General features: G+C 36.1%; 2 pseudogenes; one reads left to right on the forward strand and one right to left on the reverse strand.

Moving 5' to 3' along the window:
* The first annotated feature begins 9,137 nt into the window (after positions 1–9,137).
* Positions 9,138–10,357, forward strand: LOC149750282 (transcription elongation factor 1 homolog pseudogene; annotated as a pseudogene).
* A 2,209-nt stretch (positions 10,358–12,566) lies between these two features.
* Positions 12,567–47,992, reverse strand: LOC111173295 (14-3-3 protein zeta/delta pseudogene; annotated as a pseudogene).
* Between the last annotated feature and the right edge of the window lie 24,097 nt (positions 47,993–72,089).

The following is a 72,089-nucleotide window of genomic DNA, read 5'->3' on the forward strand; positions in this document are numbered from 1 at the left end:
CAGATACACAAACATAGAAGACAGACTTGCAGTTGCCAAAGGGGAGGGGGAGTGGGGAAGGGATGGATTGGGATTTTGGGATTAGCAGATGCAAGCTATTATATATAGAATGGATAAACAACAAGGTCCTACTGTATAGCATGGGGAACTATATTCAATATCCTGTAATAAACTGTAATGAAAATGAATGTAGAAGAGAATATATATATATATATATATATATATATATACATAAAACTGAATCACTTTGCTGTATAGCAGAAACTAATACATTGTAAATCAACTATACTTCAATAAATTTTAAAAAATAAATAATAAATAGCATTTATTGAGTACCTAATCTGCTTCATTTAGTATGTGACTACATTGATTAGCTTATTCAGTATTGTAGGTTGTAGGACAAGGAATCAAATCTAAAACTGATAAACCATTAAAACGTATCTCTCCAATACCCTTTCTAAATACCTACTTTCATCTGCAATAAAATTTTATAAAACTTAAAAACTTTTACAGAATATGCTTAATACAAGATGATGAAGAAAACTTCAGTTATTAAAACATATTTTCATATCACCTTACAAACTTATTTTACTCAGTAGCACATCAGAACAAATTGTAGCATTACCAAACATATTTACAGTAACTTTTTTTCATATTAAACTTCTATTGAACTTTAATTAATTAAAAGTCTCATCAGGAGATAACCTTTACTTTGACACAGTGTCTTTCAAAATATATTCTTGAAACTCCATTTGTTATATATTCTAATATCAAATAAGAAAAGCTTAGAATAGAAATAAAAGGGGTGAATTAATCAGTCAACAGTAATTAACTACACATTTATCCAAAGTAAGATTTCAATTCTCTTCATTCCCTTGGCTTGATGCCATATTTTGTTTGTTTAGTGAGAACTCTATGTTCTGTGAAGCTTATGAAGGATTTAAAATTCGGGCATTTATATGAATACAGTTATTTTGATAATACTTGGCAATGACAGTAACCATCCAGATTCTATATAATTTGGATAGAGTTTTTTTAAATACAACGTAACCCTTTTCTAAAATATTTTTAAGAGGATTATGATCTAAATTATGTCAGTTGTTCTTTTAAAAACATATTTGGTTAAGTCTAAATAGATAAATTTTGGAGCATTTTTTTATGAGTCAGCCTAACTTAAGGCATAAGAACATCTCCCCAAACTATAATGGAATTATTTTTGACTTGATTTTAAATAACTATAACATAGATGATGAAATTGCTTACTAATTATACAAACAATAATTGACTGAAAACTAGAAAGACTTTATGCATAAAGATGGTTGTTCTGCTGTTAGCTATTTAACCTCACAGCAATTAATATCACATTTGGTTAATATTTTTCATGTTCTGCTTAAGCATTTAAAGGTTTCCCAAATGACTTTCCCCCTAAATATTTGTTTCAGGAAGTATTTTCCCTAGATATTTTAAATGGTTAGATTCCAAATTAATTTTCATTTTTAATCAGTTTCTGCTTATAAATTTGGACTTCACTGTATTCATTTGTATTACTCCTCTATCTTTAATGATTTTGGAATGTAACATGAAATCATGAGTTATTGCAAATTCAATTAATTTTATTTAAGCTTGTTAATATAGATATGAGATAAAAGTTGGGATGACTCAGAGTTAATTGTCTACTTAGCTCTTGTTGAATCAATATGATATAACTACTTTCCTATTTTAGTTTTTCAATTTTCTGACATTTTAGTCTCTGCATAAGTGTATGTATTGGTTTATTAGAGCTTCTGCAACCAATTACAGCAATTTTGATGGCTTAAAAAAACAAAAAATATCCTCTCACAGTTCTAGAGGCCAGAAGCCCAAAATCAGTGCTGGTAGGATTGGCTGACTCTTGAAGTTCTGGGGGAGAATCTGTCCATGATTTTCTCCTAGCTTCTGGTTGCTGCAGGATTCCTTGGCATTTCTTGGTTTGTGGACACATCATTCCAATCTCTGCCTCCATTTTCACATGGCTTTATCCCCTGTGTCTCTAAGAAAGACATGTTTCATTGGACTTAGGGTCCACCTGGGTTATTCAGGATGCTCTCACCTTGGGACCCTTAACTTAATTGTATCTGTGAAGATCCTTTCTCCAAATTAATTCACAGTCACAGGTACTGGGCATTAGGGTTAGGACATATCTTTTTTTGTTGGGGGGGGCACAATTCAGCCCATTACAGTATGTTTTATTACAAATTATTTTAAACTAATTTTTCAAATAAAATGAAATATCTGAGATCAAACATATTGCTATGTGGTATGAAACTATTTTTACTAGGATGTTTTCCTCTATGAATTCTATATATGAATCACCAACCAAATCCACTTGTCCTAATTGGTATTTCCATAGTCACACTCACAATATTGTTTCAGTTATTTTTGAGTAACAGTTTGCTAGTTGATAGCCACATAATCATGTCACTTTCTGATTACTTTGATTAAGGTGTTAATGTGATAAAAATAACCTCCCCAAAAGAAATATCCTCTTTAAAAGCAGAAAACATGACCACATTTCCATTCTTTCTCAGAAATCAATAAGACATTAATCCAGTACTAATGTTATTCTCAAGTGATCATTTATCCCTTTGCAGAGTTGAATTATCATCCAACTCTATTCAACCAATAATGTACAGTTTGACACTAATTCAAGTTATTAGCTATTTCCTGATTTCTGGATATAGAATTTGGAACTATTATACTTCAATTACTCATCCACAAGAATAATCAATATATCCCCACTATAGACCAACCAAAGAGCCGAAGATATAATTAATAAAAGAAAAAAAATCAGTGTGGCAACCAAATAACAAATTAACACAGCTTGAAAGCTAAACCCTTGAAAAAAAAAACATTGAGTTATGCTTTGTATGCTCTACAGACAGGCACCAAATCCCTGGAGCTTCAAATGTGATGCTTACTATTCCCAAGGATGTAGTGACATTAAAGTCAAAGTAGAGGACCCTGGAAAACCAAGTGCTAACTCACAGATCAAGAAACCATATAACTTAATGGCAGGCATGAGGAAAATAAACTGACTGCTCAATATGCAAAACACATTTATTTCACAATTTTACAGACAAATGAGCATGGATGAGCATTCATTTCTTTGTGTGGCTTTATTTTTTTCTATTACTGTTCACACTGCTCAGTCATTAGGCCAAAAATAAATAAATAAATAAAGTAAAAAGTAAAGAATTCAACCAGCCAATTAATTTATAATTTATTCACACAAAACTTGGGAAATTTGACTGTTTTTAGTATCATTCACAAAGGATTGACTGGTTTTGGCTTCAACTAGTCAGACCCTTTAAAATTTCTAATATATTTTTCAAGTAAAACCACAGATTGTCTTTGGTTGTCAAAAAAGCTTTTATTGATCCATGTAAACATCTGACAAAAATAAGGAATAAAATGAGCTTTCCATAAAGCATTTTTTTTTTCAGTAAGAGTGCTCTTTACTCTGAGTTTAGGCTCACTGTGTTTTTTGTTTTGTTTTGTGTTTTTTGCGGTACGCGGGCCTCTCACTGTTGTGGCCTCTCCCGTTGCAGACCACAGGCTCCAGAAGCGAAGCGCAGGCTGCACCACCAGGGAAGCACCCTAGGCTCACTGTTTTGATGTTAAATATTTGTTTTCAATGAAAAAGTGATGACAGTAGATAGTAGTTGTGTTGATGGTGGTGGGTAGTTCTTATAACTTTACTTGGTGAAAACACTCTGTGACTCTTTCCCATTCTTTTTAATTTTAAATTACATTCATATCTAAAATATAAGTGCCACTGATTTAGGTCACAAAAATTATAAATCTAAAGGAAGTGTTAAGGAATTATTACACTAACCTCCTAGAATTGGTATAAGGATTAGTGAGTTCATACCTATAATGTGCTTAGAACAATAATTGGCACATAATAAACACTATATGTGTTTGTATTTATCACTATTACAAAGGCTAGGAAAGGTTGAAAACCACTAGTGAATCCTTGGATTTCCCAACTGAAATACACATTACCAGGTGTTTTTTCATTTTTCTTTCTTCTTTAAAAGCCCTCCAGAAACATTCTTATGTTATTGGCTATTATAATTTGTGTTTGAACATAGCTAAATAATAGTCCAGGAGAAAACTCCAGGGAGATTTTTATAAAGTTAAGTCTTCTTATATTTAACAGAACAAATTTAATGTATTAGTTAGCACAATAATTACTTTAAAAGCAATAAATATGAATGCAATAGTGTGAGTTTATGGATCTCAAGGCAGATGAAATTTCTTGAAGTAAAATATATACTTAAAAACAGAATTGGTTTAGGTATACGTTGAAATGAAACAGCATAGTGCCTCTGGCTCTCTGACTCTAATCATCTTGGCTTCTATGAAAAGAAAATTGAATTTCTTATCTAAATATTGGATATTCCTTACCAACTAACTGAAAGTCAGAATTCTTTTCTGGATAAAACTTTAAATCACCAGGTATTATTCTGGGTTAATGAATCAAAGGACCACTATAAATTATGTATTAAAATAACTTTCAGATGATCTCAGTTAATTTTATAAGTGTGGATGTGAAAATCCATATTTCAAAATCAAGAAATTGTTGGAAAGCTAGTGTATAAATTAGAATTGACTGCTTCTCAATTTCTAGCTGAGAGTCAGCAAATTTTTACCATCATGAGATTATTTAACTCGAAGTAATTTATACCCTGAAATTGTTATTTTAAAATCTTAGATGATATAGTTTGGATTTTATAATTCTCAGTATTCCATACATTTATATTTCCAGTTGTGTAAATAAGTGAAGACCACCTGTATGTGAACAAGCAAAGGTTTTTTATTCAGAACTAGAGTCCATTACCATCACTTGCATTTCATAAGGATTTAAAGGCAGTAACGGAAGTGTAAAGCTTTAAAGTGGAAAAAAGAAAAGGCTTCAGGTATACCCTGAATGGAAGCTGTCAGCATGAGGAATCTGGAGACAGGCTAACTTAGAAGAAGGGCACCCTATGTGATTGGCTAGGGAAGCATGTTTCATTTCCTCTGGTTGGTCTGAAGTTAGAAGCAGGGCAAAAATTAGGGAAGTTGGCAGTTATTGATCAAGTTTTGCCTTTGGGGGCTGATTGCTACAGAGATTGTGGTTTGGCTTCCCTGCCTGGTTGCTACTAAGGATGTGGATCAGAGTTCTATGTTTTAGTTATGGCCTGGCCATATTCCATTTGTATATTCAGCCTCTCACAGATATATATGTATTTCATTATAAAATTATTTCTACTATAAGGTCAAATATTAATCTATAGTAAAAGCTGTCCTTTAATTTATTAAAACCCTCTGATATTTATTTATATCTTACCTACCAACTAAAATGTACTGTAAGGTATGAATTTTCTCTTAAAGTAGGTCAAATTCTTCAAATACAACTCAGAGATTTTCCCCCAACATCTCATAAAATAAAAAGCTAAGGTTGTTAATCAGTCAGTAAATACAGGCATACTTCAGAGACATCGCAAATTCAGTTCCAGACCACCACAATAAAGCTAATATTGGAATAAAGCAAGTCACATGAATTTTTTGGTTTCCCAGTGCATATAAAACTTATGTTTACACTATACTGTAGTCTAGTAAGTGTGCAATAGTAATTTGTCTAAAAAGCAGTGTACATACCTTAATTTTAAAATACTTTATTGCTAAAAAATGCTAACTATTGTCTGACAATGCAGAATTGACACAAACTTTCAATTTGTCAAAAATGCAGTATCTGTGAAGCACAATAAAGCAAAGCGCAATTAAAAAACTTATGCCTAGGGCTTCCCTGGTGGCGCAGGGGTTGAGAGTCCACCTGCCGATGCAGGGGACACAGGTTCGTGCCCCAGTCCGGGAAGATCCCACATGCCGCGGAGCAGCTGGGCCCGTGAGCCATGGCCGCTGAGCCTGCGCGTCCGGAGCCTGTGCTCCGCAACGGGAGAGGCCCCAACAGTGAGAGGCCCGCGTACCGCAAAAAAACAAACAAACAAAAAAGATATTCTAAGATATTCACATGTTCATTTCCTCACCAACGAATAAGACAATTTTTGGATCCTATATGAGCAATACTAAAGTTATTTTTGTTAGAACAAATAACTAAAATTTATAAAGCATTGTAAATCGATAAATACAACAAATGCAAAGAGTGGTGGAAAGTATATATTAAAATCAGTCATGTTTCAAAAGAACAACCTGAAAGCATGAGAAAAACGATGAAAGCATCTTCTAAGATAAATGTTGACACAAAAAAACATAAAATGTACTTCCTTAATATTAAACTGAGGAATAAAAGAAAAATTGAGAGTTCATGTTTCTAGTATTTTTTCATTCATAAAACTTTCATTCCACTTACATCAACTTAATACACATGTTCTGAACAATTATACTTGGATTGTTCATAAAGATTTCATAAAATATTAAATAAATCTAGCCACCATATCAAGTTATTCCACTGTTCACTGTTTTTACAGAACATGCATGTTAGATAAGTTTCAAAGAAATCACAAAAGCAAAAATCATTTTTTGCTTTTTGGGGGCTTTTGTTCTACTTTTCTGCTTGATATCCATGAAATAATGGATATCAAGAAATTCATTTTAACACATCTTTACTTGTACATTTGTGCTTAGGTTGCTTAAAATATTTAAATGCAAATAAAATGAGTGTTACCAAACTAATGAAAGAAAGCAACAGGTAACTTTACAAACAATGGAATATGAATAATTTCTGCCCTTCTCCAGACAAAACTGGATCACAACTTTGTCTAAAGGAACACTTCTGCAGCTGTAGTCAAAGGTATGCATGACGAGATTTTGTACTCTGCAGATACATATGGTTCAAAATGTAATGATATCTTGGGTTAAATCCATTTCATCTGCCCTTACCAATTAAGGTCATTTTAAGACTTATATGTCCTCCAAGCTGCACATAGCCCAAACAATAAAATGTTTGCCTGAGTCATTTTCCAGGAATGTGCAGTCACCTATGTCTAGCACAAGCTGAGCTGAGAGTCAGCTGTGTCAAGTTCCAGCTGAGCTGGTTAAGACTGAATAGGCCCACTGACCCTCCAGCTGGACGTGCAGGAGTGTCCACTCAGTGACCTTTTGAATGTGCAGAGGCCTGTAGCTGAGTTACGCCTGTGCAGAACAATGATTATTGCACTTTTTTCCAATCACATTTCCCCAAGCTCCCCACACTCCCCGTGACTCAGACCACCCTGCTTTATTCTTTATACACAAATACAACAACCCCCTTGCCTTAGGGGAGGCAGATTTGAGGCTTGCTCTCCCATCTCCTCACTTGGATGCCTTACCAATTAACTCTCTCTTTGCTACAAACCTCAGTGTCTCAGCCTTTTGGCTTGATGTGCATCAGGCAAAACAAACATGTTTGGTAATAATATCCATTGGGAATCTATTTTTACTATAGTCCTATAATTTCTGCAAATCTTAAAATACCCACAACAACCAAATCTTTGATAGGAACCAATTTTATCTCCTATCCCGCACCAGGACAAACCAATAGGCAGGCAGTTTTCTTTCCTTAGACATAGAAGCAGTTTTAACACAAGTCCTTGCAAAGCCACAACATAGCAAAAGTACTATGTATAAAAATTTCACATCTCCATATCGATCACCTCAAGATGAATATAACTCTCAGCAAAGTGGTTATAGAGGGAACATACATCAACATAATAAAAGCCATATATGACAAGCCCACAGCTAACATCAAAGCTTTTCCTCTAAGATTAGGAACAAGACAAAGATGCCCACTCTCACTATTCTTATTCAACACAGTATTGGAAGCCCTAGACACAATATTCAAACAAGAAAAAGAAGTATAAGACATCCAAATTAGAAAGGAAGAAGTAAAACTGTAACTATTTGGGGCTTCCCTGGTAGCGCAGTGGTTGAGAATCTGCCTGCTAATGCAGGGGACACGGGTTCGAGCCCTGGTCTGGGAGGAGCCCACATGCCGCAGAGCAACCAGGTCCATGAGCCACAACTACTGAGCCTGCACATCTGGCGCCTGTGCTCCACAACAAGAGAGGCTGCGATAGTGAGAGGCCCATGCACCACGATGAAGAGTGGCCCCCGCTTGCCACAACTAGAGAAAGCCCTCACACAGAAACGAAAACCCAACACAGCAAAAATAAATTAATTAATAAACTCCTACTCCCAACATCTTCTTTAAAAAAAAAAAAACCTGTAACTATTTGTAGATGACATGATATTATATATAGAAAACCCAAAAGACTCCACCAAAAAAACTCTTGAGAACTAATAAATAAATTCAGTAAAGTTGCAGGATGCAAAATCAATATACAAGATCAGTTGCATTTCTCTACACTAATAACAAGTTATCAGAAAGAGAAATTAAGAAAACAATCCCATTTACAATTGCATCAAAAAGAATAAAATTCCTAGAAGTAAATTTAACCAAGGAGGTAAAAGACTTGTACTCGAAAAACTATAAGACATTGATGAAAGAAATTGAGGACAACGCAAAAAAATGGAAAGCTATTCAATGCTCATGGACTATAGGAATTAATATTGTTAAAATGCCCATACTACACAAAGCAATTTACAGATTCAATGCAATCTTTATGAAAATTCCAATGGCATTTTTCACAAAAATAGAAGAAACAATCTGAAAATTTTTATGGAACCACAAAAGACCCCAAATAGCCAAAGCAACCTTGAGAAAGAACAAAGCTAAAGGCATTATGTGCTGCAATTTCAAACTACATGACAAAGCTATATTACTCAAAACAGTGTGGTACTGGCATAAAAACAGACACATAAATCCATGGAACAGAGTAGAAAGCCCAGAAATAAACCAACACATATACAGTCAATTAATTTATGGCAAGGGAACCAAAAATAGGTAATAGGGAAAGGACAGTCTCTTCAATAAATGGTGTTTGGAAAACTGGACAGCCACATGCAAAAGAATGAAACTGGACCACTATTTTAGCCCATACATAAGAATCAACTCAAAATGGATTAAAGACTTGAATATAAGATCTGGAATCATAAAACTCCTATAAGAAAACAGGCTTTAAGCTCCTTGACATAGGTCTTGGTGACAATTTTTTGGATTTGATACCAAAAGCAGGGATAAACAAGTGGTACTACATCAAACTAAAAGGCATCTGCATAGAAAAGGAAAACACCAACAAAATGAAAAGGCAAACAATGGAATGGAAAAAAAAATTTGCAAATCATATATCCAATAAAGGGTTAATATCCAAAATATATAAAGAATTCATACAACTCAATAGCAAAAAAGACAAATAATCTGATTAAGAAATGGGCAGGGAATCTGAATAGACATTTTTTGAAAGAAGACATACAGATGGCCAACAGATACATGAAATTGTGATTGACAGCACTAATCATTAGGGAAATGCAAATTAAAACCAAAATGAGGTATCACCTCACACCTGTCAAAATGGTTGTTATCGGCTTCTGCCGGGAGCTGGAAGTCACTGTCTCCCAGGTGAACGAGGCTGTTGCAACGAGGGTCGGCAAATGCAGGTTTGCCCTCCTGCAGACGTGGTGCGCAGAAAGTCAAAACAGAAGCCACCCCCCAAGAAGAAGATGACAGTCTCCCTAGATGCCCAGTTCACCTAACCCTTCTGCAACCACGAGAAGTCTTGTGACATGAAAATGGACCAGGCCCACAACACTGGAATCATCTCTTGTACCATGTGCCTAGAATAATTCCAGATGCCCATCACTTATCTGTCAGAACCACTGGACGTGTACAGCGATTGGATAGAGGCCTGCGAGGCAGCCAATCACTAGCAACGCAGAGGACCCACCCCCTTGGCAGCCTCACCTGCTGGGTACCAATCCAGGGACATTCCAGGGTCCAGGGTGTGGGTCCAGGGCCTTTGCAGCCCTGTGTGTATGTGCAATTGGCATGGATGTGGGTGTGGGTGTGGGTGTGAGTGTGGGTGTGGCTGCAGGTGTGACTCTGGCGGTGTCCTCGTGAGCATGGGGTAGTGTTGAAGGGTTGCTGGGCTCCAGGGTCCTGAACTGCCTCCCTTGGCTCCAAAAGCCTTTGACTTGCTCCCTCCTCTGGCACCTGGCCCCCTGGCTTTGGGGTCTTGGCTCCTCCAGGGACCTGTGTCCTGACACCCTAGGTGAGGGCAAGCCCAGCAGAGGCTGCCTCAGGACTCCCCAGCATCTTCCCCCACCTCGCCAGCACTTGTCCATTTGAACTGGACTGACTGCCCATCCTCCTTCCCTGCCTTCCAAGGCCTGTGGCCTGGGATTCAAGCCACAGCCCCACAGGCCCCCTGGCAGAGTGGCCTGTTTTCATGTTTGGCCACTTTTGTAGAGGAGGGAGGGGCTGGGTTGGGGATAGCTGTCAGTCACCGGCCCTTAAATAAAGCAGCCAACACACACATACTCACAAAAAAATGGTTATTATCAAAAAGGTAAGAAATAACAAGTGTTCATGAGGATATAAAGAAAAGGGAATCCCTGTGCTCTGTTAGTGGGAATGTAAATTGGTGCAGCTATTAGGGAAAACATTATGGCGTTCCCTCAAAAAATTAGAAATAGAACTACCATATGATCTAGAAATTCCACTTCTGGATATTTATCCAAAGGAAACAAAACACTAACTTGAAAAGTTATCTGCTCCCCCACGTTCACTGCAGCATTATTTACAATAGTCAAGACATGGAAGCAAACTAAGTGTCCATCAATGGATGAATGGACAAAGAAAATATGGTATGTATATATACAATGGAATATTATTTAGCTATAAAAAAGAAGGAAATCTTGTCATTTGCAACAACCTGGTTGGAACCTGAGGGCATTATGCTAAGTGAAATAAGTCAGAGAAAGATGTACCATACAATCTCACTTATACGTAGAATCTAAAAAACAAAAAACAACAACAAAAATGAATGCATAAATAAAGAGAACAGGTTGGTAGTTTCCAAAGGGGAAACAGGGGGTGGGGGACAGGTGAAATGGATGAAGGGCACCAAAAGGTACAAACTTCCAGTTATAAAATACATAAGTCATGGGATATAATATATAGCATGGCAACTATAGTTAATAATATGGTATAAGCATACCTTTTTCTATTGCACTTGAATTTATTGCACTTCACAGATATTACATTTTTTACAAAAATGCAGGTTTGTTGCAATCCTGCATTGTCAGATAATGGTTAGCATTTTCAGCAATAAAGTATGTTTTAATTAAGGTATGTACATTATTTTTTTAGACATAATGTTATTGCACACTTAATAGACTACAGTATCATATAAACATAACTTTTATATGCCCTGGGAAACTAAAAAATTTATGTGACCCACTTTATTGTAATGTTCACTTTACTGCTGTGGTCTGGAACTGAACCCACAATATCTCTGAGATATGCCTGTATTGTATATTTCAAAGTTACTGAGAGAGTAGACCTTAAAACTTCTCATCACAGGAAAAAAAATTATATGTGGTGATGAATGTCAACTAGACACTGTGGTAATTATTTTACAATATATATACATATCAAATCACTATATTTTACACCTTGAAACTAATGTCATATGTCAATTATATCTCAATTTAAAAAAAAATCTAATTGGCAATAGCCAAATGATAAAATAGCTAGGAAAAGGTAACAAAAGTTCAAAACCTGTATGAAGAAACAACAAAATTTATTTCAGCAAGATAAAATATCTTGTTAAAACAAGAGCTGAATAAATGAAAAAACAAAGCAAGTCTGAATGTAAAATTAAAAAAAAAGAAGGGCTTCCCTGGTGGTACAGTGGTTGAGAGTCCGCCTGCCAATGCAGGGGACACGGGTTCGTGCCCTGGTCTGGGAGGATCCCACATGCCACAGAGTGGCTGGGCCCGTGAGCCATGGCCACTGAGCCTGCGCGTCCGGAGCCTGTGCTCTGCAACGGGAGGGGCCACAGAGGTGAGAGGCCCGCGTACAGCAAAAAAATTAAATTAAATTAAATTAAAAAGAAGGAAAGAAAAGGGAAAAAGCAGGTAAATTTCTAAATGTTAACTGACTCTATTCCCCTATCATTAAACATAAAAACCTTATGGGAAAAAATAGAAATTCAAATAAAATTAACATACTTGTCATAAAAAAAATCTATTTGTGGGGAAGTATGGATAACAAATGTGAAAACTTCAGAATGAGATAGACAAAAGTTGGGAGGCTGGTTAATTTTCCCCTCCTTCTCCTGCTTCAGCCTTGTCCACTTGGGCATCCAATGTTCACAATGTCGAGCTGCCTCTCAGTCACTGCATTGTTAGCATGCTGTCTTTGTGTAATTCTTTACTTAACATATCGAGTTCAGCAATGGTTTCATCAAAAGCTGACTTAACAATCTTAAGCCTATTGACAGATGAATATGTAAAGAAAATGTGGTATACATATACAATGGAATACTATTTAGCCATTAAAAAGAAGGATATTCTACCATTTGCAAAAACATGGATGGACCTTGAGAGCATTATGCTAACTGAAATAAGTCAGACTGAGAAAGAAAAATATCATATGACCTCACTTATATGTGAAATCTAAAATAAACTAATAGAAACAGAGTCAGAATTGTGGTTGCTGGGGGCGGGGGCATAATTGGGTGAAGATGGTCAAATGGTATAAACTTCCATAAGATAAATAAGTTCTGGGGTATAATGTACAACACGATGACTATAGTTAACAGTACTGTATAGTTAAAAGTTGCTAAGACAGTAAATCTTAAAAGTTCTCATCACAAGGAAAAAAAAATTATAATTATGTGAGGTGATGGATGTTAGCTCAACTTACTATGATAATCATTTTACAACATATACATTTTTTAAAGCTTTATGTTGTACACCTTAACACATATAGTGTTATATGTGAATTATATTTAAATAAAACTGGAGGGGAAAAGAGGTCTCTTTGCAAGAGAGCAGGCTTTTTCCAGGAAGTTTAGAATCGCACAATAGAACACAGAGAACTTACAACCCAGACCCAATACGATAGGATGTTTTTGGTTGCATTTTCTGTTTCTGACTTGGAAAGCTTCTTGGTAGGCTTGCTGTGACTGACCCATAATCCTTTCTTGTCATCACCAGCAGTAAACTGACCAAGTAACAGTAGTAGTCTCCTTTCATTTTCAAGTAGAAGACTTTGCTCTGGGTTTGCGAAACACTGGGGATGAAGAATTTTTTCCAAAAGAGACAGTAAATCATTTTCAGATATCTCGGAGATCACTTTCAATTTTCTCTCTGTATTCTCAAGCCATTGGAACCTTCCATCATTTTCTCAGTACTTGAGACAACCCTCCAAGATGATCTATGGGCTCCAGAACATTTTCATAAGCTACTGAGAGAAGATTAATTTGGCTTCTTGCTCAGTTACAGACTTCATGCAGGCTGCCATGTCAACATATCACTAAGCTTGCTTGCTCAGTTTGGCCTCTGCACCAGCATGTTTTCATCCGTGACTGGAAGCTTGTGCCAGAAGTGGATGGTGGTGGATGGAGAGGAGTCCTGCTGGCTCTGAGCAATGGCAGTGGGGAGGCTGAAACTGTTCCTGGACCTCGCTGCTCACAGGCTCTGTGTTTCTGTTCAATTTGTGGCAAAGTGAATATGAAAGAAGTAATAATTGTGTTACGCCTTGATCCTTAAATTCATTATAGTAGCTTCTTTTTCCTTGTGGAGGATTCCAAACTGATCCTATGAACTCTTGCAGAAATTTCAGCTCAGGAAATGATAAATGTTGATACCATCACCAACCTCTTTAGTAAATTTTTCTCCAGTCTTTTACAGGGTTTGGGAATAATTCTCACTTATTCAGGTGATCGCCTGGGTTTGACTGCCTTGGGTCACTCTGTTTCCTTCTAAATCACTTTTACCACAAGTACTGTAACCTCCATAGTAACAAAGTTGTATATAATACAACAAAAGTTGTACATAATCAGCATTTCCTATAATTAATGATATCTCTTAAATTCACCTCTGTGGACAAAGAATGTTGCCTGTGATATCAAAAACAATAGACTTTGCAGCCATCGAGCCACTGGCCACTGCAGCAGGCCCCACACCCTGAGGGGATTCAGGTTGGAGAAAGCAGAATACTGGACCTAGATAATTAAGGTGCCTATCAAAGGAAGGATTTCAATGAGCTCAGACTCTCTTGCATCTTCCCATACATAGAAAAGCACTAAATTCATGAACATGAGACTTCTGGTGTTTCTTTAATTAATAGTAATCTTTTCATGTTCTAACTACCTGGTTTTTTTGTTTGTTTTTTGGCAAAAACTTCTGTATATTCTTGCTCCTCCCTTACCTCTTCAGAATAGTCCCTCAGGGCTATCTGAGAGCCTATCTCCCCAGCTTAAGTCCTCAGTATGTCTGCCAAATAAAACATAATTCTCAACTTTTAGGTTGTGCATTTTTTTTCAGTCAATACCTAATTAATGCAAATATTTCCAAAAATGAATGTTTTTCTTGAAAGTAACATGCACTTTACTCAGCCACTGAAAGGAACGAAACTGGGTCATTTTTAGAGACATGGATGTACCTAGAGAGTGTCATATAGAGTGAAATAAGTCAGAAAGAGAAAAACAAATATTGTATATTAACGCATATATGTGGAATCTAGAAAAGTGGTATAGATGATCTTATTTGCAAAGCAGAAATAGAGACACAGATGGAGAGAACAAATGTATGGATACCAAAGGGGAAAGGGGAGGGGGGTTGGAGGAACTGGGAGATTGGGATTAACACATATACACTATTAGTACTATTAGACAACTAATGAGAACATAATGTATAGCACAGGGAACTCTACTTAATGCACTGTGGTGACCTAAATGGGAAGGAAACCCAAAAAAGAGGGGATACATGTTTATGCATAGCTGATTCATTTTGCTGTACAGTAGAAACTAACACAACATTGTAAAGCAACTATACTCCAATAAAAATTAATTTAAAAAAGAAAGTAACATCCAGTATGTACTTTTTATTCTTCTACCCTATGTTAGAAGAATGAACAAAACTTTAAGTTACTCTTTTCAGAATATATTATTTCAACATGATAATTTAGCAAAATGTGGCATAAAATTTTGAGATTAACATATAATTTGTAATTTTATACATTAAAAAATCCACAAAATAAAATATTTTATAATTTTTGAATATATTCATAGTAAAGCCAACTGTGTTGAATAAAGTCAGATATATTAAAAGGATAAAAAATTAGAATCCATTTAGCTGTCAGAAAAAAGAATCATTATTACAAAACCCAAATCATCATAAATCACAGTAATGAGCCTCAAGTAGAACTATTACATTGTATTATGCTGCAGTATTTCAGGTCCTTAAAATAAGTAAAATTGCATGTATTTTAAGATAAAAAGATACCATATACCCGTCCTCTAAGTTACTGTTTTCCATCACGATGATGGATTTATGTTAATCAGTTTCATCCTCTTTTGAGTAGTTAAATCTTCAATTGTCAAAAACAGCAAAGGTTAAGCAGGCTAGACTTCTGAGTGATATTCCCAGTAATCTGTTGATCAAGATGGCCTGAGACCTTTAAAGTTCCCCTCAGTTTGACTAAATTGTAAACAGATTTTTTTTTTTAAGACTATAAACTTCTGACCTCCCTTTTCTTAGATCAAGTACTTTAGAAAGCTTTCAATCATAAATTATTTCTCTGTCCCTTTGAGATATAAATTTTCTCCTAGCCTTTTGTCCATTTTATAACTCAAGAATGTCTTTCCCAGGGACCTGGGAGCCATTCCTTTGAAATGTAATCATCAAGAAAGATAGGGACACTATCTCCCAGTCTTTGTGGGAGGATAGAAGCCTATCTTCCATAAGTTCCAATTAGCAAACACAGATGGCCTAACACATTGACCAACCTCCTCTGAAGTCCTCCAGTACTTTTCCATCAGCTTGCCCCAGGGCTTAAAAATCCTCTGGCCTTTTGTTCCCCAGAATTCGGTTTAATCTCTCTACCCTGTTGCAATAGCCTTGAATAATGTCTTTCTTTCCTGCTTAACTCTGTCCAGTACAATTTTTCTTTGACACCGTTTATAGAATTTTTCACCTTATCCAAGAAATGTACTCATTAATTGCCAACTTTTTGCAAGGTCCTATCTTAGGCACTATCAAAATGAATGCTCCCCCTTAGAGATTACATTTGAATGTAAATATAGTGTCCTAATCAAGACTATAATTTAGAACAAGTTTGTCTCCAGTGTTTTTCAGTTCTTTGTTATTACCTTCTCTAGCTAAAAGGAGTGTGTTTTCCCTACATGCAGGTACTTCAGAAGAACACATTGAGTTGCAGAACGGGGAAAAAAAAAAAAAAAGTCCAAATCCTCTAGCCAAACTGACTTATTTTCTTAGAAGTTTTATGGTTTTAGGTTTTATATTTAGGTCTATAATCCATTTTGTGTTAATATTTTATATAATGCAAGCTAAAGATCAGAGTTCATGTTCTTTGCTTTGTTTTGGTTTTGACATATAGGTATCCTATTATCCCAGTCTATTTCTTGAAAGCAATGACCCTTTCTCCAGTTAATTGCCTTTGTGTTTTTGTCAAATATGTTTTTCATATGTATGAGTCTATTTCTGGACTCCTCCTATTCCGTTGCTTTATTTGTTTAGCTTGATGCCAATACCACTCTGTCTTGATTATTGTAGCTTTATAATAAACCTCGATATCAAGTAGTATTAGCCATTCATTTTTTTTCTTTGTTAAGCATCTTTAAATTTGGGGGCTACATGTAGTTCTGTATGCAGATAGGGTAGAGGGTCCCCAGAGAAAGAGAACCAAGCATAGCTTTCTTGACATAAGAGAAGATATTTTTGGCCTAAGACATTTTGTGATCTAAGCCTGGTCACAATGCTTGTCCTTGAACAGGTCCCAGCAATTAATAACATTAAGGGAACAAAAGAATGTAGGAACAAAGGACTGTTATCAGGCAACAACAGTAACAATAGTAAAGATAATATATCAGTTGTAAAGACTCCCAGTTCTATTTCAATGTTGAAGATTAGCATGAAGTGCTCAACCGCCAGATCAACTGGAAATTAAGGGAGGAGGATGTTGACCTTTTCTGACCCTCCTGACTTCAATCAACTAAAGCTTAGACTCTGAATATGAGTCCCTTCGTGAATATACATGTACCCTTAGCTTAAAACTTCCCCAACTTTGCTGTTCAGAGAGATGTTGCTTTGGGAAAGATCCCTGATGCTCTCCTTACTTGCTGCAAGTAATAATTCCTTCCTTCTCTTGATCTTTCACTTGGTTGTGTCTTTTGGCTCGACCCCCACAAAGAGGCAAACCCAATTTTGTGATAACCATTCCGTAGCATTTCTATATGAATTTTAAAGTCAACTTAATAATTTTTACCAAAACAAATATCCTGCTAGGATTCTGATTGTGAATTTGTTGATCACAGTATTGATCTTTCAGACCATGAGTATGGTATATCTCTCCATTTATTTAGGCTTTCTTTAATTTCTTTCTGTAACATTTTATAATTTTAATGTATATATCTTACATATTGTCAGATTTACCTCTAAGTATTTAATAATTTTGATCCTATAAGTGGCATAGTTTTTCATTTCAATGTGTGAATATTTATTGCTAGTAATTACAAAATACAATTATTCTTATGTATTGATCTTGTTTCTACATGCCTGATAAACTTATTTACTAGCTTTAATATAAAGCTGAATAGACATAGTGAAAGACATCCTTGATTTTTGTCATAGGGGAAAGCATTCTCTCCTGATCATAGGGGAAAAGCATTCCTTCTTTTATCATGATGTATTATGTTAGCAGTGGGATTTTTTTTTTAATTGGGGTACAGTTGCTTTACAATGTTCTGTTAGTTTCTGCTGTACAAAAAGATGAATCAGCTATATGTATACATATATCCCCTCCATCTTGGAACTCCCGACCAACACCCTATCCCACCCATCTAGGTCACCACAGAGCACTGAGCTGAGCTCCCTGCCCTATACAGCAGGTACCCACTAGCTATCTGTTTTAAACATATAGTGTATATATGTCAATGTCAATCTCTCAGTTCATCCCACATCCCCCTTCACACACACACCCCCCGCCGTGTCCACTTGTCCATCCTCTACGTCAGTGTATCTATTCCTGCCCTGCAAATAGGTTCATCTGTACCAATTTTTCTAGATTCCACATATATGTGTTAATATACAATATTTGTTTTTCTCTTTTTGACTTAATTCATTCTGTATGACAGACTCTAGGTCCATCCACATCTCTACAAATGACCCAATTTCATTCCTTTTAATGGCTGAGTAATATTCCATTGTGTATATGAACCACATCTTCTTTATCCATTCCTCTGTTGGTGTACATTTAGGTTGCTTCCATGTCCTGGCTATTGTAAATAGTGCTGCAATGAACATTGGGGTGCATGTGTCTTTTGAATTATGGTTTTCTCAGGGTATATGCCCAGTACAGGGATTGCTGGGTCATAAGGTAATTCTATTTTCAATTTTTTAAGGAATCTCCATACTTTTCAACAAAGTGTCTGTATCAATTTACATTCCCACCAACAGTGCCAGAGGTTCCCTTTTCTCCACACCCTCTTCATCATTTATTGTTTGTAGATTTTTTGATGATGGCTATTCTGACTGGTGTGAGGTGATACCTCATTGTAGTTTTGATTTGCCTTGCTCTAATGATTAGTGATGTTGAACATCCTTTCATGTGTTTGTTGGCAATCTGTATATCTTCTTTGGAGAAATGTCTATTTAGGTCTTCTGCCCATTTTTTGATTGGGTTGTTTGTTTTTTGGATATTGATCTGCGTGAGCTGTTTGTATATTTTTAGAGATTAAGCCCTTGTCAGTTCCTTCATTTGCAAATATTTTCTCCCATTCTGGGGGTTGTATTTTCATCTTGTTTATGTTTTCCTTTGCTATGAAAAAGCTTTTAAGTTTAATTAGGTACCATTTATTTTTGTTTTTATTTTCATTACTCTAGGAGGTGGGTCAAAAAAAGATCTTACTGTGATTTATGTCAAAGATTGTTCTGCCTATGTTTTCCTCTAAGATTTTTACAGTGTCTAGGCTTACATTTAGGTCTTTATTCCATTTTGAGTTTATTTTAGTATATGGTGATAGGAAGTGTTCTAATTTCATTGTTTTACATGTAACTGTCCATTTTTCCCAGCAACACTTACTGAAGAGGCTGTCTTTTCTCCCTGTATATTTTTGCCTCCTTTGTCATAGATTAGGTAACCATAGGTATGTGGGATAATCTATTGTCTTTCTATCCTGTTCCATTAATCTATATTTCTGGTTTTGTGCCAGGACCATATTGTCTTGATTACTGTAGCTTTGTAGTATAGTCTGAAGTCTGGGAGCCTGATTCCTCCAGCTCTGTTTTTCTTTCTCAAGATTTCTTTGGCTATTCAGGGTCTTTTGTGTTTCCATATAAATTGTAATTTTTTTTTGTCCTAATTCTGTGAAAAATGCCATTGGTATTTGATAGGGATGGCAAGATTGTTACAAGTGAAAAGGAAGGACATTACATAAGGATCAAGGGATAAATCCAATAAGAAAACATAACAATTGTAAATATTTATGCACCCAAAATAGGAGCACCTCAATCCATAAGGCAAATGCTAACAGCCATAAAAGGAGGAATCGACAGTAACACAATAATAGTGGGGAATGTTAACACCCCACTTACACCAATGGACAGGTCATCCAGACAGAAAATAAATAAGGAAACACAAGTTTTAAATGACACTAGACCAGACAGACTTAATTGATATTTATAAGACATTCCACCCAAAAACAGCAGAATACACTTTCTTCTCAAGTGCACATGGAACATTCTCCAGGATAGATCACATCTTGGGTCACCAATCAAGCCTTGGTAAATTTTAAAAAACTGAAATAGTATCAAGCATCTCTTCTGACCACAACACTATGAGATTAGAAATAAATAACAGGAAAAGAAACTGTATAAAAAACACATACACAGGGAGGCTAAACAATATGCTACTAAATAAGCAAGAGATCACTGAAGAAATCAAAGAGGAAAACAAAAAATACAAAGAAATATATGACAACAAAAACACAATGACCCAAAACCTATGGGATGCAGCAAAAGCAGTCCTATGAGGGAAGTTTATACCAATTCAATCCTACCTCAAGAAACAAGAAAAATCTCAAATAAACAACCTAACTTTACACCTAAAGCAACTAGAGAAAGAAGAACAAACAAAACCCAAAGTTACTAGAAGGAAAGAAATCATAAAAATCAGAGCAGAAATAAATGAAATAGAAATGAAAAAAACAATAGCAATAATCAATAAAACTAAAAGCTGGTTCTTTGAGAAGATAAATAAAATTGAAAAACCTTTAGCCAGACTCACCAAGAAAAAAAAGGAGAGGATTCAAATCAATAAAATTAGAAATGAAAAAGGAGAAACTACAACTGACACCGCAGAAATACAGAGGACCATAAGAGACTACTACAGGCAACTATATGCCAATAAAATGGACAACCTAGAAGAAATGGAGAAATTCTTAGAAAGGTACCAGCCTCCCAGACTGAACCAGGAAGAAACAGAAAATATGAACAGACCAATCACAAGTAATAAAGTTGAAACTGCAATTAAAAATCTTCCAACAAGCAAAAGTCCAGGATTGGATGGCTTCACAGGCAAATTCTATCAAACAGTTGGAGAAATACTAACACCCATCCTCCTCAAACTCTTCCAAAAAACTGCAGAAGGAACACTCCCAAGTTCATTCTACAAGGCCACCATCACGCTGATATCAAAACCAGACAAAGATATCACAGAAAAAGAAAATTACAGGCCAATATCGCTGATAAACATAGATGCAAAAATCCTCAATAAAATACTAGCAAACAGAATCCAACAACACATTAAAATGATCATACACCACAATCAAGTGGGACATCCCAGGGATGCAAGGATTCTTCACTATATGCAAATCAATCAATGTGATACATCATATTAACAAATTGAAGGATAAAAACCATATGATCATCTCAATAGATGCAGAAAAAGCTTTTGACAAAATTCAACACCAATTTATGATAAAAATTCTCCAGAAAGTGGGCACAGAGAGAACCTACTTCAACATAATAAAGGCCATATATGACAAACCCACAGCAAACATCATTCTCAATGGTGTAAAACTGAAAGCATTTCCAGTAAGATCAGGAACAAGAAAGGTTGTCCACTCTTGCCCCTCTTATTCGACATAGTCTTGGAAGTCCTAACCATGGCAATCAGAGAAGAAAAAGAAATAAAAGGAATCCAAATTGGAAAAGAAGAAGTAAAACTATCACTGTTAGCAGATGACATGACACTATACATAGAAAATCCTAAAGATGCCACAGAAAACTACATAGAAATCTATGAATTTGGTAAAGTTGCAGGATACAAAATTAATGCACAGAAGTTGCTTGCATTCCTATATACTAACAAGGGAAGATCAGAAAGAGAAAGTAAGGTAACAATGCCATTTACCATTGCAAAAAAAGAATAAAATACCTAGGAATAAGGAGGTAAAAGACCTAAGGAGGTAAAAGACCTGTACTCAGAAAACCATAAGACACTGATGAAAGGAATAAAAAGTGACACAAACAGATGGAGAGATATACCATGTTCTTGGATTAGAAGAATCAATATCGTGAAAATGACTATAGCAACAGGAGCTTTGTAGATGTCTTTATCAAGTTTAAGTAAGTTTCTTTCAATTCCCAGTTTGCTGGCAGTTTTATCAGCAATGGAGTTTGGATTTTGTCAATTGCATTTCTGTGTGTCTATTGGGATGATCGTGTATTTTTTTTCTGAACGTTGGTTAGTTATCAAATGTGCAAACAACCTTTCCTTCTCAGATAAAATCCACTTGTTTATGATATATTCAACTTATGTATTATTGGATTTGGTTTGCTAACATTTTACTAAGGATTCGTTTTTCATTTTTCATCTATATTCTTAAAGGATACTGTGTAGCTGTTTTATTCTTTTTTGTTTTTTTGTTTGTTTTTAAATGTTGGTGTCATCAAATGAATTGGGTAGTATTCAGTCCTCTTCAGTTTTCTAGGGGAGTTTATGTAGAATTAATATTATTTCTCCCAATGTCTGGTAAAATTTCCTGGTGTTTTCTTTGTGTTAAGAAATGCAAATTCAATGCAAATTCAATTCTTTAATAGATATAAGGCTTTTAAGATTATCTAGTTTTTCTTGAGTGAGCCTTTAATAGTTTATGTTATTCAAGGAATCTATTTTCTCTCAGTAGTCAAATATATTGGCATAGAGTTATTTATAATATTCCCTAAATATATGTACTGAATCTGTAGTGATGTCATCTCTCTTTATTCCTAATTTGTGTTTTCTCTCTTTTTTCTTGGTTAATCTAGTTAGATGTTTATCAATATTATTAGTCTTCTCAAAGAACCAGCTTTTGGTTACATCATTTTATCCTGTCTTGCATTTGTTTCAGGCATCCTACTCTGTCCCTGTTAATCCATCTTGACCAGAAGCAGAGGTCTTAGCATGTGTGTTTTATAATTGATTTGAATCCTTTTTTGATAAAGTCAGGAAATAAATTCACACCCACTCAACACATTCACATATGTGCACGTATACACACACACACACACACACACACACACACACACAAGTAAATGAACAAAATCTAACTATTCTCACCATGTAATGCCTTTTATTCTCATTCAGCTTAATGCTATAATGCTAACTTCTATTACTCCTGGACCTCTGTATCTTACCTGCCCTGTCCAATTCAAACTATAACATATTCTGTCACCTCACTTTTCATATGCCCTCAGAACACATATTAATAGGTATTTGTCACTCTAGACTATTGTTTAAGCCAACAACATGTCATACCCTTTAGGTCTGTCATTTCCCAGAACCACTGTTTTCTCAATATGTCTTATGCCATTTGCCCCATAACCTGACCTAAATATGCCTATCCTGACTGCAAGAATTTTGATAATATCTATAAAATATAATGATATTAAGAAAACTTTTAATTCTGAGAAAGAACACATATACAATTAAGGGGGGCAGAAAGAGAGTATACGAGAAGACAACAGCAAGGGCAAAAATGCAGAAATAGTGTTTTTCAACTAATGACAATATAATTTAACGTAACTTTTTATCCTTTGTAAGTGAAACCGAGTAGGACCCTTTGGGGCTCCTGGGCATGGAAGCCTTTCTGTGTGCCCCGTTCCTTATCTTTAGGGAAAAGACTCCAGCCTCCATGACCTTCCCTAAGTCCCAAAGGGCAGATTTGAACAGTTGCTACAAGGAAGGGAGGGGATGCAGCGACAAAGGAGGAGTAGCCAAAAAAACAATAGCAGTCTTGGGACAGCGTCCTGGTTCCACCTCAAGGGATACACATAACAATATCTTTGAGCTCTTTGCAGAACTAAAACCCCCAACAAATGGATGATGTCAGCATTCTTCATTCCAGAGAAGACCACCTGAGGCCGGATTAAAGGAGTTCAGGTCCTACACACACCCTAATCTTAGCAACCCCACCCTTGAACCATTGCCATAAAACTCCTCCCTCATTGGAACACACAATTTTTGAGGCAGGAGCCTGCTGTGTCCCCCTTTGCCTGGCAAAACAATAAAGCTATTCTTTTCTACTTCACCCAAAACTCTGTCTTCAATATTCAATTCAGCACCAGTGCACAGAGGCTGAGTTTTTGGCATCATAAGTACCATTACTAACATGATTTTTAAATGTCAAACTTTTTGTAGAAAAGTTATGTGATGCTATTAAATTCAAAAGAACAGCATGTTCATGTTCATGATTCACATTCTCTGAAGGAATACTGACTTTGAAAAATATGAGATTTTACATAAGTGCTGTCATATTGCTCTATTCTTAATGGAAATATATCCATGTTTTATCTCAAAGACTTTTTAAATAAAATATTTTTTGAAAATAAATAATACCCCAATTAGATTATATAAATCTATATTTACCTAGTCATGTATGCCTAATTACAATTTAGGAGCATATATCCAAAGCCAGAAAGAAAAATCTGTTTATTCCCAAAATGGCCTTTGAAGTTGGTGAACTATTCATTCAAATATACTGTGAGACCACTTATCATCCTACTCAGTTCTAAACAAATTCAGTGACAGCTTTCCAAAACTTTTATAGAAAATATACAACAATCTTAAACATAGGCGCATCCCTCAGTAAGAATATAATCTGATTTCTTTCCCAAGCAGAGTTAGTAGCACCCTCATCTCTGTCCCCAGTGGCACTTTGAACTGTCAGGGAGGAAAAAGTTTTCCTCTACTCTTCTAGGTTCTTCTGGCTGGTCTAAGAATTAACTTGACATAGGACAGATTAACAGGAGAAAACCAAACAAAGTTTAATAACATATATACCTAAGAAATCCAGGAAAACTGAGTAAATCACAAAAATGGCCAAAGTCCTTACCTTAAATACTTTCCTCACCTAAAGAGGATGCTAGGGTGGGGAGAGTCAGCTTTGGGAGGTTACCAGTATTGGCAACTGGGTGACTGTGATGCAGATTTAAGTCTTGCTTCTCCATTGATAAGACTTTTGAGAGACTTGGTCATCTTCCTCTTCCAGGACAAAGAGGGAGACACCCTTACAAATGGGAATTTCCCTTACGAATGTAAACGTTTCTTACAAAGGGGCAACTCCTACTTGGTGTTCAGAGCCTTTCAGAGTGCCACTTCTCAGAATGTAACCAGCTAAAAACGATTAATATGCTAAAGAGATATATTTTAGGGTGGCAAATTTTCCTCCCCTGCAGAACAAATTCTTTCTATTTCAAAAGTGCTTGCTTGACTCTATAGTTTATGTTTTGTTTTTGTTTTTAAGTAGTGAGAAATAACTCTCCCCAACTAGATTAGAACCTCTTTAAAGGGAGGGAACATGTTTATTTTCATCTTTATCCTTATGCTCTGCAGGGTGTCTGGCCCATGTTTAGAGACTCAATAACTTTCTACTGAGTCCATGAATGAATCAGAGGATAAATAAACAAAATAATAAATAGATTTAATACAAATAAAGATATCCTATGGCTTCACAGAAATCCAACATTCACATCTCTTTCATATAAGCACATTGTTTTTCAGGATTTATTTTCTTTTCAGATATAATATAGATATATAGATATATATGATATATATGTTAATAATTAACTATCTCAGAGATACTGTTAATCAGAACTCATTTCTTCCTTCCTAATCAAGTGCATGACTCAGCTCCTAAATTATCCGTGGTAAAAGGTACTGGATCTAAAACAAAGGTGTCTGAAATTCTTTGACCAAATTTTAGCTCTGAAACTATTCTTAGAAAATGGTGGTTGGGCATCCAAAAAAATCAGGCCACTTTATTTACTCCATTTTTCAAAGTAAATGGATATGTTTATGTTAATAGAAACTAGAAAATGCCATGAACATTTTTTTTAATATGTGGCAGAGAAAATGCTATTTATTCACCCAATTATTTCATATTCTCACAAGCACAGCTAAGCTTCACTTCCCAGCCTCCCTGCATCTAGAGACCATCATATGGACAATTCTCTCTGACAGAATGTGAGCAGCTGGGTTGCATCACTTGTAGCCTGAGGAAGTAAAGATCAGGTGCGCCTTTTCTGTGCTCTGTGTTCTCCTTCCATGCTGTTGGAATAGACTCCAAGATAACAAAGTTGCAAGATGGAAGGGTTTGGGTCTCTTAGGCCCTACCTGGAAAGGAGCTGTGCAGGACAGCAGCTCAAACTGCAACTTGCTATAGCCTTAGCAGGAAGTACACCTTTGTTATTTAAAGCCACTAAGGTAAGAGTTTGATTTTTTTTTTCCCCTCAGCATAGCTAAAGCTACTTTGTCTAACAAAGTTAAAACTCACTAATATTAAGTAAAATAACCTCTGCTGTTGGAATAACTATAATTGCAATAAGTATAATTTGAGGGATAAATCCCTTTATTTTTCAATAATACTTTAGATTTAGTAACTGACTCAATGCCATAGCTTAAAACTTGTTCAGATTGTTCATTTTTTTAAAAAGCTATATGATTACATTTTATCTTTTTAATTGGAAATAAAGGCAAAAAGCAAAATTGCAATGGAATAATAATTACTAAAACGTTTCTACAGGGAAAACATTTTCTAAGGGGAAAAAATACCACTTTGGGTGATGCTATTCTCACCTCTCTTCCTTCACTGTCACCTTAGTATTATCATAAACATTAATGACACTGACTAAGCTTCTTCCCATTTTTCTACTCCTTTATGGAGGTTTGCCCTCTCCACAGTATTTTACTTTTAATAAATGCCCAGGGAAGTAGATTGTCCAGCTGTGATAACACCTGAACTGAGTCTATATCTCAAGAATGTTTTCTCAATTTGAACACAAAAACAGGATTCTAATCCTTTTATATGATGAGCAGACATTCACCTTCTAAAAAATCTGATTTTGGTATACCTTTCAGCCAACTTTGACAAAACTCCACAATCTAAATGTGTAATATTATAACACTTCAAAATATAAAGTCAAATCAAAAATCAAAATCTAAGTAAGAAACATCTAAAGTAAAGAGTGATTCATGGTTTTACTTCTAATGTTTTTTGTACATGGATTGATCTAGTTTAATTTAAGGTGAGTAAAATGGTAATTATATGACCTTAATTTAAAAGTGTATTTTCTTCAGAGGAACTTAAATGAATTTCTAGTTGCAATTTTATTAATGCTGCAGTTAGGTAATCTTGTCTTTACTTAACTGAAGGACAATTTTAACTTCCAAAAGTACATGACAGCAATACAAAATACCCAAGATTTCCAAAGACTGAAGCTATGAGCAACATTAATACATGAGGAGTTATATTAGTATATAACCTTGCTAAAATGGGGAAATTGATTAAATAGGAATATAAACAAATAAGCTAGATCTGTTTCAGATTCTGATTCAAAAGTAAGTTGGACGATTTTATATCAGCCCCCTTGATCAATCTAAATGAGCATCTCTTTATAAAATGAGAGGGGTAAATCAAGACAAACTCTCACAGCAACAAAATGCAAATCTAGCAATAATTTTCTCTCTGGGTCCAAACTGGAAATGATAGAGAAGAAAACAAGCCTAATCATCTCTTGTTACCTAACTAAATCTGGGTACTACAAGGCAATGGTAGTGATAATAATAATAACAACAACAACAATAAAAAATACACACACTCACACACACAGACACCTGCACACACCAGGCTACACCATGCCTTCTTAATGCCTTGCAGGTGTCAAAGTGAGCTTCTGTAATTCCTCTATTTTTTATTCGTTTGAATTTTTATGTCTTTTAATTTTAATTTACATACAATAAATTTGCTCTTTTTTGGTGTAGAAGTCTATGAGTTTTAATGAATGCATAAAGTCTTAGAACAACCACCACAATCTAGAAACAGAACAATTCTATCAGTCAAAGAAAATTTTCCCATGTTGCCCCTTTGTGGTCAACATCTCACACACTCCCAATCCCTAGAACCTGCTACCTACTGATTTCTTTTCTGTGCTTATAGTTTTGCCTTTTCCAGAATGTTTATACTGCCGATGAAAAATTAATTAATAGTCAGTCTAAGAAAGAAGTAGGGAATTTTATTCGAGCCAACCTGAGGGTTATAACCTGGCAGACAGTCTTTTAGAAAGCCTTGAGGATTGTTCCACTGGTTAGAGGTCAAAGCACAGTTTTCAAAACAAAGGGTCACACATCAAAGTAACAGATTGACAGTTTACATAGTCCAGATCTGCACATACAAGGCGAGTAGTGGGTCATCGTGATCCCTTACAGGATTTAGAAAGGAATGTTATCTCTTAAGGAGTTACCTTGCTGGCACCAGGAGAATTGCTCTTTTCAGTTGAACAGGCATTCCTGTGTCTTCTAAGGAGGTCTAGTTAACGTATAATGGAGATGCACAATGCACACTAAAGAGAGATAGTGGCCCAAATGGGCAGAGAGAATTTTATATTCAAAAATTTTCTTATCCTGCCTTAAAAATAACTTTATCTCATATCTTTATACAGGGAGAGAGAGAAGAAAGAGAATGAATTATACAATAGCCTTTTGTGTCTGACTTCTTTCACTTAGCATGATTCATTTGACATTTATCTATGTTATTGGTTTGTATCAATAGTTTATTCCATTTGATTAATGATTCATTGTATGGATATACCATAGTTGGTTCATCCATTCACATGGTGAAGGATACTGATTGTCTCTGTTTTGGGCAATTATAAATAAAGCTGTTATAAACATGCACTATAGGTTTTGATGTTCACATAAACTTTTGTGTCTCTTGGGTAAATACCTAGTAGTGAGACTGCTGAATCATATGGCACAAATACATTTAACTTTATAATAAACTGCTCAATTGTTTTCCAAAGTAGTTGTACCATTTTGCATCAACAATGAACAATCATTCCAACTGTTTCACATCCTCACCAGGAATGGCTAATGTCAGCTTTTTGTTGTTTTGTTTTGTCTTATTTTAACTATTCTAACATGTGTACTGGTATCTCACTGTAATTTTAATTTTTGTTTCCCTAATGACATATTATGTTGAGCATCTTTTCATGTGCTTGTTTGCCATCCTCATATCTTCTGTGGTAAAAAGTCTATTCAAATATTTTGTCTACTTTTGAATTGGGTGGTTTCTTTTCTTATTTTTGAATTTTGAGTGCTTTTTATACATCTTGTGACTACTTTTGAATTGTAATTACAAGAGGCAATGAAATCTCCATCCAGGATCTTATCAAGAAACTCTTACACATAGTTCAGGTGGCTTGCTCAGAATATTGTAGTAATCTGTCGTAGCAGTAAATCAAGTCATGTTTTATCTAATCATGCTTTTTTTCTACCTCTACTTCTTTGATGAGAATGTAAATTGGTGTAGCTTTTTGGAATTTTGCCAATGTCTACCAAAACTTGAAAATGTATAAACCCTTTGACCTAGTAGTGTTATTTCTTAAAAAATTAGTCAGAGTTACTTAGTGCATCAAAAGTGGACTTATTGACTTAGGATGATGTTCCTTATTGGTGTTCTGAAACCGTTATTGGATAATAAGTTTTAGCAAAATTACATGCATAGATTGATCAATTTTTTAAATAAAAATTATATGCAGATCTACTCATTCAGTAAATATTTACTAAGTGTCTTCTGTTTGCCAGGAGCTAACTGTGCTATGCACAGGGAATACAGAGATAAGCAACCATGTTCTCAGAAAAAAAAAATTACATAAAAATGCATAGACCTTATGGATAGAAAATAAAGTGGCAATTTGAAGGATAGAAAGAAAATCATTATCATGCAAAATATAGCTCTAAGCAACCCAAATAAATTAGTTTACATTCTTCTTTAGAGGCACCTGGATAGAAAGGTAAACAAAGAACAAATTATACTATAGTGATTAATGTGAGTATGGAGGAGGGAGCAGCAGGTTCTAGGAAACAATGGTTCGAATCCTAGTTATGTCAGTTTCCACCTGTGTTTAACCTCATCTATAAAATGTAGATATTACAATTATTGTGTGAATGAATGAAATATTCCAAGTAAGGCAGCACAATGGCTGTCACATAGTAAGTACAAATTGAATGTTAGCTGCCATTATTATTATTATTATGACTGTAACTGAGCAGGACCCTATGGGGTCTTCCCATGACAGACCCTACCTCCCCATGTCCTCTGCCTGCCTCATGACTGTAGAAAAACTTTAGTCTCCCAGGCCTCACCTGAGTCAAAAAAGCTGACTCAAGAATTAATGACAGAAGAAATGTAGTAACAAAAAATAGCAGTTGAGCCAGGAGAACTGGTAACAATTTAAACAATAGATCAGCCATATAGCAGAGTCACAGAATCTTTAGTTCCTCCCTGAAGGACATATATAACAGTGTCTGATACACATTCCTGAGTTGTTTTGCAGATACTAAAACTCCCACCAAATGGTAGAAATTAACTGCATGATGACCATGAACACATAGCCTTCAGACTGGCTGGAGCCTGAGAATTGATGTTAACCCTTGTGACACCACCCTGTTACCTCACCATCAACCAACCAGAGCATTGTGCACCAGATGATCACACACCCTGTGACTCTCTCCCTCACCTAGCCTTTAAAAACCCTTCCCTGAAACTTATCAGGGTCTTTTGAGCATGAGCCACCCATACTACTTGCTTGACCCTTGCAATAAACCTTTGTCTGCTCCACACTCCAACGTTTCAGTTTGTTTGGCCTCACTGTGCATTGGGCACATGAATTTGACAACATAACCCTTATCCAAATGAATTAAAAAATGGTAATTTTCAATCAGGCATATCAATGATTTTGTCTGTAACTAAAGCAGACTTTGACTTCTAGGCATTTATTTTTAAAATGTACATTTCTTTACATTATTGATTATTCATTAAAAATGAGTATTTTGTGGGGATCATGGCAGTGGGGAGATCATTTGAGATATTCCTCATTAATATTATCTTCCTCCATGAGTAGAAGGATACAAAATTTAACTATTAAGGAAATATGCTTGAACATTGGAGCAGTAATATTGGCACCCCTGAAATAAAAGACTTGGTTTGCAAATAATAGGAAGGTTGCAAAGTGTTTTGAAATTTTATGGCATCTAATAGCTATAATTAAGGGGTCAGTAATGACCACAATTGCATATGGATAATATAAAGAAGTGAGTCACTCATCCTAATCCTTAATGATATTGGAAAGGAAAGGTTACATACTGGCAAATTTGTTAGCATTTTCCTCACATTTCAAATCTGTTCCTGAAAGATAAATGCAGCTGCTGCAGAGAGAATTAAAAGATAAAAGCAGTCTTAGGTTCTACAAAACTTAAGATAGAGATGTTATCCCTAAGGTCTCCCCTCAATGTCTATGTACAATGCCTCTGCAATTAGCATTGGCAGTTGATTTTATAGACATGAGCTACTGAAAGGACGTGTTGTTGAGTAAGGAAATCCTTTAAACGGAATAAGACAGAAAATTAAAAAAAAAAAAAGAAGCAAGGGGGAATAATAATAGGGATTTATAAAGTATGTTTTGATTGCAAAATGGTCACCTATGAGTGTTTTTGAACTGTTCATTATGTTGTCATGTTGCTAAACTCTTTTGACTTGGAAAAGATAAATAACCACAAGACAAAGAAATTCTTCAAATATCTTCCTGAAAATATTGACTTGTGCTATATAGAGCAACTATAAAAATGTTTCTATTATTTCCCCCTTTTTTACCCCTTTAGCTTTATTTTCACTTCAGAAGGAAAAGGAAAGTGGTTGTTAATGTGACATCAGAGACAGTTTCAAAGATCTGTCCCCTGTGGTCTTCCACTCCCACTTGCTGTCTCTATAATTCAGGAAGAAACAAGGCTACCTGTTTCATTCCAGCAACTTGACAGCTCTCCTAGTTGAGCTAATAGATTGTAAAGTCACTCTTAAGCACATTAGACAAAGAATACAGTTGTATATCTTGCTTCTGAGATTCTTAATAATTAAACTTGAATGTGTGCTGTCACAAAGACTTTTCTCCTTTTAAATCTCTTTGAGTTTACTTTCTTCAAATGAAGTTAAATTTTCAAGAATGTTTATACCCTTAATTGAAAACTCCTTAAAGACAGGAGCTGTTTAATCTTTTTATATCCTCTGCACCTAACACAATGCCACCCACGTAGTCAGTGCTCATCAAATATGTAAGGTAAGGAAAGAGCAGAAGAGAGAGGAAAGGAAAAGGGAGATTTTCCACAGTGAGATAGTAACTGGATAGTGCAGTTCCCTGAACTTTACACCTGTTCTGTTTGAGAATTCTAAAAATTAAATTGAACTTTGTTTAATTTAGCCATAAATATGAATTTATTTAAAATTATTTAAAATTTAGCATACCTGAGCCAATATGTAGCTCTAGGGAATATTTAGTATTATGTTGTAGTCTCTGTCCTTCATGTCATTATTCCTAAAAGTATCATTTATTGGAATCACCTTTACTTCATTTTTAAAAAATAAAACGTTTGGACTTTTTTTAAATATAAAACTTATGCATGCTTAGCACTTGGAAAATGTAAAAAACCTATTTTAAATATATATTCAAAGAAAATATGAAACAGTATAAGTTTATCCATGAATGGGGAGCAGAATTTACTACCCCAAAATATGCCTCTTTGGCATAAGGATTATCTTTAGCTTGTTATTTTTAAGAAATAGCAGACATAGGAGAAGCTCTGAAAATGTAGTAGGAGCTTACCCTTTTACAAGAGAAATTTATAGTTATAAGGGAAATCCCCATTTGTAAGGGTGTTTCCCTCTCTGTACCAGGAGAAGGAGGATGAATAATATCTAGAAACTCTTATCAGTGGAGAAGACACTTAAATATGTTATAATAATCATACTCTTTTTCACTTTGCTTTTTCTGATAATTTCCCATAACTGGCCTCTCCCTACCCCCAACATCTTTCTTTTACTTTTGCCTGAAGATGGTATTTAAGGTGGTAGTTTGGGCCACTTCAGGGAGTTACTCAGTTTTCCTGGGTGTCTCCTTTATATACAGGAGGTATACATGTTATTAAACTTCTGTTTGTTCTTCCCATGTTAATCTATCATTTTATTACAGGAGGTCTCAGACAAGAACGTAGATGGATAGAGGGAAAATTATTTTTCCTCATCTACACCCTGTAAACAAAAGAAGGTTGCCCACCGTTCAGTTCTACAAGAATCAGGTCATTAGCCACTGAAATAGCTGATGTACAAGTACACCCTGAAAGGAGTTCAGGATAAAGCATTCTGTGTTTTGGATATATGAGCCCCTACATAGTTAAAATGCCTATCTAAGGAAGAATTTCAATGGTCCCAGATTCTTGCATCTTCCCATACTTAGATAAACACTGAAATCATTAACTGAGATATCTGATCCTCATGACTAACAGTAACCTTTTACCAAGATGTGTGTTTGACTGCATGTATTTCCCAGACCAAAAAAGAAAAGAAATTCATATACATACTGGCTCCTCACCTGCCTCTTTGGAGCAGTTCCTCAGAAGCTATCTGAGAGGCTGTCTCCTGGACTATAGTCTAGTCCTCAGTAAGTCCCCAAATAAAACTGAAACTCACAGCTCTCACATTGTGAGGTTTTTTATTTTTCCAGTCAATAACCCATTATGCTACTTCCCAAGAATAATCACTATTTATATTTTGATGTATTTCCTTCTTGAAATTTTTTATTTTCCTATTTTTTCATAATTGAGACTTTCTATATAATTTTATACCTTGACTTTTTACATGATATTATACCTAATTATCTTATGGCCCTTTGTAAAATATGGTAGCAATTTACATTCCTACCAGGGATAAATGAAAGAAATCTTATCACACATGGAAATTCATAGACTATAATGACATTTTTAATTTTTGCTAAATTGATAGAAATAAAATATATATATTTTGTAAATTTCTATTTTCTTCATTTTTTAGAAAATACTCATCATTCTACTTTAGCTTCAGAAGACCTAGTGGTTTTCTAAACCACTCTCAAAAGGCAAAACAACTCTCAAAGATTCAAACTTTTTTTTTAATTTTTAAATAATCATTTGTTTCATTTCTTTCCAGCAGAAGACTGCTTGATTATTGATTGTGCAATTTACAGTAGAAACTGGAGTAGAAGTGATTCTAAGAGTCAAATCACTAATGATCCATATGTATAGTACTTCCAATTATCCCATCTCTTAAAGAAAGTTTCTGAACATTCTAGCTGAGTGTGTAGAGGTGCTTCTTACTGATGCACGTCTCAGTACCAAGTGGAACTCAATAAAAGAAGATGGCAATAAAGAGCTTAGTGTTAAGGTGGGAGCTGGCCACTTTCAGAAGAGGGTATGAACCTTCCTTTTGACTGTATGCCAAACAAGTCAACTGTTTTTCTTGTCCAAGAACAATTACTTAACTTGGGCAAGATTACTGTTAATTTATGGAATCTGGTAGTATCTTATGTCATCTTGGGAATTTAGGAATTGTCTTTGAGGCGATTAAGTTAAGAAAAGAATTCTACTACTTCAGTTCAAAATCTCTTTCCTCTGGTTCCCAATCACATGTAAAAAAATATGCATATAAATTCTGATATTTGTTAAGAGGGGTAGATTCATTAAAACTGAAAATTATTGATTTTTAATTTCTCGTAAGATCTAGGCAACAACAACAAAAAAGGAGGCAAAAAATGATAGCATGAAAGAGTCACGTTGGAAATTTCTTCCATTTAGCAAGATGAATAGGTTGAGTCACATAAAATTGCCAATATTCAGCTGTTTTTAACCTATAGAAACAACAATTTCATATTATTCAACCTGAAATACTAGTAAATATTATTCTTAAAGAGAGGATTCTTGATTGCTGATGCCAACTAAAGGGGCAGGAAACCATTCATTATATAATAGCAAGAGTATATGTTGCATCGTTATCATTAGCAATTATTAATAATTATTGTATATTGAGAATGTTATAAACTTTAAAAAAATGTATTCAAAGAAGAGAGAAACTGAAGTGTTGCTAGTTATACAAGTTTAAATGTCATAAAAAATTGATTATTGAAACTGTCCCTTTACTGATTCCCTAAGCCCTGCTATTGGCCCACATGCCCTACCTATGCTCTTACAGGTGCTGTAATTTCTTCTCTATTTGACTATTTATTGCTCTTATCACTTTGTATTACAAATGCACGTATAACTGTAAGCTCTCTCAGGGCAGGCTCCAGGTTGTCATGCCTAGCATTTTCCCAAGCAGCAATAGGTGCTCAATTATATTTTGAGGACTGATAAACTGACAGAAACTGGAAAAATAATTTTGCTGTCCTAGATTATTTTTATTTTATTATTATGGAGAGAATTCACTCAGCTCAGAATAATACAGATTTAAGTTGAGAGAATGCAATCTAGGTTTCAGCTAACACCATTAAACTGTAATATGCATCATTGTAGCATCTTAGATTCAATGAAATATAGTAAATTAAAGGGAAAAACTTTAATATGACAAAATGAAACCCCCCACATCCTTTTAGTGGCCTGGAGTCCAGGCTCTTTGATCTCATTTCACAACATTTCTTAGTTCTTTGTGAGCAGTGACTCAGGCTGTGGCATAGCCCATGAGCTAAGGCAATGGTGCTTTAGTCCCAGCAGATCGTGGAGAACTCATACATTACAAAGAATAAGGTCAATTATTTTTTTACTATCTGGTTTCTATAGCATATTCTTGTTTCCTGTTGGGCCATAACATCAGCATTGTCATGTCTATTAAATTTCTTAAACCGATCTGGTAATAAAAATAAGCCAAAGAATTCAAATGGTAATTTCCTTCAAGATTGTTAACTCCCTGGAATTACATGCTTTCCAGTTTGCACAAATGGTCTCCAAATATAAAAAGGACTATTTAAATGAAAAATCCAAAAGAGCAAAACAATTTCCTCCAAAAATATCATTACTATAATATCATTTCTATTTTTTATTGGGTTCATGGAGAGCCCTGCTGTGTTTTGTAAAGACAGCCATCAATCCAGTGTTGTCTTCAGTAGAATGAGGATATTGGATCATATATTCTCAAAATTGTTAGTTCAGAACTTTCTTGATTCTACGTTTCTACATCTACCACGTGGTGAATATCCCAGAGACAAAAACGTCTGAATTCCTAACTGAATGTTTTAGTTTTCAAATGTTTTCTGTCATGCAATTAGCTCAAATATATGAGAAAATAAAAGAAAAGTGAAAGTTTGGAGTCAACAGTCTTTGAATAGATCATATAAGGTCATTTCCTAGGATAACTGACATTTTACTAAAGAGAAACTGTTATCATTTGGGATTCAAGAGTCCTGGGTTAGAGTCCTAGCTCTCATACTCATTAGCTGTGTAAACTCAAGCAAGAGAGAATGGTTACTAGAGTCTGTTTTATAGGTGAAAAAACTGAGTCTCACTGAGATTAAGGGACTTAATCACTCTTTTCTTAATTCACAAATTCAAATAAAATAATTGTTACCTATAATATTGTTATCTGTAATATCAAGGAATTATTTTTATTTTCTGTGACTTGTTACTTTTTGTTTTTACATTATTAATGTAAATTATGTTACCTGTAAATATTAGTCTAAATCTAAGGTATTATCATTATTTAATTATTATCTCTGCTAGGCTAAGGTCAGACCAACTGACCTTTGATTGGAGAATCAAATATGAGGAAAATTTTTAATCTTAACTTACAATCAATGTTTTTAGGATTACAACATTATTGTAGCTTTTTGCCCAAGTATGACGATGCACAGAAACCCACATGCAAGCCTCCAGGAGACGGTCCTGAGAAGATCCTCAACCCTGCCTCATTAAATGAGAATCAAAAAGACCGGACACTGACTCCAAATAAATGCCATGGACTTTCTAGGAAACTATTCCTATTCAAGTGAGTTTTAGAAAAATAATGTCTCTTAATAAAGTTACATTATATCAAAATATCTCTTAATAAAGTTCATTAAGATGTGAAGGCAATATTTCACTCGAAGTAATTTTTAAACATATTTTTTAGACACAAGTATTTTCTTCTCCCTGGATTCCTGCACCTTATTATTTTTTCCTAGTATAATAGCTACCTGTAAACCATCTTGGGAAAATCTAGTTTGTAAATTTCACTTCCTAGAAATAATAAAAAGAGGAAATCAGCAGCTGTTCAAATCTCCTGAGTTAATTTCCCAAAACTATTCTGTTGGTATGACACTTAAATCTTATTATGATATTCCCTCTCACATTATATTTCCTGCAGTGAATAATATACATAGGAAATTCCAATGCACATAGAGAAAGGCAGAAATGAAAAATATCTTTTTGATATGGAAGATGTATATTTTGGAATTAGCATCACATAGAGTTCCTCCTCGGCAATGAACATCTGCTTCCTTTCATTATGATTGTGTTACAATTTCAAATGGCCATAAGACAGCATTGCCATATATTGGAAATGCAAGTGTTCAAGAAATATTCTCCAATACTCCCTATAAAAGTACGGTCAGGAAATAATTTTTCAAATGATATATGAAAAACAAAGAATAAATAAATATGAGGAACCAAGATTTAAATGTATACTAAATACATGATTTCTTAGAACCAAATTTATTGCCCAGTATTTTGATGGTTTAAGAAGAAAGCAAACAATTAGTAAAATAATTTTAACTTTAAGAGCATGTAAGAATATCTAAGCTTATTCCATTCACAAAAAGTAAAACTTATACAAGAGAGAATTTTACAATGTGTTTGCTAAAAGGATTATCCAAGTTACGTCTTCTACCTCTGAAGCAAATTTGGGCTTAACTTAAAGCACCTGATAACCTTGCCTTTTAAAAACTGGAACAATTTACCTAAAGCAGCTACATAATTTTCACTGTCAGCTTGTTTGAGGAGATTTGTTTAAATACTTGATTGCAGAGACTTTTGGCAATCCTACAGAAGGAGAGATGATATAAATTACTCCTTTTTCTCTTATTCCAGAGCAGCATGTTAAATCCCAATCTCCCCATGCCCTCCCTATCTGTACCTCACATTACAACCCATCCAAAGCAGTTACCAGTCCCCTAACACTTGCCATGTGTTCCCACATCTGTGCCTTTTTCATGTGAGTTCTCTCTGTCTGGACAGCTCCTTAACCCATTTCTCACTATTCTATACTCCAATGCCATCTCAAAAATTCCTTTGACATGCAGCCGTCCTAGATTTCTTCTCCTCTCCAATCGTAACCTGATATGATTACTGTCTCCTTGAAACACTCACGTCATTTTGAACCTTTCTAAGGTACTTACAGTCTCATGCTTCTATTGTATTATGGTTAACTGTGCATTTTTCTTAGATCCACTCCCCATTATACTCATTACAAATTCACTCATATTCAACATGTACAATATCAAATGAGTATTCTCTATGTATAGACTGTGTATTATGATTTGACTCAATAAAGACGAGTGTGACATTATCCTGGCCTCATGAAACTTACCTTGAAGACATGACCCGCTCGTTTTCTTTACCTTTCAGGTTTTGCACAGTATTGTGCATATTTTAGTCATACAACAGATACTGTATAATTTAAGTCATTACAACTTAAGTGTTGATAACGTACAAAAAATAAGAAATGTAGTTGACCATGCTGTATGTTATGTAAAAACCATTAATACCTGATGTGAAGTCAATGCTCCTCTCTAAAATTGATATGGTAAAAGTACTTACTAACCTTAACTTTGGGGATGCTACCTAATAGGGAAGAAATTAGCCTGGAATGTTACACAGGCTAATTTTTAAAAATATTTTTTTTTTACAAGACTGTTCTATCCTACAGGCAAGATCAAACTTTTAACATCATTAATGATTCCTTAAATTTTAAAAAGCACCCTCTGTGTCACATTATATGTTGTTGTATAAAACAGAAGGGGGATAAACTCAATTGCAGTCTAATCATAGAAACCCCAGCAATTAAAACTCTTTTCAAATAATTCACAGATACATGTACTTTATAAAGTTATTTTTTCATGCATAAGCACACAGCATTGAAGTTGAAATAAAGACAAAATATCTGGGAAATTTAAATTAGGGGATAATTTCAATTGTTCATGAGTATTCCCTCCCTCCATAATTTGCATATGATCACATACAAGGGATTTATTCCAGAAAGTCCCCTGAACATCACTGTTACTTAATGTTGAATTATCTAGCTTGTGAAGGCCAAAGAAATTATGAATACCGATAGGTGCTTCCAAAAAATTACCTACCAAATGTGATGAGAGAGAATTTTACATGTATATAAGGCCACAGTTTCCAGACTAAACAGAAAGATAAAAATAGCATAAAATAACTAACCTTTTGAGAAAAGTATTTTTCATTTCATTAATCAAATAGGTCATGTGTCAAAAATTACACACATATGCGCACGTACCCCATGATCAAACTATTGAGAACTTTTAAAACAAAGTTCTTTACATACCCCAAACAGGGTTATAAAGAGGCCTTTCCACCCTATAATTTGAATGTACTCAAAGTCAAATCTTGGGATCTTTTGCTCAAACTGCCACTATGTTTACATCAGATTATCAGATCGTAATAGGAATCTACTCTCTTGGTAGGAATAAAGTATTTTCCTAAGCACAGCTACCACTTTGTTCCAGATGAAGTGAAGCCAGAACCCATTGTTTTAAACTAACATACACCAAAAAAATGGCAAGATTGTGAAATGACTGCACTTATTTATTGAAAAGTTATTTTATTCTGGCATAACAATTATTTCTTTCTAAAACTTTAAGTGAAATCTAGTTTTCAAACCAAATAGATTTTACTACCCATTAAACAGAAGCAAGGAATTGTTAAGGAAAGTTCTATTTTCCTTATTTTCTGTGATAATGATTGTGCCAAAAAGCACATCCAGGAGTTTCTGGTAGATAATAAATTAGAGAGAGAGAGAGTGTGTGTGTGTGTGTGTGTGTACACGTTCACACCAGAGCGATGGCATGTGGTGACTTAAAATCTTTTCCTGTTACTGAACAGTTTCCACATTGCACGATTTTGCCCTAAAATGGTTCTTCTGACGCTGTTATGGATGTTGGTGTAAATTTTTGAGTTAGGACAAGTACATATTTTCTATAAAGACAGAGAGAGTAAATATTTTAGGATTTGAGGGCCACTTATGGTCTCTGTTACATATTCTTTGTTTTCTTAAAAACCTTTTAAAATGTGAAAACCATTCTTAGCTTTTTGGCTATTCAATAATGGGTTACAGGCTGAATTTTCCCCTCGGGGCCTAGTTTGACCCCTTTGAATTATCATTAGGCTGTGGAACATGTTGCAAGTTAAAAGAGTACGTAGCAGCAAACGTTTACCAAATACAAAACCTCTGTTCTTATGATTTTTAAATGGAATAAAAAAAATCAGCAGACCTGGTGTTGCCTTAGGAGGAGCTTCTGAATTCTGCTTCTTCCATGAGCTTCACTTGAGACAGGAGTTACCCAATCACGTATGAGCTGCACCACGGGGCTCTGCGATCAATGGAAGTTTAACCGATGGAGATTTCCAAAGCTCTCTAGCTAAACTGTATTTACTTTCTCTCTTCTTTCTGTTTCTTTTTGTCTCTTTCTGTCTCTCTCTCCGGCACACACTCACTCACACACCCCCACCCCCGCATCTTTTCATTAAATAGAAACAGAGCAGCTGTGTGCAATTGTCTTCTACACCTGAGCAAAAGAGCCTTCTCAATTCAGCGGTACCGTTAAGTTGCATCTTAAATACATCATCCTAGCCTTAAGGCAATCCATCCCATTTACTTTCTCTTGATTTTTTTTTTTTGATGTGGAGCATTTTTAAAGTCTTTATTGAATTTGTTACAATATTGTTTCTGTTTTATGTTTTGGTTTTATGGCCCCGAGGCATGTGGGATCTTAGCTGCCCGACCAGGGATCAAACCTGCACTCCCTGCATTGGAAGGCGAAGTCTTAACCACTGGACTGCCAGGGAAGTCCCCCCATTTGCTTTCTTCTGTACAGATTTCTTGGGTAGACAGGGATTTTTCCATTTCACTGAACAAATATTTATCAAGTGCCTAATATGACCACACCAAGATTCCCAATTTTAATGTGGATACGAATCACCCTGGGATGTCATTAAACCGCGGATTCTGATTTAGTAGGTCTGCGGTGGGACCTAAGATTCTGCATTTCTAAGGAGTTCTCAGGCGATGCTGATGCTGAGGGTTTGTGAGCCATAATTTGAGAAGCAAGAACATGAGGAACACAGGTGTGTATACAGGTGATTACAACACTACAGTGGTGAGCACTACTTGAGGAAAATGTGCTATGAAAACATATAAACTTGGACAGAATGCATATTTCAAAATTCAGGAAAAACTTCTTGGAGTATGTAAGAACAAAACTGATTTTCAGAAGAGCAGGCGTGTTGAGGATAAAGGGAGGAGTGCAGGTAAGAAGGCAAAGAAAGGAGGAGGGGCTGGAATTCCTGATAGAAGACCCTGCAAAGCAGATGTTTAGTGGCTATCAGAAAAATCTGTGAAAAACCAGGACAATGTATAACCTAGAAGACGAAACAAGAAGTGTTTAAAGGAGAGAGTGAACGACAGTGGTTCGGTTTAGAAAGAGTTGAAAAGTATCCACTAGAAATAACAATGAAGATGTATTTGGTGATCTTGGTGAAAACAATTTTAGTAACTTAGTGGACACAAAAGCTATATTACAGCAGGCTAAGAGTATTTGGCGGTAAGGAAAGCAGAGTTAGCTCTGTTGTGTTTCTATGATGTAAGAGACTTCAGGCTGTTTAAATTCTTTTGGAAAGAAGGAGGTAGGGAGAAATTGAAGACACAGGAAAGAGGAAATGATCAGTACATTAATCTCCCTGAGGAGGGAGGAGATGAGATCTAGAGCAAAACTGGGAAGATTATTTTAGGAGATTCCTAGATATATTTTATTCTAACAGGAAGATAAATGAGTGCAGACCAAGCCAAATCTGTGTTTATTGGTAGAAAGTTGGAGTTCCCACCTGTGGCCTTTATGATCATTAGAAATTAGGAATCACATTTCTATTCTGAGGGGAAAGGCAATCAGACCCAATGTTTCAAAAGCATGGAAAAGAAATTTATGGGAAAGCGAAAAGATATTTAGTTAACAAAACGGTAAAAAATGTCCATATGTATTTGATCCCTGAACTGTTTTGTGTTTTTATGCTGGAAGAGACCATTGTTGTGACAGTGGTCTGAGTCCTGGCCCCCTTCCACACTAGCAGGAATCCTGTCTTCCTTTTGTCAAGGTGGAACTCCACCAGGTCCTGGCGTTCTGGATGGATTTCACCCTACATTCCCTGTTCTGAATACTGGGGCCCTTCTTTCACATCCTATTCCTTGGGCCTGGGGTCCCAGGTTATTAGCACAGACCTGAAGCTAACTCAGAGTTTATTATACTCCATGGAACTTGCTTCTCATATATTCTCATTATTTCATGCTTAATCAATTGTGTATCTCTACACACATGCGTGCGTTCACACACATACACACACACTTGCGTGTCCTCAAAACTCTCCACTTAGATATCTCCTAGATATCTACCACTATTCTTACAGTCAGGGCTGTGAAAAATGTCTACTGGAAAAATCTCTGACCATCATAATTCTAAGGATGCAAAATATCCCCAAATGTCCTTGACATTTGATAAGGTCATATTTACCCTTATGTGCAAGATACACATACTTCCTTTTTCTCATTGGTGGTTGACCAGTACAATCTCTAACTACCCAACCTAATTCTGGAGAAGAATTGCAGAATATTGTATTTTCTTTATAATGCCTGCTTTTGATTCAAGACCACATCTGACAAGGATCTAATAAAATCAAAGATGTATGAGTGACTTTTCTTTCTGAGAGTGAAAATCTGAACCTTGATTTCCGTTCACAAGTGCTGCTACAAGGCTTTACAGAGGATAGAAAAATTTCTAGAACAGAGTTATCTGAAAGAAATTAATTTATGAACTGATCAGATTTTCTTCTACCTGGCTTAGTAGAAAAAAAGTATGGTGGGGCAAAGGGGAGGTTGATGCAGTTTAACATTCAAAGTGTTTTAGGAAAGCAATTGGGCATATTGATTATGAGTGCAGTCCTCATGCACCACTTGACTGATTCTATTATTTAGGAAAATTGGCCTGTTAAATTAACTGACATTTAGAGTTGTCCAAGTGTTTTGGTGATAATAAATAGGAGACTGACTTTCACTTAATTTGATAATTGTTTTTAAATTCTACAGATAAGTCACATCACTGTTGTTTGCCCCCTAGAGTAGACCACTCCCACACCCTGTGCTCCGAGGCCTTTGTCTATAACAGTAATTGTTACAAATTTTGTTAATGACCTCCTTTCCCTTACCCCCAAAGGTTAAATTTGCCAGAGCCGTTAACTAGATACAATGTCTACTGCCCACTGATGGTCGCTGTTATATTTTAATGAAATGTATCAAGCCCTAAAATTATACCACAGAAGAATTAAAAGAATAAATAACATTAATGACATCACATTTTAAAATATAAATTTCTGGAAAATAGCTATATTTTACACTGTTAATTTGCTTTACTTAACACTGAGTTAGCTTCGACCAGAAAAATATGCAACTGTGAAATGGATTTCCCTGTTTATATCCTCAAGTACAAATACACCCTAATTCCTTGAAGATTCAGACAACTTATTGATATGGATCAAGTTCAATGTTATATGGAAACAGAAAACCCCTTATATTTTACAAAAGTGCTATAAAATTCTGGACATCTCTTTCATCTCCATATATATTCCTCATCCAGGCATTTCCTAAGTTCTAGGAGACATAGATATCCAAAGCAAATAGATATCCAAAGCGAACAGTTGAACCCATGTGCAAGCTTCCCACTTCTACTCTTTCAGCAAAGAAAACTGGAGTGTCCCCTTCTGACTTTGAAATTGTCACTCAAGATCTGTGAGTCCTAAACCTTTGCTGTCCCTAGGTGGGCTTCTGCTTTCAGGAAAACAAGTTTAAACCAAACTTCCTGGAAAGGAAATCCATCAAAGTCTCTCTCCTCTACTTCTCTGCCTGCCTCCTTCTCCCTGTCTCCTCCCTCTTCTCCTCTCACCTCACTCATTCACATGGGCACACACACAGACATGTTTATGGATGCAGTTTTCTTTTCTTCTGCTAAAAATGATTTTTTTTAGCAAGCACTCAAGTATAACAGCTAAAACATGAGAATGATTCTCTGAAGGAACTTGTGGATAGCTATGCTTTGCTGTTCTTTTTCTTAACACGTGTTTTCCTGATATAGCTATTGTTTTAGAAATCTATAATTAGTAAATCACACACCCACTATTTTTTTTTTCATCTGCCAGATGCTAAGTTGTGTCTAGAGTCTCACAAAGAACAGAAGCCAACATGGCTCCTTTCATGTGCATTCTTGTTTACCAGAGTGGGGGACAATGACAGCTGAGATGAACAGCCACAGCTTAGGGAAAATGGTTATGTTTCTTGTTTCTGGGCTATGATCAGGAAAAGCCCAGGGAGAAAACATAAAACAGTCTCAAAAAATGGTGGCTCGCTGTTCATTTAATTTTTTCAGAATCTACCACGGTGAATTTTAAGTGTTAAACACTGTCTATCTTTAACAGTGTTATCTTTAGTTACTGAAGCAACATCTCCTGAACATAAGCTAGTCTCAGGCTGCAAATGTGATGACTGAAGTTAAACGTGTCCTTTCAACAATTAGCACTCTCTTTAGCAAAAGAAATGATAACTTGGGAAAAAAATGTGTTCCTTATAAGGGTTACTGATGGGACAGGAGTGTAACTTTCAGGTACACGTAGAGGTGATGGGAATTTAAGAAGAAGAAATTGGGGCTTCCCTGGTGGCGTAGTGGTTGAGAGTCCGCCTGTCGATGCAGGGGACACGGGTTCGTGCCCCAGTCCGGGAAGATCCCACATGCCGCGGAGCGGCTGGGTCCGTGAGCCACGGCCGCTGAGCCTGCGCGTCCGGAGCCTGTGCTCCGCAATGGGAGAGGCCACAACAGTGAGAGGCCCGCGTACCGCAAAAAAAAAAAAAAAAAAAGATCCTCCCAAACCTCCCCCTTTAACTATCCTCCAGTGTATGAGCCCGCTGGAACACTTGTTTCTCCACTCTTAATTACAATTACATTACTTGCCTGTAATGTGGTTCATTATAACATCATTAGTGGGACTTCCCTGGTGGTCCAGTGGTTAAGGGGGTTTCCACTGCAGGGGGCACGGGTTCCACTGCAGGGGGCACGGGTTCGATCCCTGGTCGGGGAACTAAGATTGAGCTTGCCGCGAGGTGCAGCCAAAAAAAAAAAAAATCATTAGTATGATAAGGAAACCCCATAACTTGGGCAAACAGCATAAGTGCTTCTCCACATCAACCTTAAGTGAATTATCTTCTCCATTTGGTTCTATTCCCACAACTCTTCACTCTTATAGTGGCAAGAATATGAACACTGTATATTCTATTCATTCACAAGTATTTATTGGGTACCTACTATGTGTCAGGCACAGTTTTAGTTATCCTTATCTCATTATCACTAATATCAATGCATTGATCAAGAGAGTAAAAAATATACCATCCCTTGAGAAGCTTACATTCTTTGGTGGGGAGGGGGAAGAGACAATAAATATCAAAAATAATAAATGAGAAAAGTATAATATAACAGAAGTAATGTTATATTACTTGTTCTGGAAGAGAAAAAAAGCAGAGATGATAATAGGAAGGAAGAATGGACAGAACAGGGAAGAAAGCACTTGCTACCTCACCTACAGTGGTCAGATTAGGCTTCACTGAGAATGTGACACTGGCATAAAACATCTCCTATGTTTAACCTAATCTCCACTGTTACAATATTACACCTTGATTCACTATGTATGTTCTCCATTAACAAAATGAATACATTTCCCCTTTCAACACAAAAGATTTGACTCCAATCTACCCTTCCAGAAAAGCAGAGTATTTTAACACTTAGGGTCTACCTCTAAAGCAGTAATTAATTAGATACAGCGTTATCTCTAAAACTGATCCTTAAAATACACATTTGATTAGTATATCATGTGTGAAATAGAACGATAACACCTTCTTCCAGGCTCCTAGCAATAAATCAGCAGCAAAGGCATTAAGAACCAGAAATGGAGACTAGAACTAATTTAAAGGGGGTTGTGGGATGGGGTGAACCATCTACCTTTTTTCCTGAAAGGGTTATGGTCTCTAGTGACCATTTAGGGGTTGGGGTGCTGGTGCTATAGCATATGGTGGAGGAGTGTGTGTGTGGGGGGACACATGCATACCCGACTGAGCATGACTCAGGTGTAGGACGCTGTGGGGATGCATCAGGGGGCGGATGGGGAGATGGGAGGAGAAGAGCACAGGGGGAAGCGCTTGGGGAGCTTGTCACTATGGAACCTCAGCTCTCCTGGTGTGAAATGCTTCAGAGCTTTGGGAAAGACATGGATTTGTTCTGAATTCTGACTTCACAAAATAACCCATTCAATAAATGTTTATCGAGCACCTATTTACGTGCCATGCACTATTCTAAGTGTTTGGGACAAAACAGTGAATGAAACAGACAAAACCCCTGCTTTCGAGGGGCTTGCCTTCTGATGAGGGAAGACAGATCACAAACAATAAACATAATAGATAAATTAGATATTATATTAGCAGGTGATTAGATGCATGGATTTAAACAAGGGCAGAACAAGGTAAGAAAAATAGGGAATGCCAAGGGCAGGGGCTGGGCTGTTCCAATATATAATAAAGTGGACGTGGAAGCCTCGCTGAGAAATGACATTTGAACAAAGACTTCAAGGGGCTGAGGGAGTAAGCGATGCACCATAATCATCTGGAGGACTTATTAAAACACAGAATGTTGGGCATCTACCCCAGAGTCTCTGATTGAGTAGATCTGGGGTGAAGCCTGAGAATTTGCATTTCTAACAATTTCCCAGGTGATGCTGATCAGAACACATTGAGAAACACTGCTTTGCATCAATCTTAGTAAAGTTATAATGATTTTCCAACTCAGCTGTCAAATGTCAAATGAAGCTCACATTCTTAGTTCTATTTCTACATAACTGAAGAAAAGGATATTATTTAAAATTTATTATTTTATAGTTATTTTAATCCTTTCTTTATGCAAGTCAAAAGAGAAGAGAAGAAACTATATTTTTCCCAACTCTACTGTCTGTCAGATGTAATACCATCTACCAAATCAAATGAAACAAATCTTATCTTTCCTGGACCAAATAATATTCTATTCCCCTGAAGATTACATCAAATTCTTAAACTGACAGTGTGTGTTTCTAAGATGCTCCTAGTCACTCAAGCAGGTTAGCTCTAAGCTCAGCAAAAATTCACACTCCTCTTCACTTTCCTCATCAACTGTGGAAAATCCATTCTTTGTATATAAGAAACTAAAACACTCTAAATGAATATAAGTTGAGAGTTTATTGGTAGGAAAAGCACAAAAACTCCTTCTCAAGCATGAAAGACCCAGATTTCAAATTCTTCTGTCTTGGTCCCTAAGCTATCTGGTGTTCCATAAAAGAATGGTACCCCATACTGATGGATGAATTGAAGAGATGACTTGGAGCAACAAGTGGTTCAGGGCTGCTTCCAGAAACCAAGTGAAATGAAGCAAGGACACTGAGTTACGTTTTGAACAAGCTGTAAGATTGTCTCAGCTCTTTTTTGTGGAACTGAAGCCTTGCTTATAAAGGTTTCTTAGGAGCAGAGCACTACTCCTATCACTACAGAGATAAGCCTTATGTGCTGTACTTGTCAAGGTCTGCTGGATGTCAGGAAGACAGTAGCAGTAACAGAGAAAAAGCTTGTGCCTCCTTATAAATGAACATGGGCAGTTGTTGACCATCTAAAGATTCTTTTCCCTTGATCAAGTTATCCTGCATAATTTATAAAGTCATATTCTCCAAGAAAATAATGAGACATTTATTAAAATGTGTTAATTAATTTTCCTCTTTAAATCACACACAGAAAAGATACTAGAATAAAGACAAAAGACCTGTGTCAAAAGATACAGCAGATCTACTTCCTGGTTAAATACAGTTGTTAAGTGAATTCCTCTCTACATTCTTCTACTGTGTGACCTGAGTTACCTAAGCCACACTTGGGTGTTTAAAAGGGGTCATATTAAGAGTAATGACTGGATTTCCCTGGCTTTGCTATTGAATCGCCATCCCCATAAGATCTCCAGTTCCGTGTAAAAAACCTTGAAATATTTTGGAGATATTGAGAGTTGTCTCACCTGTAATACTGAACTCGTCCTGTCTGTCATCACTTGACTCTGCCATTTTCCTTCTTTTCCACTTGTCCACTTCAATGACAGCTCACTTCCACGCACTTCTGCCAAGGCCTCTGCTGCTAACTAAGCTGCGTGAAATTGCTTCAGTTCTGTCTGTAGTGTCCATGTCAGTAAAGTTCAGGCTTAAATTGAATCCCCTACCATATGTAAAATACTTTTGTAAGTGTAAAGTTTGTGTATAGCTGACACCAAAAATGACGGCTCGTCTGATGCATTTTACCATTTCATTTAAAAGGCATGAAATGAAATGTATTATATGCTGGGAAGTGGAAAAAGAGGAGCTACATAGATTTCAATGTGACACAGGGATTCTGGGAAGTTATTGTTCTAACCATGAGTCTTGCTCTCTTTCCCTTTCACTGGAAGCTAATTGCCAATTAATTTTCCTTAGCTTTGTGTTTTGCAGCTGTTAGATTTAGCAGGCAGAGGGAGACTAGAGGGTATGAATAAGGATTCAGGCTTTAGGCTCTCCTAAGAGAGGGAGAGAGAATGAGAGAGAGAGAAGTCCTTATTCAACTCTCTTGTGCATTGTTTTTGACCACAGCCTGAGGACCAAAAGTAGAGGCTCTTAAGAAAAATATCAAAGCTCTGCACTAATGGTGAAAGCTTGGCTGGGGAAATTTACCCCTGTAAAAATGGACTGTTTCTTTCCCACCCTTCCTACCTCAAAGTTTAGAAGAACTCTAGACTTTGCAGCTAAGGAGAACTGGGAACTGAGTGGTTTCAAAGGGGCCTGACAACCTGCCATCTCTTACCCCTACTCTCCAAAGGGGCAAAGACTACCACTCAAAAATCAAATATTCAGCCAAGACATCATTCACATAGGAAAGGGAATCAAAGATATTTGCCTATTGACAAAAATCCTCAATAAAATATTAATAAACTGAGTCCAATAATGTATAAAAAGACCTATGCACCATGACCAAAAAGGATTTATTACAGGTATTCACAGCTGGTTCAACATTTGAAAATCAACTAATATAATCCACCACATTAACAGGCTAAAGAAGAAAACATATTTAATAAAATCCATTCATGATAAAAAATTCTCAGCAAATTAGGAATAGAGGGGACCTTCCTCAACTTGATAAGAACATTCACAAAAATGTACAGTTAACATTATACTTAATGGAAAGAAACTGAATGTTTTCTCCCTAAAATAGGAAACAAGAGACAGCAACTGAAAGTCTTATCTAGTGCAATAAGAAAGGGTATACATATTGAAATGGAAGGGAAAAAAATGGATTTAGCTCACAGATGGTATGACTATCTATACCAAAATCTCCTGGAACATATAAGTGACAATAGCAAGGTTTCAGGATACAAAGTTTAAAAAAAGCCAATTGATTCCTACATAGCAGCAATAAACAATTGAAATTTTAAATTAAAAACATAATACCATTTATATTAGCATCAGGAAAATCATGTAAAAATCTAACAAAATATTATAAGTTCTACCCGAGGAAAACTACAAAACTCTGATAAAAGAAATCAAAGAAGAGCTAAATAAATGAAGAGATATTTGATGTTCATACAGGAAGACTCAACAGTGTTCAGATGTCATTTATTCCCAACTTGATCTATATATTCAACACTATCCTCACAAAACTTCCCAGCAAGTTATTTTGTGGCTATCAGCAATCTAATCTTAAGGTTTTTATATGGAAAGGTGAAGTAGTTAGCACAATACTAAGAAGACTAAAACTGGAAGACATATAGTACCTAACTTCAAGACTCACTATATCAAGACAGCATGACACTGGCAAAAGAAAACACAAATAGATCAGTGAAACAAAATAGAAAGCCAGAAACAGACACATGCAAATATAGTCAACTGATCTTTAACAAAGGACCAAAGGCAATACAATATAGAAAGGATGGTCTTTTCAACAAACGGTGCTGGAAAAATTGGATATCCATATGCAATAAATGTCTAAACATAGATATACAAGTTATCCTTTTCACAAAAATTAACTCCAAATGGGTCATAGATTTAAATATTAAATTCAATACTACAAATATAAGAGAAGGAAAAGACCTACAACAACAAACACAAAACAATTAAGATAATGGTAATAGGAACATACATATCGATAATTACCTTAAATGTAAATGGATTAAATGCTCCCACCAAAAGACATAGACTGGCTGAATGGATACAAAAACAAGACCCATATATATGCTGTCTACAACAGAACCACGTCAGACCTAGGGACACATACAGACTGAAAGTGAGGGGATGGAAAAAGATATTCCATGCAAATGGAAATCAAAAGAAAGCTGGAGTAGTAATTCTCATATCAGACAAAATAGACTTTAAAATAAAGACTGTTACAAGGGACAAAGAAGGACACTAAATAATGATCAAAGAATCAATCCAAGAAGAAGATATAACAATTGTAAATATTTATGCATCCAACATAGGAGCACCTCAATACATAAGACAAATGCCAACAGCCATAAAAGGGGAAATCAACAGTAACACAATCATAGCAGGGGACTTTAACACCCCACTTTCACAAAAGGACATATCATCCAAAATGAAAATAAATAAAGAAACACAAGCTTTAAATGACACATTAAACAAGATGGACTTAATAGATATTTATAGGACATTCAATCCAAAAACAATAGAATACACTTTCTTCTCAAGTGCTCATGGAACATTCTCCAGGATAGATCATATCCTGGGTCACCAATCAAGCCTTGGTAAATTTAAGAAAATTGAAATTGTATCAGGTATCTTTTCTGACCACAATGGTATGAGACTAGATATCAATAACAGGAAAGAAACCTGTAAAAAAATACAAACACATGGAAGCTAAACAATACAATACTTACTAACCAAGAGATCAATGAAGAAATCAAAGAGGAAATCAAAAAATACCTAGAAACAAATGACAATGAAAACACAATGACACAAAACCTATGGGATGCAGCAAAAGCAGTTCTAAGAGGGAAGATTATAGCAATATAATCCTACATCAAGACACAAGAAACATCTCAAATAAACAACCTAACTTTACACCTAAAGCAGTTAGAGAAAGAAGAACAAAACATCCCCAAAGTTGGCAGAAGGAAAGAAATCATAAAGATCAGATCAGAAATAAATGACAAAGAAATGAAGGAAACAATAGAATAATCAATAAAACTAAAAGCTGGTTATTTGAGAAGATAAACAACATTGACAAAGCATTAGCCAGACTCATCAAGAAAAAAAGGGAGAAGACTCAAATCAATAGAATTAGAAATGAAAAAGGAGAAGTAACAACTGACACTGCAGAAATACAAAGGATCATGAGAGATTACTACAAGCAACTCTATGCCAATAAAATGGACAACCTGGAAGAAATGGACAAATTCTTATAAAAGCACAACTTTCCAAGACGAAAGCAGGAAGAAATAGAAAATATAAACAGACCAATCACAAGCACTGAAATGGAAACTGTGACTAAGAATCTTCCAACAGGGCTTCCCTGGGGGCACAGTGGTTGAGAGTCTGCCTGCTGATGCAGGGGACGCAGGTCCGTGCCCCGGTCCGGGAGGATCCCACATGCCGCAGAGAAGCTAGGCCCATGAGCCATGGCCGCTGAGCCTGTGTGTCTGGAGCCTGTGCTCCGCAACAAGAGAGGCCACAACAGTGAGAGGCCCACATACCGCAAAAAAAAAAAAAATCTTCCAACAAACAAAAGCCCAGAACCAGATGGCTTCAAAGGCGAATTCTATCAAACATTTAGAGAAGAGCTAACACCCATCCTTCTCAAATTCTTCCAAAATACAGCAGAGGGAGGAACACTCCCAAACTCATTCCATGAGGCCACCATCACCCTGATACCAAAACCAGACAAAGATGTCACAAAGAAAGAAAACTACAGGCCAATATCACTGATGAACATAGATGCAAAAATCCTCAACAAAATACTAGCAAAAAGAATCCAACAGCACATTAAAAGGATCATACACCCAGATCAAGTGGGGTTTATCACAGGAATGAAAGGATTCTTCAATACACACAAATCAATCAATGTGATACACCATATTAACAAGCTGAAGGAGAAAAACCATATGATCATTTCAATAGATGCAGAAAAAGCTTCTGAAAAGATTCAACACCCACTTATGATAAAAACCATCCAGAAAGTAGGCATAGAGGGAACTTATCTCAACATGATAAAGGCCATATATGACAAACCCACAGTCAACATCGTTCTCAGTGGTGAAAAACTGAAACCATCTTCTCTAAAACCAGAAACAAGACAAGGTTGTCCACTCTCACCACTATTAGTCAACATAGTTTTGGAAATTTTAGCCACAGCAATCAGAAAAGAAAAAGAAATAAAAGGAATCCAAATTGGAAAAGAAGAAGTAAAGCTGTCACTGTTTGTAGATGACATGATACTATACATAGAGAATCCTAAAGATGCTACCAGAAAACTACTAGAGCCAATCAATGAATTTGGTAAAGTAACAGGATACAAAATTAATGAACAGAAATCTCCTGCATTCGTATATACTAATGATGAAATATCTGAAAGAAAAATTAAGGAAACATACCCATTTACCATTGCAACAAAAATGATAAAATACCTAGGAATAAACCTACCTAAGGAGACAAAAGACCTGCATGCAGAAAATTATAAGACACTGATGAAAGAAATTAAAGATGATACAAACAGACAGAGAGATATACCATGTTCTTGGATTGGAAGCATCAACACTGTGAAAATGACTATACTACCCACAACAATCCACAGCTTCAATGCAATCTCTATCAAGCTACCAATGGCATTTTTCACAGAATTGGAACAAAAAATTTCACAATTTGTATAGAAATACAAAATACCCCGAATAGCCAAAGCAATCCTGAGAAAGGTAAATGGAGCTGGAAGAATCAGGCTCCCAGATTTCAGACTATACTACAAAGCTACAGTAATCAAGACATTATGGTACTGGCACAAAAACAGAAATATAGATCAATGAAACAGGATACAAAGCCCAGAGTTAAACCCACGCACGTATGGTCACCTTATTTTGGACAAAGGAGGCAAGAATATACAATGGAGAAAAGACAGCCTCTTCAATAGGTGGTGCTGGGAAAACTGGACAGCTACATGTAAAAGAATGAAATTAGAACACTCCCCAACACCGTAACAAAAATAATCTCAAAATGTATTAAAGACCTAAATGTAAGGCCAGACATCTATTAAACTCTTAGAGGAAAATACAGGCAGAACACTATGACATAAATCACAGCAAGATCCTTTTTGACTCACCTCCTAGAGAAATGGAAATAAAAACAAAAATAAACAAATGGGACCTAATGAAACTTAAAAGCTTTTGCACAGCAAAGGAAATCATAAACAAGATGAAAAGACAACCCTTAGAATGGGAGAAAATATTTGCAAATGAAGCAACTGAGAAAGGATTAATCTCCAAAATTTACAAGCAGCTCATGAAGCTCAATATCAAAAAAACAAACAACCCAATCCAAAAATGGGCAGAAGACCTAAATAGGCATTTCTCCAAAGATATACAGATTGCCAACAAACAATGAAAGGATGCTCAACATCACTAATCATTAGAGAATTTCAAATCAAAACTACAATGAGCTATCGCCTCACACCAGTCAGAATGGCCATCATCATAAAATCTACAAACAATAAATGCTGGAGAGGGGGTGGAGAAAAGGGAACCCTCTTGCACTGTTGGTGGGAATGTAAATTGATACAGCCACTATGGAGAACAGTATGGAGGTTCCTTAAAAAGCTAAAAATAGAACTACCATATGACCAGCAATCCCACTACTGGGCATATACCCTGAGAAAACCATAATTCAAAAAGAGTCATGTACCACAATGTTCATTGCAGCTCTATTTACAATAGCCAGGACATGGAAGCAACCGAAGTGTCCATCGACAGATGAATGGATAAAGAAGATGTGGCACATATATACAATGGAGTATTAGTCAGACATAAAAAGAAACGAAATTGAGTTACTTGTAGTGAGGTGGATGTACCTAGAGAATGTCATACAGAATGAAGTAAGTCAGAAAAAGAAAAATAAATACCGTATGCTAACACATATATATGGAATCTAAAAAAAAAAAAATGGTTCTGAAGAACCTAGGGGTAGGACAGGAATAAAGATGCAGAGGTAGAGAATGGACTTGAGGACACAGGGAGGGGGAAGGTTAACCTGGGACAAAGTGAGAGAGTGGCATGGACATATATACACTACCAAATGTAAAATAGATAGCTAGTGAGAAGCTGCCACTAGCACAGGGAGATTACCTCGGTGCTTTGTGACCATCTAGAGGGGTGGGATAGGGAGCGTGGGAGGGAGACGCAAGAGGAAGGAGATATGGGGACATATGTATATGTATAGCTGATTCATTTTGTTATAAAGCAGAAACTAACACACCATTGTAAAGCAATTATACTCCAATAAAGATGTTAAAAAAAAATTCAATACTACAAAATGTCTAGAAGGAAACAGAAAAAACTCTAGAGAAGCCTGAGTTTAGTAATGAGATTATGGATACAACTTCAAAAGCATCATCCATGAACTTTAAAGAAAAATTGATGTTATACTCTATTAAAATTAATAACCTCTGCTCTCCAAAATACATTGTTAATAGTATCAAAAGACAAGCCACAAACTTAGAGAAAATTTCTCAAAATGCATATTCTGATAAAGCACTGCTCTCCAAAATATACAAAAAGCAGTTAAAACTCAAGCATAAAAAAACCGAACATCCCAATTTTTTTAAATGAGCAAAAGATCTGAATAGGTATCTCACCAAAGAAGATATACAGATGGAAAATAAGCACATGAAAAGATGCTATCATCATTAATCATCAGCTAACTGCCAATTAAAACAATGATATACCTACCACTACACACCCACACCCATGTGACATGCCCATGTTGCTTGTCCCAGAGTAAAAGCTTCTAAAGGCAGAGAACAAGTTTAACTGGGTCACTCAAGGGGTGGCAGACATTTCCTCTGATAGCAGTAGCAAGTCTCCTGGCTGAGTTATAATGGCCAATGATGCCAAAGATGCAGGAACTGTGCCACGGACAAAGGGAGCCCCAGAAAATGTAAATACCTGTGAGTGAATGACTAACCAAGATAACATCACTCGAATTTGAACTAGTTTTGCCTTATTGGGAAGAAGGTCTTTGGAGCTCCACAGAAAAAAGAGGATGACATGGGATGAGGGAATAGATGGAAACAGGCAGGGTTCCTCTCCAAGTATCCAGTGTTCTGGTGACTTTGGATACCCTAGGGGTGACACGGAGAGGCCAGCCACCAACACTTCTATTGTAGTCATTGAGACAGCTGAACACTTTTAATTTAAAACCTGTTATTGGCAGAATGCTACATGATGGTCTGAGGTACAACAGTACCAAAACAAGAACTAGGCTCCCTCTGAGATTGCTAATTGTCATTAGCATCTGCAGAAGAATATTTCAGGCTTGGATTGTTTCTTTGCATGATGAAGTGGCAATGTTGGCATTATTGAGTGAAAAAAAGTTGGCAAGCATTGGAGGCAATATGTCTGACACCATTTAACATAGTGAATTCTATGTGTTGACCAATAGTGCTGGGCCAGAAATTCCTCTCCCATTCTCAAACTGGATGTTTGCTAGAATTTGTTATATATTCCACCATCAGGGAGATATCCCTCAGAACATAAACATAAAAAGGTATATCACTACTGTAATTGTAGTCTCTTGAGGCAGCACACTGTGTTTGCATGTTTTTATGAGAACCTGGGTGTCAGGAAAGAACTTCTAACAATGTTTTTGTCTAGTAGACAACCAAACATATGCAGATATAATTTCTACTATAATCTACTTGATCGTCATTTGAAAGCTTCACTAGTAATATAATCATTATTAAAGACTGTCATGCCAGAACAAGAAATCTGGGGGCACACATAAAAGCCAATGATAACCCACAAGCCTGTACTGTTTACTGATTTGCCACTTTGCCAACCTCTTCAACACAAACCTCTAGAGGGCTAGCTGGTCTGGTTGTCTTTGATAATTTACAGTTAGCACACTATTGTATTTTTCTCAGCCTTGACCAAGCTACTAGGCATCTGTAAATCAAAGAAGTAGAAGGTGAAGACATCAAATGATACAAACTTGAGGTTGAATAGTACAATACTCTCTTGTTTGCCAGTTTTCATTTGACCTTAGCAGATGGACAAACGGGTTGAAGTGATTAGATTGAGGACACCCAGATAGACACAAACTTGGATGTTGATTTGGCCTCAGGTGGTTCTATAGTCATCCTGTTCTATCCTGAGAGATCACTATGATGACAAAAGAGCAATTCCTGACTCCTTACTGAAAAAGGAAAGACAGTCTGGCTCATTCCCAAAGGGGAATGGCAGAGTTTGATTGCTTGTGTGGGAACCTATCCAAGCTCATGAAGTGTGTTGATGGTTGAGGAGGAATTAATAACTCTCTCTGTCTCCTACTGTATCTCAAATATAGATAAACCACTCTAGCCTTTCTTACACTCTCTCAAGCAGAGGCTTGAAGTACAATTCATTTTCATGTTAGATTTGTCATTTATAACCCCTCCCAGATTTTCCACAACAATGTCACCACTTCACCAAAAGAAAAATGCAAATTTTGTTGTTGTTGTTGATTTGTTCACAACAAATCAAATCCCTGGATTGTTAACCTCATCCACTGTACATTAATGACTTTCAATTGTTAAAAAAGGTATTCATGTCTGTTTTAGGAAATGCTTTCACTGTGGTGAATAGTATTTGGATAATGAAAATAGCCCTTATTTGGATAAGGAAAATAAGCATGGGTTCTGGCACTGCATGACAAGTTTTGGTCAATTATTTTGTGAAATACTTTAGCACAGCATAGCTCCCATATTAGAGGTACTATTCTCCCCAATATAAATTTAAAATGTTGGGCTTCCCTGGTGGCGCAGTGGTTGAGAGTCCACCTGCCGATGCAGGGGACACGGGTTCGTGCCCCGGTCCAGGAAGATCCCACATGCCGCGGAGCGGCTGGGCCCGTGAGCCATGGCCGCTGAGCCTGCGCGTCCGGAGCCTGTGCTCCACAATGGGAGAGGCCACAACAGTGAGAGGCCCGTGTACCACAAAAAAAAAAAAAAAAAGAAAAAAAATTTTTAAATGTTAAATATATTAGCATTAGTAAAAATAGTTTTATTCACTCATTTCCATTTCTTCAATAAGTATTTGTTTAGAACTTACTACATGCCAATGCTCTTGCTATTATACCAAGAACAATGAACAAAACAAAGTTCCCATTCTCGTGGGGCTTATATCAGGTGGGAAGAGACAGACAATAAACATATAAATATGTAATATGTCAGGTGGTGGTGAGTGATATGAAAAAAATCAAGGTAAAGAAGAATAAAGGTTGCTGGGGCAGATGTGGGGAGAGGTGAAAAGAACAGGACAATTTTAGAGAAAGTGGTCAGGAAAGACCCCAATGATTAGATGGCATTTGAGCAGAGAGTTGAAGGAAATGATGGACAAGGCAATGTGGAAAGAGAAAGAAACACAGCAGATACATCAGAGAGGTTGCCAGCACGAGACAAGATCTACAGGACCGTATAGGTGAGAGTAAGAACATTGGATTTTATTGTGAGAAAATAGAAAAGTCATTAGAAATTTTGAGCAGTAACATAATTGGACTTAGATTTTCCAAGGATCACCATGACTGTGGGAAAAGCCTTTACTACAGAGGGGCCAAGATGGAAATGAAGAAACCAGTTAGGAAACCCTAGAAACAAAAACCATTCAGATGAAATATAGCTGGTATTTATGTGGCAATCCATAAAAAAGTATTAATGTACAAATTTTGCTGTGCACAAGTATTCTGTTCAGTGTTAGTGATTCGCAGGAAAAGAAAGGCCACATAACTGGATAGGCCCCCACTGGATTGACCTAAATTGAAAAGAATAGAAATGATTATTTCCAATTTTTCTTAAAATGCAATAATGTCAAAAGGACAGGTAAGTAACAAAAGCTACAAATCAAATCATTTTTAGAAAATGACTCATATAGTTACTCACCCTCTCATCTCACAATGCATGGAGGCCAACTCCAGTAGAATTACCTCCCTATCATTTCCCAGCCTTTAAAAAAAGAAAAAAAAAATTCATTCCCATGTCTATTGCTTCACTTATGTTATTTCTTCTTTCCAGAATGTCTTTCTAACTCTGTTTCTCTAATTAATGCCCTCCATAAGACTCATTTTCATCAGTCCATTTTCTGTGATTAATGTCACCACATGCTGAGCATACCCCCCACTTTGCAAGCATAATTTCTAGGGAAAATGCAATTTGTACAACATTATACACTAGGTGAGCGGCTGCAGAGTCCACAGAAACAAATGCAGGCTACACAATCAGAAACTGGAATCTTAATCTACCTCAGTTGTGTGATCTTGTGCAAGATTATCTAACCCCTTTAATTTTGCTTTCCTTGTTTATACAATGGGAATAATAATGTCTACTCCCTGCATTTATTGTTAAATCAATTAGATGATAATAATCACCATCATGTATCAGGCACTTAGAATCTGGTTCCAGAGGCCACAATCTTAATCATTACCTGATATTGCCTCTGAGATAACATCTATAAAACACTCAAGTCCAATGTCTGATACGTAGTAGACCTTAACAAAAATAATAGTTGTCTTTTCATTTTTACTTATCTTCCCTGATTGTTGCGCTATTTATCATTTCCTTTCAAATAAATGGATAATTTATGGCAGGCAGGAATTGTGACTTTTCTAGGCTTCCCCGCTGGGACTGATAAAGTGCTGTGCACGTCATAGGCAACGGATAAGTGCCTACAGAATAATAAATAAAAGAAAAACATGCTTTTAATCAACTAATTAGTGATATATTTAGCAAATTGACAAAGTGTGCCGCGACATAAACATTGACAGTAACAATGCTACAAAATATTCGACTTCATTTGTGAAGACTTTGGTAAAGGGCCAGCACTTCCTTAAACTCTCATTCCAAAACTGATCAGCTGATAGTCACGATCAAAAATTACCTGCTGAAGAAACAGTCAAATGACTATCACACACGTGCCTCTAACCGCAACTGGTAAGTCAATGCTTCCCAGAAAACCTCTTCCTTGTTCCTTGTTCCTCTTAATATTTCTAATATTTTTTCCAAACTTTTACCACCCATGATTTCTCCTCTTATTTTTAGCAGGGCACATTGTTTCCACATGACAAGGAAATTAAAGTGGATTAAGTAATAACGCTTCAATTTCTGCCCTTTTATAAATGATCCTTCCCTCATTGGAAAAGGAATCCGTCCCTCCCCCTGTCCCATGAAGGATAATGCCCTTTCCTCTGCTCCATCATCCAGCTCCCAGCACCACTTCAAGGACCTTGCCTCATCTGCCACTCCCTTTCTTATTTGGGTCCCAACTTCTTCCCTTTGGTTTGCCCCTTCTACTGAGCCTACAAACACTTAAATTGCTGTTCTCATACCAAAATCAAAAAAAAAATCTTTACCTTGACCCCCTCCCTTTGTCTTTCTTTCTCTCCCTCTGCCAAATTTCCAGAAACAGAGTCTATATGTGCTGTTTCCATTTTCTCCATTTAAAAATTATTGAAGCTGCTCCTGCCAAGGGCACTGAGTGTTCTTGTTGAAAATTGTTTTTGTCCTCCTACCTCCTTGACATTTATGCAGCATTTGACATTAACATTTCCTTCCTTCGTTAACATTATCTGTCTTCTATTACTTTTCTCTATTTTCTCTGTATTCATCTTTGCAGGCTCTCTTCTTCTCCCAATCCCTACATTTATGTCTTAGACCCTCTTTTCTCATCCTACATACTCTCTTCCCATGACCTCATTCCTTCCTTGCATTAACCTCCATCCATGCTAAAGACTGGCAAATCCGTATCACTAACTCTGATCTCTGCTGAGCTCCAAACCACAAATCCATCTGCCAATAGGATGCAGCAGATAACCAGGCATCTCCAGCTCAGTGTATGCAAAAGTGACCTCATTTTTGTCCAGTTCTAAACCTATTCCACTTCCTCTACAACCAGTCCTAATAATGTTGCCATATTTACCCCATCATCCACACCCGAAATCTACAAGTCGTCCTTCACTCACCTCATCACAATCCTAATTTTCAGAGGAAGCATAAGGATTTCAGATCGTCTATGCTTTATCAAGAAAGCTGGCAACAGAGACTCGTGAGGCAAACATGAGCTGACCAAGTCATAAGGAACCCTGCACTGCAGGAAACTCAGTGAACTCCCTTCAATGAGTCTTTCTCCTCATGAATTGTCTTCTGCTCTCCTCATCTTTCCTTCAAATTCCATACCCTTGAGAATGGTTGTCTGTACTTCTTATCTGTGGCATTTCCTTCATAGCACTTGTCACAATTATAATTATTTCTGCCGTGATTTATTTAACACCCAACTCCTCTATTTCACTGACAGTCTATACAGGTAACATGTCTGACTTGTTTACACTTTGTAAATTCTCAGTAACTATTTTTAAAATGAATGTATAATCCTCTAACAATTATCTATGCTTAATTAATTATTGAGTCCATCCAGTGGGTTTTGATAATTTCAATTATGGTGTCATTCGGTTCTATAATTTCCCTTTTGTTCTTTTTTATAAATTTAAGTGTTGGCTGAGATTTTCTAATTTTTCATTTGTCTTGAGAGAATTTGTAATTGATTGTCAAAGCATTTTCACGACGGCTGCTTTAAAACCCTTGTCAGATAATTCCAATATCTGATTCACCTTGGTGTTGACATCAGTGGATTGATTGTCTTCTCTCATTCAAGTTGTGATTTTATATTGTATCCTGGACATATTGTCTGCTATGTTAGGAGCCTCTGGGTCCTATTTGAATCTTTTATTTAGCAAGCAGTCACTCTGTTCCGGTGTAGCCCATGGGTCTTAACTTACATCTGTGGGCTCCGCTTCCAATGGCAGTCTAACTTTCAGAGGCTTAGAAGTGTTACTCTGGCTAGTTTGGTCTATCTAGTGCCCCTAGGCTTCCCACTGATCCCACCTGGCCCCACCTGAGGAAATTGAATGTGTTTCCTCAGGAATGCCATGGGTTTCTCTCAGTGGGAGAAGACTGTGGTAGGATCCCCCCTATCAGTGGCTCCTGGTTGTCCTGACTCTCTGAGTGGGGAAGAAGAGTTGCCAGGGAGACAAAGAGGCTTCCCCGAACCAGGCTGCCTGCTATAGCTGAACTCCCCCGCCCAATCTGCCTGCCCCCTCAGTATCTCTCTGCAAAAAGAAGAGTCTCAGGCCCATGAGGAAGAAGTATCTCCCCGGGATGCTTATCTCTGGTGGGGCTCACAGTTGATCCCCTTGTGGGCAATGTCCTGCTCCCCTGATATTGTCAGAGGTACTCCCATTCCACCTGGGGATGGGGGGGAGGGCAGCATACCTAGGCTGCCTTCTGTTGCCATTTGCATCTGAAAATGCTGGACCTGAACACCATTCTCTGTTGGGCAAGGGGACTCAAGACACCCTGCCGCTGTGCTGTGCCTCACATCCTGGTATCCTAAACCAGCTCACCTCTTCTGAACACCTTTCAGAGTTATCCTTGCATTGTCTCTTGCACCATTACCAGAGTTATAGTTACGCTTATCAGAGAAGAGCAGAGGAAAATGGGTCTATGCCATCTTGTTTGCTGGAAGTCCCACAATTGCTATTAACTATTTTCTTACTTTGAGAATAGATATCAAATATCATTGAGCATTCTGATCCTCTCAACTACATAATGTGAAAGTCTATTCAGTGTCCATGGTATCCTATTTCTCTAGTGCCTGTTACTGTCCATATATGTCCAACACGCACCCCAAGATATGGTCTAAAAGTCAGTTTGGTCAGAAATTCACTACTCTAAATCAATCAGGGGCACTTGGTTATTGTAGACACTGGAGCTGAGTTTGCATTGACCTTATCTGAGCTGTACAAATTTAGTGGTTAGGTTCTAGTCTTCCAGACTGAATGAGATTTTATATTTATCTCTTTAACACGATTTACTGAGTGCCAAGTACTTTTCTAGATGATGGTGATAAAGCAGTAAACAAAGACCCATTTCCCATTGGATTTACATTCTAGTAAGGGGGAGATAACTAATAAATAGAGAAATATATGAAATGTTAGTTATTGAAACTGACAAGTAAAAAGGTGAGGAGACAAAGTATGGTGGGAAATACGTTGTTTCATGTGCTCAGGAAATGCCTCTCTGAGAAGATGATATCTGTGTGAGCCAAGCTTTTTGCGGAAGAGAAGATAATTCCAGAGAAACTGAATTCAAAGTCATGAGAGGAAAAGTTACAAAGAGGCCAGTGTGGCTGGAAAAGAGCACATTAGGAAGGGATTGGTAGGAAGTAAGGCTGGAGAATAAGGGTCACCCAATTAGTTAAGATTTTTTTTTTTTTTTTTTTTTTTTTGCGGTACGTGGGCCTCTCACTGTTGTGGCCTCTCCCGTTGCGGAGCACAGGCTCCGGACACGCAGGCTCAGCGGCCATGGCTCACGGGCCCAGCCGCTCTGCGGCATGTGGGATCCTCCCGGACCGGGGCACGAACCCATGTCCCCTGAATCGGCAGGCGGACTCTCAACCACTGCGCCACCAGGGAAGCCCTAGGTAAGAACTTATAGACTTCTTTCTCATAAAGAACTTTCTTCCTTCCTCTGTTTCTAGACACATGGATGGTTGGTGTTTCCAGTGACCCTCAAACTATTCTGTTGATCATATAATGCCCTGTAGATTCTGATTCAGTAGGTTTCAGGTGGAGTCCAGCAAACTGTGTTTTTTACATAATTCATGGCTGATTCTAATGCACAGTTTGATAATCATTACTCTAGACCTCAACTGTCCAATGCAGTAACCACTGACCAAACGCAGATAGTACCACTGAAGAACTGAATTTTAAATTCTATTTACTCTTACTTAATTTAAATGTTTAAAACTGATACCCAGTTCAATTATTAGAAAACTTCTAAGTGCATCTGGAACAATTTTGGATATGTAAATCTACTCAATCAACTGTAAATTTTATGAAACTTAAATACAGATCAAGTATTTCAATGAAAATTTAACATCCAAATTAAATGTGCTATAAATATAGAATACACACCAGATTTCAAAGATACAGCATTAAAAAGAAGAAAAAAAATCTCATAAATAATTTTTATATTGGTTACATTCTGAAATGATATTTTGGATATATGGGATTAAATAAAATATATTACTTTATATATTAAACATGCATATAAATAATATATTTAAATTAATTTTACCTTTTTATATTTATGTGGCTACTAAATTTTTTTTTTGCAAAATAATCTTTTTTTAATTGAAGTATAGTTGCTTTACAATACTGTGTTAATTTCAGGTGTACAGCAAAGTGATTTGGTTTTATATATACTTTTTTTTCTATTTTTTCTCCATTATAGATTACTACAAGATATTGAACATAGCTCCCTGTGCTATATGGTAAATCCTTGTTGTTCAGCTACTTTATATATGGCAGTGTGTATCTGTTAGTCCCATACTCCTAATTTACCCCTCCCCCCTTTCCCTTCGGTAATCATGTTTGTTTTCTATGTCTGTGAGTCTGTTTCTGCTTCGTAAATAAGTTCATTTGTATTATTTTTTTAGATTCCACATATGTAATATCATGTAATATTTGTCTTTGTCTGACTTACTTCACTTAGTATGATAATCTCTAGGTCCATCCATGTTGTTCCAAATGGCATTATCTCATTCTTTTTTATGGCTGAGTAATATTCCACTGTGTATATATACCACATCTCCTTTATCCATTCATCTGTCGATGGACACATAAGTTGCATCCATGTCTTGGACTATTGTAAATAGTGCTGCTATGAACATTGGGGTGTATGTATCTTTTCAAATTAGAGTTTTCATCTTTTCTGGATATATGCCCAGGGGTGGGATTACTAGATCATATGGTAACTCTATTTTTAGTTTTACTAAAATTTTTTAAATGACATGTGTGGCTAGCATATTTCAGTTGGACAGGATTGCTACATATTAAGAGTTCAACAATATTTTCATCCTTTTGCTAACTTTCCTGAAATAATATTGGGGGCTGAGGGGAGGAATAGGAAATACCAGGATTAACGGAAGTTTTCCTCAGATAATTTTATTAATATTATGAATATAGTATCAATTCATAATGGAAACATTTTAAGAACTAATCTTATTACAAACTAAACAATTTCTGGACCACTGGACCACTGAAATTATCCTCAGATAATTTTATTAATATTATGAATATAGTATCAATTCATAATGGAAACATTTTAAGAACTAATCTTATTACAAACTAAACAATTTCTGGACCACTGAAAGGACTGAATTTCTCACTATTTGGCATTTAGTAAATAGGTCCACTACTTTGTTATTGTTTTAAAATAGTATGGGGAAGTGAATAGCCTCAAGAGCCTTATATCTGTTAACAGCCTGTATCAGTCATTCCTTTTTATATTCTATATTTTCTGATGTTTTGACATCTGGGGCCTTGCTAATCTTGGAAAGACTGCCCCTCCCACTGCTAGCTAATTCCCAGAAAGAGCAAACTGACCCAGGAGCATGCCATTCTTATGCAAACTAATCAATTTAGAAGCCATCTAGCCCAACCTCTTTCTTGGGGTCTTACACTCTGGGCCACTATCCTTTTTCTGTAATCACACCAAGGCCAGGTATCAAGGAAGGAGGGCCAGCCCCTACACCGCAGAACCCACAGAAATTATTTCAACTCACCAGTCCTAAACTTGCTTACCCTGCCTCTCCAGTTCCTTCTCTAGAAAACCACAATAAAGGTTCTGGCCTGTGTTTTTCCCTCACCTCCCTCTGCCTCCTGACCAACTCTAGTACTTCCCAATGGGACCCCAAGTTGTGCAGTGTGCCTCCTCCTCTTGGGAACTGTAACAAACTATCCTTTCAATGGCAGTCGTCTCCTGATCTGTTAACCTCACCATACACGAATAATAATAAAACCTACATTTTCAAATACAGTCCCATGTCAAATTTCTGCTGTAAGTAGAAACTATTCCTAATTGTGATAGTGTGGATAGACATGATATAGTCTTGCTTTTGAGTTACTCATGCCAGAAGGTACATTGCCTTAGATTGTGGTTGGTCTTATAAACTTAATTTTCATTCTAGATTGTGAGCTTTTGGAAAATTTGAGCCATCTCTTACACGTCTCCATATACCCTCAATTCCTCACTATACAAAGTACCCTGCATATTATAGGTTCAAATGCATAAGATTAACTATAAGCTAGTTAGCCAAACAAATGATAAAACTATTAATTTCTTTGACATAATTTCTTTTCATCCTGGCTCCCTCACTTACGGAAATAAATAAACAAACAAGCAAACAAATAAATAAATGACAAATAAACTCAAGATTAGACCATAGGCAATTATCCAAATTAACCTTGAGTTGAACAACCAAAAACTTGCTATGATTATTTTTTCTGCAACATCTTCACTCTTTAAAAAAACAAAAACAAAACAAAAAAAACCTTTATGTGCCTAATATAGTCTGTTTCAACTACCCAATTTGTGCAACACAATAACAATTGAACTGTGCTCTGACAGGTCAAATCACATATGAAAACACAACACCATGTTACTGAATATCCTAAAATCCCTAGATTCCCAATTTATAGATATTCTATTCAATTATGTTTTATGATGCATAATTAATACATCTTATAACTATGATTATTAACCCTTTTGAGTGTCACAGGGCCTTTGGAGAATGGAATTTTAAATGATAGAATTTTCACAATAGGGAAAAATGCACAAATGCACATAAACATAACGTTAGGACTGTATAATTTTGGTGGGCTCACACACATTGTGAAGCCCATTCATGCACTCCTAGGAGTCAATGCTCCCAGTTTAAAAATGCTTGTCTTAAAGATAGGGCAAGTTAACTATATGTCCAATAATTATTGTGGAAAAAAAAGCATTTTCTAGTTATAACTTAGTATCTAAATAGTGGACTGGACATCCATTAAAGCATCTAGAAAGAATAAACCTCTAAATTTTTTTCTGCCAAATTTTTCCTTATAAAGAGAGCTATGCCCATCTCCTCATATAAGAATTGTATATTATATATTGTAACACCAAGATAATAGCTATAAATGTTTTTAAAATATACAAAAGTATAGATGTTTCCGTGATAGACAAAGGCACACACACACATCTATTTCCATAATAGACACAGATGCACTCACATGCCGATACACACGCATGCGCGTGCGCACGCACACACACACACCCCTTAATCCAGAGCCACGTATATAAATATTTCAGTAGAATCTTCTACCATTGTAAAAGCTTTAAATCACAAACACATAAAATGATAAAATGAGAATAAAAGAATTTTTAGCACGGGTTATTTCCAACATATCAAATTTTTTTGGTCAAAATAAACTAGTTATAGTCCCAAAGTGGAACTTAATATAAATTGTATCACTTATTTCAAAAACAATTCTGACTTAGAAAGTTTAAATTTGAGCTTATAGAGAAGCTAATGAAACAAATACCTAAACTCAAAGAAAGTAAAATCTACTTTACTTTCTTAGCCATGTATGTTATATTTAACACATGCGTACATATATACACATACACAGTAATATATACACAGGGAACTACAGACTCCAAATTCACAAAATGACCAGATTACCAGATTCTGAGATTGTAATCAGAAAATACCACCTTATGTACTTGAGACAAAACGTCAGTATACAATGGATTAGAATGGTCATATGAAAGAGTGGTACACTTCACTTGGCAATGTGAAGGGCAAAACTCTTCTAGAAGTGGTAAGGAAAGAATCAAAGATGTAAATAAAATATATTTAAACAGAGGCTTTCATTAGAGCATTATCTATACTACTGAAGTTTTGGGAAGAGCCTAAATGTACACCAATAGGATGTAGTAAATTATGATATCTCCATATAGTAGAATAATATTCATCAATTAAAATACAAATATAGAAGAATATTTATTACCATAGGAAAACATACTATTCATAATATAATTAAAAATCTGGAGCATAAAATGCTATTTCAACATATTACCATTTTTGTAAGAAAAACAATATGTTAGCAAAATATTTCAATTTTTATAATGGTTCAGATTTTAAAAAATTTTTAGTTTATTGTGTTCCTGTGTTCTTGCATCATACTTAGGTTTTCATTTTAATGGGGAAAAAACCCCAATATATGGTGTTTTTAAATGCAATTGCATACTAAGAAATCATTTTTTCTGATGAGAATAAGGCACAGCTCTTAAATTTAAAGAATAAGTTTTGTCTTAAATGGCAACAAAGTATCTAAAATTTAACTACTGTTAAGGTAACCTATGATATAGTAATATCCAATTTGTCCAGAAAATGTTTCATGACAGAAATATGGTAGTTTGTGTAAAGCTGGAGAGCCAGATGACCATTTTATGAGTGATTCTCCAGGGCTGTGCAAAAGACAGACAGTCTAAGAGGTCTGTGTGATTCAGGCAGTAGGAAGGTTCACAGTGCTGGAGGGAGGTCATCAGCCTCTACATCAGCCCATCCAGATTAAATGTCCTGCAAAACGACACAAGTCTCTTTGCTCACCAAGCACACTTTTGATTAATCATTTCATTGCCTTAGTATCGTGATGAAAGAAAGCATGGGCCCAGGAGATAAGAGGATGATGATGGTTCTTGGATAACACTACACTTCCATGGCACCCCTACAGACCCCTATTATTAATTAAAAGCTGGTATGCATTTATAAATCATTTTCTTGTAAATTTTTTTGATTTTTGTTTTGTTTTGTTTTGGGTACCATATAACCATTCTGTGTACTCTGATTTTCCCTAAGTGAACAGGAAAAGAAAAATGAGTTTCTAAACCTGAGAAATTAACCACCTGGGTGTCACTACCAAGCTGTCACACATGCCAGTAATTTTAACCTGGAAAGCCAGCCTCCTGGCTTCTTTACCAATGCCCCTAAACATGTCAACTGAAACAAAGGAGGCAGCTCAATTTATAAATCCCTGATATCTTAGCATTTTTTCCAAAGCCAAATTATCCTGCTTGCCTCTTGGTTTGACTGATGACAAGAACTGTAAATGTAAATATTATATAGATCCAGCTAAAATGAAATTTTATAAATTTGTGGTTAGATAAAAATATACAGAGGATGTTTCTTCAGGCTTCTTGTGTGTCTCTTGGGTGCTGTGCTATATGGGAGAGCAGGTGTCAACCTGTGACAGAGACCCTCCCCTGTGACATGCGCTTATGAACTTCTTTATCCCTGTTGAAGAGACAACCAAGACTATTAATGCTTCAGTTGAGATAGTATATATGTTTTGGATTCAATTTATAACATATTAAAGAGATCTTAGAGAACTGTTCTGGGTCCTAGAACTGCCACATCTTCTCTTGATAATTAAGGAGCCTCACTCCCACCTCTACATCCAACGTTGGAAAAGGAACACCGTTAAGAAGCTAGCCTTGTTCTGATGGATAGCAGCTGGAGGGAGGGGGGGTGGTTCTTTATTAAGTGCTGTTATGCAGCTACTAGTAAGGATTTTGAAAATTCCATCTTGATCAGATGATACTCTTACTCAGATTCATATCTATCTTCCCACTAAAATCAAGCCATTCAACTGAAAATCAACACAACCTGAACAACTGCACCCTTTACTGCTCTTCTGCTTCTATGCTTCTATTCCTCCAGCCTGTCCTCCACACTGCCAATAGCATCTTTTTTATCACACACATGGAACATGTCCCTACACTTAGATTTTTTAATGGTTTTCCCACTGACTATAGTATACAATCTAAATTCCTTGTCACAGTATATAAAACTTTTCAAAATGTGGTCCCAGTTATACACATACAGAATCCTCCTAATCACCCTAATACCACACACACACACACACACACACACACACACACGAATGCACACACAGGCACGCATGTCTCTAGCTTATAGACCAATATCTCCACAGTTCCAGTACCACAGTGCTTTTCTGTTTCCATGCCATCACCAATTATTTCCTCTCTATCCCTTCCCATTTATTTGCCTAGCATGTTCATAATCATTCTTCAACTCAAATTCTCTCTCCATTCACTCCTCTGACTTCAGGAAGATTTAGATGCAATTTTTCTTATTTATCCTTTGACTTGATATAGAATCAATGAAAGCAGCTTCCATAGTATTTTATAGTTGTTTTCATGTCTGTTAACCTGCTAAATCCTTCTCAAGTGTGGTTCTTGGACCAGCAGGATCAACATCAGCTAGAAACCTGTTAGAAATGCAAATTTCCAGGATCCACCTCCAGATCCACTGAATCAGACTCTGAGAGTGGGCTCAGCAATCTGTTTCAACAAGATCACCAGGTGGTCATTAAAGTTGGAGAACCCCTGCTCTAGGCAATACATCAGGAACTGAAGTTAAGAAACACATAATAGAAGCTCAACTAATTGTGACTTAACCCAGTAGGGGGTTTATTTGTCACATAAGATCAAGTATGGAGATAGGCACCCCGAGGTAGCTCAAGGAAGTTATTAAGGACCTAAGTTCTATGTAGCTTCCTGACCCACAATTCTTAACATGTAGTGTTCATCTTCAGATGTACAAAATGACTGCTTGCAAAGTGACTCTTTTCTTTTTATCAATGAAACTATAAATTTTCCCAAAAGCCAACTTATTAGGTTCCACTTACATCATAAAACTATGCCATATAGCTATAACCAACTACAAAGATTCTTGAAAACCGCGATTTTCTGTGGTTTTTCCTAAGCTGGATACTCTGTTGACTTTTGCAAAAACAAGGTTCTGATAGTAAGACAGTTTGGGTAGGCAACTACCATGTTTTCCTCAATCTGGAATAAATTCTTTCTATGATATGACAACAAGAAAACAAAGAGATAGCTCATTTAAGAATGTGTTCCCAATTTTTGCTTTCCCTAGGAGAACTTTAATCACTGTTTGCTCGTTAACCTTATTACTTAGGTTAAACTCAATGAAATTGCTGATGTTTGACCTTTTTTAATTTACAAAAATGACAATTTTTATAAGATTCTGCTAAATATAAACACTTCACTTTGGAGTTGTATATTTAGCTATTAGTGCATTTATACACCTCAATAATCAAAGACATTTTAAAATTGTTTAATCAAGGGAGAGAAAATGAATCCTCAACCACACACACAAGTTTGAAGTCTATGATTTGAAATCCTTGGGCGATAAGAATCACAATGTACAATGCTACATGTTATATCCTTCTGGGAAACTAGTCTAGAAAAGGTGATGAATCTATGCAAACTATACTGCCCAGAAGACAACTCAATGCACATGCTGACTTTTGGTCAGTCAGTAGTACATTTATCTTCAAACATGAAACTTTATTCTTAATACTCGGGGCACCAAAATCAAAATTTGGCTTGTACCAATCAGCATGATTTTGAAGAAAAGCATTTCCTAAAGTGTTTTTTGTTGTCATCAGAATGCCATGTAGAATGACAATTCCAATTTGTTTGAAAGTTAGACAAGGAATTATTCATGGAACTATTCTGGCACTAGATCTGTATGTACAGCCTGTTTTACAAAGTAACACCTCAGATTTTCAGCACAGTCAGGTTTTTGCTATGCATAATGCAGTGGTAATTTATAGTCAATTGTTATGTCTTCATTATCCCTGATTCTATATGTGGCCTTTAGTATTAATTATTTGTAAAGTGTATTCCTTTATAGCTCCCCACATAGAGATGGAGGAAGTAACACTTTTACAGAAGAATTTGATTGAATTTTTTTTTTAAGTGGAGAGGAAATAATCACACATCTCCTAAGTGGAATGATTGCTAACATTTATTTTAAGAACTGTGTATTTTCTTTCCTGTACATCTGTGCTCAACATTTGGACTAAGAGTACTTTCAGGGTTAGAATTTGGATCAACTCAGGAAATCACTAGTTGAGTAAATGGGCCACTGTAGTGAAATCACTTGGAAAATGCTTTAGATTTCAGGAATCTCTGAGTAAAGTTTAGAAGGTTTTCTCAGTGGTGGATCATTGTGGCCTGAATGTAAGAAATGCAACTTTGAAAAGGAGGATTCTAAAATAAATTCTAAATGAATCCAATGTAAAAATAAAAACATAAAAAGACTAAAGAAAATGTGAGTGAACATTTATCTCAAGGTGAGTGATGACTTTCTAAATATGAAATGGAGTTTGTTACATGAATTGATTAATGGAATTAATTAATATGGATGCAATTCCTCACTGGCTGTTGGCCATAAGCTTCCCTCAGTTTCCTGTCACATGGCATGCACGTGGCTTCCCCAGAGTGATTAAGCAAGGAGAATGCGTAAGACAGAGTCTTTGCAAAACCTAAGTCACAGTCCTCTGTAATCCAGTTTCAGAAATGGCATCCAACCATTTTTTACGGATTCTATGGGTCAGAAGTAAGTCACTAGGTCCAGAATATTCAAGGAGAGACAATTTCACAAGGGCCTGAATCCCCAACAGTAGGTATCATTGGGAGCCACCTTGGAGACTTCCTACCACAGATCCCAAATTGGTATCTGTTTATTAGTACTTAAAATCATTCTTTTAATGATCTCAGAAAACTCACTCTTTCAATATTTAGAATATATTCAATTAGAATATATTAGAATATATTCAATATAGTTATTGAATCAAACCTCAAATTACAGTGGGTTGAGGTTTAAATTAATGGCAAGCAAATGGAAACAAAAACGCTGGATAGTTGGTCAAGAAGTTTAATGATAAAGGTAAACAAAGCTGAGCTTCAAGTTGGATGAAAGTATTTGGGGGGAAGTAAAATTAACATTTTAGGAGGGAGAAACTTTAGCTTTATTTTTTAAATGAGGTAAAGAAACTAATAAAAACTAAAGCTATAAGAAAGAGGAAATATTTACTGGAATAAAGCTTGGAAAAGAGAGAGAACTCCCCTCTAGGAGGGAGGTCTGAATCTGTAAGTGCATTTAGAGATGGAAAGAAG

The sequence above is a fragment of the Delphinapterus leucas genome, chromosome 2, assembly GCF_059928025.1.
Source record: "Delphinapterus leucas isolate spDelLeu-1000000601 "Yukka" chromosome 2, BTC_Dleu_Yukka2, whole genome shotgun sequence".
Classification (NCBI taxonomy): Eukaryota; Metazoa; Chordata; class Mammalia; order Artiodactyla; family Monodontidae; genus Delphinapterus; species Delphinapterus leucas.